Source organism: Athene cunicularia, assembly GCF_003259725.1.
Source record: "Athene cunicularia isolate RWA chromosome 8 unlocalized genomic scaffold, athCun1 chr8_part1, whole genome shotgun sequence".
NCBI classification, from domain to species: Eukaryota; Metazoa; Chordata; class Aves; order Strigiformes; family Strigidae; genus Athene; species Athene cunicularia.
In genome coordinates this window covers 6702008-6771562 of record NW_020799109.1, presented here as the reverse complement: position 1 = coordinate 6771562, position 69555 = coordinate 6702008, and the positions used below count along the sequence as shown (strand labels likewise).

Sequence of the window (69555 nt, the reverse complement as noted above, 5' to 3'; positions counted from 1 at the left end):
GTATAAGAGACAGGTGTACTGCTGCGGCTTCCAGGACGTCAAGTACTGCTGCGATGACCCCCACAGCTTCTTCCCCTATGAGCACAACTACATGTGGTGGCTCAGGTAGGGCAGCGGCGGTGCCGCCCGCGCCCGGCCCCGCATGGCGGGCGGTGGGGAGGCTCCGGGCGGGCGAGGCTCGGCGGCCCCGGGGAGCGGTTTGCGTTTCTGAGGTACTTGTAGCCGGGCACTTTCAGGCTGCCTTTGTCCCGCAGAGTAGCGGTAGAGCTGTAGGTGCTGCCCAGAGAGAGTTTTGCTTGTGCCGGGGTGGTGTCTGAAGGAAATAACTGGTGGGCTTTGTGAGGAAGCGCTGGGAAAGGCTCGGAGCCTGCGTACAGAGCACCCAGAGCCGCCCGCTGCCCTCTGGGGTGAGGGGAACGGCCCTCTCGGGGCCTGAGATGCTGCGGGCACGAAGTTCCCAATTACTTTAGCTACTTTTCTGTGCATAGTAAGGTCAAGCTCTACACAACTTTCCACTTGGAAGGTGGCAGATAGTCCGACTTGTGCTGTCCTGGGTCAGTGCGAGGGTCCGTCTGGCTCCGGGATCTCCAGCAGGGAGAGCTGCACACAGCCAGCCTGGCTGCTTGCTCTGCCTCCTTCCCCTCAGGCTCTTCGGCATCCACGCTGCCTGTGTCAGGGTGTTGGTACACCTCTGCATGGTGCTTTCACTATCTTTTTATGGACTCATTATCCTTGATTTTGTTTAATCTCTTTCTAGACTTGCTTCTACTGTCTGCTTCTGCAGCCCTGGTGGCAGCAGTCACTACCTGCTGTTTGAAGACACATCCCTTTATCTGTTTTATATTGTTTCCTACTAGTTCTCTGAAGTGCCCTCTAGTATTACTATTGTGAGATTTGGTGAACGACAATTGCATGTTCAGTTTATACACAATGTTAAAAATTTTGTAAGTGCTTGGTGCATCAGTTCTGAGCTTTCACCGCTCCAAACTGAACAGTCTTAGATCTTTTGGATTATCATTGAGGCACATGCTATGTCCCACTGATCATTTTAGTTGCCTCTCATCCATACTGTTTTTCACTCCATAGTGCTGCTCTTAGAGGTGCATAATCTGGAGCTGGGTGCTCAAGATGAAGGTGTGACAAGGTTTTACACAATAGCAAAATGCTGCCTTCAGTCTTGCTCTCAAAATCCTTCCTGTTGGTGGCCGTTTTGTTGATGTCTTTGGCTCCTGGTGCTCATTGACTGTGGTTTCAGTACTCAGATGATTCCAAGACTTTTCTTCAGTTCGAACTGCCAGTTCTGGGTTCATTGTCATGTGTAGGCTTGGTTTTGTTTGTTTATACATTAGATACACTGAAGCTGGTCTGCGAGACTTTTGCCTGCTCATTGAGTTTCCTGTGAGTCTTCTAGCATTCCTTGCTCTCATAGCATTTGATTGCTTGTAAGTGCTTAGGATCATGAGAAACTCAGATTTCATTCTTCTCCGGGTGATAGATGAAGACACTGAATAAAATCAGCCTTAGCACTGATCTCTGGTGACATTTCTTTATACTGAAAAGAGACCCTGTGCTTTCCTGCTTATTCTTTTACGCAGCTGTGAATCTGTAACAGAATCTTTTCCCTAATACTGTGTCAGTTCAGTCTTTTTAGCCCCACCTTTAGTGTGGGTCTTTGTCAAAGGCTTTTTGAAAAATCTAACCCTGTCTGCTGGGTTGCTTTATCCATCTGCTTATTGACACTTCACAGACTCCAGATTAACAAGGCAGTATTTTCCCCTCATAGTAATGCTGACTCTTTAATGAAAGATGTTATCTCAGATAGCAGCCAGTGCCAGCAGCTTCCTGAGGGTAGGAGTGTGGTAATGAGGTGAATGGGGATAGTGGCTTCACCATCAAAGGACCTGTCCCTGTATCCAGGTAAGGTGAACGGGACAGGCCTGGGCATCGTGGCTGGGGGATAATAGTCAGGGTCAGATGCAATCCCGTGCAACCCAGACGCACTCAGAACCCTAACACCTCTTGGCTTAGTGATAATATTCATTTTTTTTACAGACCTTTCTGTCTTGCCAGGGATGGAAGTCAGATTTACTACTCTGTAGTTCGTGGGTTCCCCTCTAGAGCCCAGTTTTAGGTTGGAGTAACACTCCCAGGCTGCCAGTCCTCTGGCCTTGTGTAATGACGGGTTGCACACCTTAGCCAGCAGTTTCACATATGAATTCTTTCAGGGCTCTTGGGTGAATGCTATCCAGTACTGTGGGCTTACTCATTTAATTTATCTTGTCTAATATTTAGTGTATAATTATTTATACACTATGGTAATCCACATTCAAACCACTCCCAGCCATCCACAGCTGTGACACAGAATCAGCTTCTCTGATGTGAAAAAACATCCCCAAGTGTCCTTTTTTACATTCTTCTCATCAAATACCCATACTGTTTTAATGTCTTATGATTTTTGCATTGTCTTGGATGGTTTTGGTCACAGGAAGCCTTCTCATGATGGTGGAACTACTGAAAGATTAAGATAAAAAAGTTTTACATCTGGGTGAGGTGATACAGTGAAGACTGTTAAAGCTTGATCTTTTCAGACAGTACCTCAAAGAACTGGATCCCATGAGAGGCTTTAATGTAGCACCTCACTGAAGTATCTTCTCTTACAAAGATAAAAGATTTTCTAAGGTCTTAGAAGTTTGATGGCTTAGCCTCCACCTAGGTCAGAAATTTGGGCCAGAACTTTGAAACTTCAGGATTTGTTTTTTTGTTGGGTTCTGCCCCCCCTGCCCCCCTCTGATGGCCCTAAGCTGCTGAAAGGATCCAAGGAAACTGCAATTGTGGTGAGGTTTTGGTTGTGCTTAACTGCTGCCGTAACTGTCTATGTCTATCATAGAGAAGAGGTGAATAAATAAAATTTACCTCTCTAAGTAAAGTTACTGAGTGGTTAGAATTGAAATTTCTGTTTTCAAAAGTGTTTTCTAGTAATAAATCACAATTTTTAGTTACACACTGGAAACCCTATGGTATTACAGTACTTTGAAAACAGTATACATTTGCACGTGATAGTTCCATTAGGAGTTTAAGGAAAACATAAAAAACATTTTCTGGTCTCTCAGAATGTTTTGATCACTGTCTTGCTTCTCTTTGTCTCAGACTATTACTTTTATCAGTATGTAACAACTATATGTTAAAATAATCCTTCAAATGCTTCTTCAGCTTTTGAGGTCATACTTTTAAGACTTGAAACCCTTAAGATTTAAAACTATTCAAGGGTTGGCTAAATCAGCCAAGATAAGACTGGAGTTTGAAAGTACTGAGGAAAAGGAAAGGAGTTGGAAGCTCTGATGGGGGAATTGTTGAAGGTTTTGCTTTACTCCAGAGCTTTAAGTTTCTCATCCTAAATCTTTGTTTGCTTGACTCCCCCCATTAATTTGTAAGCAGTGACCAAATATACCACCAAGTGGTTGGTGGTATCTCAGGAATTACTTCTGTTTGCTGACACACCAGGTAGAATTTCAGGAAGCTATTGCGTATTTCTCTTGTGTTTTTCCTGCTGTTGGAGATGCATTACCAGATCACTTGGCAGCCAGCTCTGACGGAAGCAGTTCATGGAGAAACCAGCAGCCTAGGCAACCTGAAGCAATAGTCCCTTGTAGGCCTATCATTTTTTGCCAAATCACTACTGCCTGTACTATGTTTAGAGCTGTATACTGCACTATCCCTTAGCAAAATGGAACCATCTTCTCCCTCCCACTCCTGCAAAAACTGCAGTCTTTGACAAGTGCATCCTAACACCTGCTGTGCTAGGAGCTGCAGCACAATCATAAATAATTGACCTCTGAGCAACTCTGACACATCTCATACTTTCCCCTGAATTTATTATCTGTAATTAATATTATTAGTTTCGCACTTATCCTTTCTTTTTTTTTGCTGGTGCTTAAAATCAAATAGTATAGTATCATTTTTTGTTAGAGCAGCCTAGATTACTTTTCCACACTTCTTGAAAAGCTGACCTCAGCAGAGAAGAGTGAAGAATGTGTTTTTTCTATCTCTTATAGCAGTCAGGAGCCCATGGAACAGGGAAGGGAACATTAGTAAAAGGCAGAGATGTACAAAATTCACCAGAAGCCTATGCAGGTTTTGAAAACAAGACATTATAAAACATTAGTGAGCAAAACACTGAACAGCTCGCCCTTCAGAGCCATGTGCTGTGCATGTACGTGCATTCATCATGACATCTTTACCTCCAAAGCTGAGTGGAAGGGGAGAAATACTGAACATGTAGCATTTGTACTGAATTGTGATGCAGCTAGGCTCAGTCAGCACCTTTTTTGTTTCTTATTGTTTTAAAATATTTTAGAATTATTTTTGTCACTGTACAATTAAGTTTTACTTTGCAAATTTAATGGCTTCTTTCATATAAAATAGAATTACAGTATCCATTCCAAATCCCTACCTTTTATAAGCTTACTTATAAGTAAATATACTTATATATATAACTTTATTATCTATTTATATATAATACATAACTATATAATACATATTAAATAATTTTATATATAATATATAAAAGTCTATTTAGATAACTTTATTATATATTTATATAATATATATATTTATATATATATATATATAACCTTTATAAGTAAATATAAGTATATATACTTATAAGTAATACTGTGTATTTGATTAAAATTCTTGGCAGGCCAAGAATGGATTTTATTCAAAGCGCTTTATTAATTAATACCCATTGAATCATGGTGACCTAACACTGTGGCCAAGCTTTGCGTATCTGTACAGATCTCCAGGAGCCTGTTTTGGCTTTCCAAAATAGCAAATCTTTTGCTCCTGTATGCCCATTCTTCCAGTCTCCTGGGATTATTTATCTGTTTGCTTTGCAAATACTACATCACTGCAGCAGTGGCATTAGGAACATTTGATTCACTCAGATCCAGATGACTCATGAGCTTCTTTTTAATCTATCAATGGACATACCGCATCTGCTTAGCTAATATTTAAATTTTTCCTAGATGTTGTTGGTGTGGATGGACTAATTTTATGGACTAAAAATAGCTGTAGGTGTGTGATGCTGAGCATCCACTGACAGCAATGTTGATGACCCTCTAAGCAGCTCTCTGGACAGCAGCTTGGGGAGCTCTGGGGAGTCTCTGCTCAGTAAAGCCTTTGGCTGGGCAGAGATGTGTGCCAGTGCTGCAGGTGTGTATGTGGCACTCAGTGTAATAGCAGTAGGAACATCAGTGAAATGTGTGGTATGGCTGTGTCTTTATTGTATGTAGACCATAACTTGAGAGAGTTCTGTCTGGTCTGTGGATCTTCTACCAACCTTAACATTGCTCATGGACAAAGAATAGTGTAAATGCTGCCAGGATTACCTGTAGGCCTTCGTTGCCATTTTTATGCTAGACCATCGTTTTGGGGATGGGTGGGTGGTTAATGTGTAGGTTTTTGCTTGCTAGTGAGGCCACAGCTGTGGGTGAGTGACTTTTTAATTTACTTGTTTAGTGTCAGTGCTGTCAGAAGACTGATCTTGAACACACCCTGCATGTGGACTGCTGGGTGGACTTTAAACACCTAGTGTTTAAGGTAAAGATGGGAAGATGGCTGTTAGCAAGGGCTTTTCTAGGTGGATACGAAGCACCACAGTAGTTGCTGTAGAATCTAGGAGACATACTGAAGGACTGTCTGTTTTCAGAGGAGGGTGATCATTAAAATGGTCAATGATTATAGCTATTTTAATAGAATCATAGAATGATTTGGATTGGAAGGGACCTTAAAGATCATCTAGTTCCAACCCCTCTGCCACAGACAGGGACACCTTTCACTAGATCAGGTTGCTTTTGGTGTTTTGTTTCTGGTAATAGTTTTAACTATTAAAAAAAAAAAAAAAAGAAAGAAAAGGTTGTGTTCTAGTTAAATTTCAGTGTTCAGAGCTGTGGAAGACATACTAAATTCCTCTGAATTAATTAAATAAGAAACACCCAACCCCCCCTAAGTTTAACCCAAAATTAACCTTAAAAAAATTAATCAGATGTTCTAAGGTTGATGGCTTCATCATGTTGAGAACAATCTGGTATTGAAATGTTATGTTTAAAAAGAGTGAGTACAAACTGAATCCTAATTTCTAGGTGATTTAGGAAGTACAATCCAGGGTGTCTATTTGGTTTTGTGATGCTGATCTCTGTGTTTTGGGTGAGATCTTTTCACATTGTTGCTGGAGCATGACAAACACTTTTACTAGCATATAACCAATGGTAAGTCTTTGACCTGTAGTAGGAAGCACTGGAAAGTTCTGCAGAAATGTTTTTGGGTTTGTTTGTTTTTTTTTTTACCTTTGCCATTTGTAACTCACAAAGCACTTATACAAGTTATGAAATGATACTGATGATCCATTGTGCTGTACAATACACAGATACACAGCTGTATTGTTAATGTCATCTTCTACAGCTGCATGGAGAGCTACAACCAAGAAGTAATAGATTCCCAAATAGAAAAAAACAAAACAAACCCCACGATTAATATGTACTTGATCTATTCAGCTTTAGGAAAGCTGACGCTGCTTAATGTTTGGATAATGGTGAGCAACTTGTTTTGTCCTGCACTGTAGACTATTATTTGAAAGGAATCTTAAAGTAGGTCTAATACTGACATGACAAAAAAAGCACAAATACTTGATTTTGAAGAGCCTTGGGGTTTGCCTTACTTCCTCAAATAGATTCAGCTGTGGAGATCATTCTTGGTTTGATGGCTGCTTACCTCAGCCTCCTGTAGTGTATTTATTCTGTTTTATCCATGTGGATCAAGGTGTTCCAAGTGAAAATGAAAAAATGAGGCCAGCACCCAGGTGAGACCTGTGACTGTATTCAGATTCCATATTAAGCAGAATATTGCTTGCCTGTAAGTTTTGTCTGAGCCAAAAAATGGTGAGGAAAAATTTGCTTAATACATGCATGTACACACGAACACATAAGGACATGTTAGTTCATGAAGATTTTTCATGGTATTTATCACCTGCATGAGGGTAAAGCTGCTCTTTCCAGAACCAATCATTTTGCTGATGAATTATTTTAGTTGTACATGGAGCTAAATATTGCACAAAGCTTCATTAATGGATCTGATCAATAGCTTGTATCTTTAAGTCATACAAATATCTGCTGGTTTTATCCAGGTGATCTTAAGAGATTGTCCTATGGACCTATCTGTCTCTTGGTGTTATGGGATCTTGCAGAGAAACTTTGCAGTAACTTGAATGTCAAATTCATAAAAACATCCCGAGGCACAATTCTTCTCATCTCTCTGCAAGGCCACAGTAGAAGTGACTTCTCACTGATAGCGGGCATTTTTATCACTAGAGGATGGAATTCATAGAATTGAAGACATTCATCTCTCTTCTGTCCTGTTTACATCTGTCAAAACTGTAAATATACCAGAGTAGTAATATGAGGATTCTTAATCCTCAGGCTCTCTTCATCTGTGACCAAAGGCTGCTGTTTAATTTCACCAGAAGTTGGTGTCTTTGGCTTGGACTGTAGAATAGAGGACTGGAACACAGAAGTCACCAAATGGCCCAGGAGAGGATAGTAAATGGCTAGACTGTATTGCTGTCAGTTCTTTATTTCATCATGAGAAATTTATACTAGGAAAAGTCTTGAAGGGTGAAAATAAGGAAACTACTAAAGAGATTTCTGTATATAACACACACTATCTCACTGAATGCCTGTGGAAGAAGTATAAAGTAGCTTCTATCCTACAAAAGTAGTATCTTGATGAAAATCTGCATATACTACTGTATGTTTGGCCTCCTGAATATTCTGTTCCTTTGATGCCTTTGATACTGTGTGTAAATTAATCTTTAGTTTTTGTTTTACCCTGGCAAAGGTCATAGAACTTCTCCAATCTTGATTTGAGATTTATTGCACACCCTGCTCTACAGTGCTCCTAACAGAATTGAATAACATGACTTCCACATTTTTTATCCCATTTTTTTATGGACACGTCATCCATGGTGAGAAGTCTGTGACAAACATGTACTTTGCTTAAAGTGTTCTAACAGGCTCTTCTTGCAATAAAAATGACATTTCAGACTGAAAATGTAGCTTTAATAGTCATGTTGTTTGAGAAAAAGGAGTTTGCATGGACTGCCTGGAGCTCTGGAATCCTTTGTGTGTGCATGTGATATTTATGATATTATCTGGGAATATGCACTGCGTTGGAGAAGTTTTTGATCTTGATGCCAGTTACTGCATGAAGTTACTTTTGCTTTTCATAAATACAGTTTAAATCAGTCAAACTTGGGAGTAGTATGCATAGGTAACATGAAATGTCACTAAAGACCAGATGTTCAACCACTGTGTAATGCCACTGACCCTTCTGAGGGCAGTGAAATAATGCCAGTTTGTGACCTGGGTATTGAGCTCTAAACTTCTGTGTGCAGTAAAAATACACAGTCACTCCCCTGCCTGAGTACAGGTAACCTCCAGACATCATCCTGACCATTGTTTTAATGAGTGTCCCAGGCTGTCTATACACTTAATTTCTTTGTTTTTCTCTCTTCTTAGTGTTGGAGCACTTGTGGGCCTGTCGATAGCAGCAGTAGTCCTCTTTGCTTTTATCATCACTGTGTGTGTTCTCTGTTATTTGTTTATCAGCACGAAGCCACGCAGCAAACTGGATACTGGTTTAAGCTTACAGATGGCAGGTAAGACCAGTTGTTACTGACATGCATTGTCTCCTGCAGAGAAATAGTGTTATTCTGTCTTTAAATGGATGTGGATGAATCCAACAGTGTGTATTTTCTTTCTGATGGGGACCTCAAGATGTAGCCAAGCTATCCAGCTGTTTTACCTTCTGTAGTCATTGAAGCCCAGAGGGCAACTGAGTGTTATGCAGCTGCTCGCATCATGTCTGGGAAGGAGAAAATAAAACAAAGGGCTTGGGGATTGAGACAAGGACAGGGAGGGATGATCCACCAACCATGGTCATGGGCAAAAGACAGATTCGACTGGGGAAGGAAAAAAAGAACATCAATCCAATTTGAACACCACCAACACCAACCCACCAGTCAAACAGAGCAGGACAGCGAGAAACACAGCCACATCCCCAAAACATCTTCCCCCCACCCCTCCCTTCTTTCTGGGCTCGGCTTTGCTCCTGATTTCTCTACCTCCTCCTCCCCAGCAGCATGGTGGTGCAGAGGATTTGGGTTGCAGTCACTTCATCACCTGTTGTCTCTGCTGCTCCTTCTTCCTCGGGGGAGAATTCCTCACACTCCCCCTGCTCCAGCATGGGGTTCCTCTCACGGGAGACAGTCCTATGCAAACATCTCCAACGTGAGTCCTTCTCACATGGCTGCAGCTCTTTATGAACTGCTCCAGCGTGAGTCCCTGCCATGGGCTACAGTCTTCCCAGTGCCAGACTGCTCCAGTGCTGGCTTCCCTCAGAATCCTGGCCTTCTTCAAGTGTAGCCCCCTGCTTCAGTGTGGGGTCCTCCACAGGCTGCAGGTGACATCTGCTCCTCCAGTGACCTCTGTGGGTGCAGGGCACAACCTGTCCTCTCCTCATGGGCTGCAGGGGGATCTCTGCTCTGGTGCACCTCCCCCTCCTCCTCCTTTCTTCAACTGACCTTGCTGTTTGCATCAGTATTTCCCTCACTCCCATTTCTCCTCTCAAGTTCTGCTTCTTAAATATGTTACTGCAGAGGCACAACTACCATCACTAATTGGCTTGGCCTTGGCCAGAGGCAGGTATGACTTGGAGCCAGGGGTGCTTCTAGAAGCTTCTCACAGCCTCTCCCCCAGTATCAAAACCCTGCCACACACAAACCTAACACACCTTCTGAATTAAATATATACCAAACTCAAATGAAGAAATTTAACAGTATATTAGCTCAGTATATTTATTAGTAGGCAGATTGTATTGAGTAAGGATGCAACAAATAAGTCTCTGTCAGGAAGAAGCTTAATGAGTTAGTTGCTCTGGATTTCCTGTCAAAAGTACATAAACATATAGTAGTGATTTCATTCTAGGAGTAAGAATCTCAGAAGATATTTTATGTCTATTTTCTAAAGACAGGAAGAGGTCATCCTTTTTTTCTTTCTTCCTGACATAGGATCCAGTCTTTGAAATCTAAGACTCTTGTGCTTCAGTCCCAGTAGTCCATACCTTTGTGCCCAGACTTTGTCGGCAGATGCATGTAGCTAGTGCAAGCCCACTGGCATGGGAAAACCTGCTGCTGCTGCTGCATTTCACTACATCTGTGAAATCTGACTGCAAGTTTTGATGGTGCAATAAGTTTTGCCCTTTGTCTTGAACTTTGTAAATGTTTAAATGTGGCTTCAGTAATTCAACCAGTAAAGTTGTAGGAAGTAAAGGGAATGCTGTACTTATTTAGGCCTTGGAAGTTGAACAAGTTGAAAAAGGGGAATAATTCTTGGGAATAAGTCCCCTCACCTCTTTTTTTTTTTTTTTTTTTTTTATTTTTTTTATTTACTACTTTTTAAAATGTTTCCATACCTGCATGGCAATAAATGACCAATGAGTTACTGTAATTATGGCCTATTATACAGCAATAATCCCTCTCCTGAGTGTCCAGTTAACACAGCCCACTTCACACCAAACTTCCTATGTCTTGTTTTGTTCTACAGAGAATGTAGGCTTTGGTTTAAAAGTGGTTTATAGGGCCGGAGGGAAATGCAAAGCCTCCCTTTGGAGCTATATAAACTGAGCAAGCTTCCCAAGTGAAAGTCACACATTCAGCAAACTGCTACTAATCTGCAAATTGAAAACTTCACACCTGTCCTGGAGAGAGTGGAAATAAGACCTGCTACCTAGAACAGCCTAAATAAACTCTTGGGTGGGATGAACAAAATGCCTAGTGATCTTTTACAAGATGGTTGTGTTCTAATTATAAACTGGCATTATGCTTTTAAACATGTTGCTGTTTAACTTCTTCCCTCAGGTTTTCCTGCTATGGCATCAGCTCTTAATCCATTGCCAGGACAGCAGTGTTGTTTTTCTCATGCTTTGTGTTTTTGAGCCAGACATGTTTGGCATGTGGGGAGCTGGGAAGGAGGCAGGTGCTATTGCACTGCCACTGCCAAGTGATACAGTCTTTCTCTACAGACTCAAACCCTGCTGCAAAACCACATCCTGCTTTGGCGTTAGAGATCATTCCTCTCTCCCTGTCATGAGGTGGACAGCATCCCAAGCTCCCCCTCTGATGGCCCAGTGTTTACAGAGACATCCTGTCTCACATGATTCCAGGTGTTACCACTCCAGGCAGCAAACAAATCTTTGCTTTTTCCTAACTGTCTCCTGTGGTGTTTTGAGCTTTATTCAAACTACATTGCTTTGTATTTAAACACTGTTTTGACTTTGCTCTCATCATGTGTTTTTCACTTCTATTATTCTGTTGCTTTGGCTGCCCTGAATGACAATTATTTCACATCTAAATTCTGATAACTTTAGCTGTTGATGCCAGAAATTGAAAGCCAGTTGCTTTGCCAAGGTTGAGAGATCTCTGAAAATGTTGAAGGATTTCATTGACAAGCCTGAGTAGTTATCTTCATCATACTTAGGTTTCTTTTGCATGGAAGTCATGCAAGGTCTGAGTATCTTATGACATGACTGGTTAGCTGCTTTCAGGCCTAGGGAACAATAAAAGCAGCCCCTCTCCTCCTCTTTCAGTTCTTCTGAGATTTGAGCATAATCGTATATAGACAATAAAAATGAATTTAAACAATTAAAACAGTTTTTAGAAGCTTCAGAAAATTTTAGGCCTGAGGCCCGTGAGTTTTAACTGTGGACTCAGTTCAGTCCTGCTTTTTTTGAGCTAGCATAATCTTGCTTCATATGAAGGCTGTGTCACACATTAGGTGGTGTGCAAGGTCTGTAGCCCTGGAGCATTCAGAGAGCCCTCATTTATGAAAGCAGTACTTTTTATTATATTCAATTTCACCCATAATATATTTGCTCAGTTGGAGTTTTGTATTTCCTTAAACATACAATTGATTATTGTATGCCTTTCCTCCCTCATGTAATAGTTAAAGTTGGTCACTGTTCTGTGGGCTCACCCAAGATCTCAATATAGTAGTGGACTTGTGGAATTTTTGCTGAAATAATTTCAAGATCAATCATAAATCTAACAACAAACTGGATGTGTGGCCTCTGTTAAAGTTTCTGATTCTGCAAAAGGCAGATCAGCTGGAATTCACCTCTATTTAGTCTTGAACAAATGGTCTTCAATAACATCTACACAGATATTACATATGGGGTTCCTGAATTAGATAAGCATGTTGTTAGCCCTAGCAAAAATTAGCATTTTAAGCTGAGAATGGAATTTCAGGAAAAATGAGCTCAGTCACTGGTGTAGACCAGGAGTAACTACTTAAATGTTAATGGAGTTACACTCATTTCTATTTGTAGTATCATAGTGTAGAGAGCCCTTATATGCAAGACCATGTGTACAGGCAAATGAGAAGATCCCATATCTCAAAGAGTTTACAGTATAGTTTCTTACCACATCTAGTATCTCTCAATAGAAACCAGCAACGTACTTTATTTACCTCTTTCAAGGAAATTCTCTCCTTTTTCAGGCAAAATCTCAGTGTTTTATATATTGCTTTCTTATTGCTTGCACTCTGCCCAAGAATGTGAGGTTCACCTAGGATTTGACTTGTGGGATAATGGTCTGTCTGCCTTACTGAAGTGTCAGTGTTTCACAGTTTTCCCTTTGTTTACCCTCACAGCTACCTTTCTGAAGTACAGAGATGCTATTAGCCCTTCTCACAAGGAGACAGAACTGTAGGGAAGTGTCATATTTTTAATGCTTTGTATGTCAGTTTAGACATTGACATCCAGTGGAATTTTGAAGGACATCACTAACCAGACCTTTGTCCTTTTGCTTATGATGCCTCTAAAAACACAATTCTAAGATTAGCTTGACACAGGAATTCTGTGGTACAGAGAATTGAGCCATGCGTTTTGAGACCAAGGTGAATATTCAAATCATTGGAGCATGCTTTTTCTTAGCATAGTGAACTTGCTTTTTAGCATACAACTTGCTCAGCAAGCTCCTTCTGAGAGAAAGGATTTTTCATTGAACACATTGTAGCTGTTTCTCCCATTTGAAGGCTGGAGAGCTGTAGAAGTGTTTCTTCTTGGTAAACAAAGACCCCAAGTGTTATGGTTTTTCACAAAATGAAAGGGAATTTGGTCATATGTTTTGTTTTCCTTCTAACAAAACCCCCTCCTCTCTGTACAAAAAAGGTTTATCCCATTCAAAATGTAGTGAACTAGGGAGTTGCAAGATTGCAAGTGTTTTGTTAAGGCTGAGTGAGCAATGCTGGAGCATCTGGGGACGATAAAGAGGACTGAGTAAAAATTGTGTGTTTGTCAGGAGAGGAGTGGTAAACAGGCAGAAAAGGAGAAATCTCGAGGCATATCTGTGGCTCAGGTCCAGGAGAAGGTGCCCATATGCTTCCCTTGACCAGGGAGCTGATGGGAGACAACAGTCATCTCTGCCTGCCCCTTAGAATGAGTTTTGTCATCAGAAGTAAAAATGCAGATCGAGACCCTCCACCTTAGTGACCCAAATAGTTTGTAAACACATTTTCTGAGTTGCCCCTGTATTTCTACCATTACTACTTTCCTGCTGCTAAAATCCATTTTCTACTACTACTGTTAGTCTTGGAAGACTTTTGGGGCAAGATGTCTTATACCACTGCAAAGTGAGAATACCAAATTACATTTTGTGATGGTAACTAACATTTTCCTTTAAAACTTAGCACAGGAAGACCTCTGTAAAGCATTCAGAGTCAGACAGCAGGGACCTTTGGGTTGGAGCGTGAAGAGAACTGTGGCATTGGAAATTACTCATAAGAGCTGGGAAGAATGTGCTTTAATAGAAGAAATTCCTTATTCTTACAAAGCAGTGACATCATAGTATGCAAAAGTTCATGGTTTCATTTCATAATAAGGAAAAATTCAGCTCAAAAAGTAGTCAGATGACCTTCCTGTCCCTATTTCTCTCCTTAATTAAAGATTCCTCATGGGCCACTATTCAAATATATGAAACACTGAGATATTTTAACGATAAAGCACCAAACTCGCACACTTTGTCCTCCTTAGCTCAGTAGAATTATCTGACTCTTTTGTTCTGAAGCCAGATAGCCGTTGTCTGAATTCAAACACACTGTGCTTGGTTTTTGGAGTATGCATTGAAAGCTTTCCTTTCTAGATTTATCAGTAATGTCCACTATATGGTATTTCTGCAGCTGGCCTTAACTTTTCCCCTGTTAGGCTACTTTTCATGTTGCCAGCCATCTGCCTCAGATATTTGTATATGGGAAAAATCAGCCAAATGGTCTCAACTGATTTTTTTTTTTCCTTTTAAACCCTGAGTTGTTGTTTTTTTTTCTTTAGGAAATGAAGAAAATTCCTATTTTGGAGCTGAGAATTCAGAGTTAGTGGAAGGGTAGCGTTAGCTCAAAGTTATATCACTAGGAAAGATTAAATTTAGAAATGTTTAAATGGGACTCCTTAGCTTTTAGACTTCCCAAACTTTTTTGTAGCAGAGTTTTTTGCAGCTCATTGAGAGTCTGATTTTTTATAGATGCTGTAAGCTGGCTTAGATATTAAATCTATACATGCTTCAAAACCAGGGTGCCTTCCTCTAAATGATGAGGAGGGAGTTTTTTTAACATTTTGGGTTTGTTTATTGATCACAGCTGAAATAACTCGCTGAAAAGTTTTGCTTTCAACTAAGATCTTGTCTTAAATATTATTGTACAGATTTTTTGAAATGTCAAATTATCAAATCCCATTTTGATATTTTGAAACTAAACTGCAGGGTTTTTCAGTGCGAAACGAAATAAATTTTTTCAATTGAAAGAAAATAAAATGCAACTTTCAAAAAAACTTATAAAACAAAGAATTCCTTTACCCAATTTGCTTTGTTTCAGTTTTTTAAAATGAAAATATTAGCATTCTCAACTTTTCATCACTATTGGATACAGGGAAGCTTTTTTATCCGTTCCTCACACGCTTCCTTGGACAGAAGTACCCTGCCTAGTTATGCTTTTCTTTTCTCTTTGTTCTCTGTGATGGCTCAAGCAGTGGGGAAGTGAAAATTAGGTCAAAGACAGTGTTGGACTGGAGGCTAATGGAAAATACAAGGAAATTCATCCTGGGAGGAAGACTGATGAGCTCCATAAGGAGAGTTAGACAAGAATATGGAGCAGGGAGGTGTTTTGCAGCCAGTAAAGGAGAAACTGCAACTGAACAAGGACCTGGGTGTGCCTAGGAGCATGTGAAAGAGGGATGGGGCTAATGGGTTTGAGAGCAGCAGAGCAGAGAGGCAGTGATGCTGGAGGTGATACAGAAACTCCTGAGAGGGCCAGCCAGTGGAACAATGGGCTGGAGGGCAGAGGTGCGTGCTTGAGGAGATATGAAGAAGGAACCTTGCAGATAGGAAGCATGCACAGGGTTGGAACAACTAGAGATTTAGGGCAGAGAAAGAGATAGGAGGGACTCAAAGTATGAACTGTTGTTCACAGAGACAGGGACTAGCATGGGAAGCACAGTGGCAGAAAATTAGGTCAGGAAACAGGCAAGTGGGAAGAGAATGAAAGAATGAATATAAGGTAAGAAAGAAAAGAAATGAAGTTCAAAGTGTGCTCAGAAAAGTCTTTCCTTCTAGAGCTTTGCTTTCTCTGCTGTCAGCAGGTATCGGTGAAAACCACTGGCACACTATCTCTTCTCCCTTCCTGACAGTGACCCCCTACAGACTACTTTTGCTTTGGTTATTCTGATCAGTTGGGCAAAACTCAAGTTGTCTGCAATGAATGTAAAGATTCCAGCCCTTCTGCTCCAAGCAGGTGTCTGTATCAGTTACCTGGTAGAATTTTAATGAACTATTATTTATTTTCGCCTTTGAGTTGTGCTCTGAAAAATGATGTTCAAATACTACTAAGCTTCAAAACCAAACACTGGAAAGATGGGACATGCCAGAACTTAAGATTTTCTGGGCATCTGGTGAAATGCCTAACTCAAAATTGCTTTATTTGCTCCTGTCATCCTTTTAATCTTTTGGAAAAACAAGGGTCACGCTTCTGTCATGCAAAGTGAATGACAACACCCCTATGCAGTGTTTCGGGATCACTGGATGGAAGGTGCAATGAAGGCAATAGTGACTGATCATGTTTGGAGAGGGGTGAAAGTTTGAGATTTCTGATCTATTTTTCTTGTATATGGGAAATTTTTCTGCCATCTCTTTGAGGAGACTCTGTGATTTCCTGCTATAAATCCCACTTATACCACGGTGCTGCTATCTTAAACTGCTGTTCATCTTGATGTTTATTCCTTTTTAACACAAGTAAGTTAATTGCAGCCTCCCAGAGGCTCAAGAATGGAATGTGGAATGCCTCTGGTCTATCCCATCCTCTAAAAATTGTAGAGGAAAATTTCAGGAACTGTAGTTTTTCTGTTGCAGTGGGCATATCTATGTATTACTACTTGCAACTAAAGGAAGAATAATGCTTTTAGTTTTACTAAAATGCTTTTGTTTTACAGACAGTGAGACCAGAGGGAATTCGATATGTTAAAAACCAGAGGCACTGGATGGATTCTACCAATGCTGAAATGAAAATAGGTACAGTGAGAACATTTATTTTCATATTACTGTGTTGTATTTGTATACCTTCTGCTCTGTTTTATGTGGTGATGCAGATAAAATAAGCATTTTTCAAAATGTGCTGATTCTTTATGTGGGTTTTTAGCTTTCTGAAGAGCACTGGCAAACTGTTTGATTTGCTTATACATCGCCCTGATGCTGTCCTTGCACAGGGAAGTACCTGCAGAGTCTTGAACAGAGTCCTTCCACAGAGAAATATCTTGTTTTATTTGTGCATGAATACTCCATCATGGTTGTGTGCCAAAGATTATGCTCTCCTTACACTGTCTTTGTCCTTTCCCTGATGTTGTCCTGGATGCACCAGAGCTTACTAAGGAAGCAGCCATTGTAACCTATCATTCAAAAGAAATTCTTTAGTGATGAACAGCTAGGAAGGCTCCCGTGTGACAAAGGGTAAGAGCAGTGTTGTATCTGGTGGGCAGTTTAGTCATACTCTGCTTCTTGGGGATGCTACCTACGAGTGCTGAGTCAAATCTTGTAAGGAACTGAAGAGGGTTATCTTGCAAAAAATGAAGCTTGGTATGCTGACTTGATTTTTACACTGAAATCATGTTTAAAGGTCAAACTGCCTATGGCACAGACCATGCAGAATAGTGTACACCAGTAGAGATGAACTGTACTTCAGACTTAAGAGGAATTTATCAGTAATTCAAAAGACTTCAGATGGCATGACACATGCATTTAATTTCTGCAGGGGTGAAAGCTCATGGCTAAACAGCCACTGAACATGGGAATAGCCATAGATCAGCAATGTCTGTTCCAGAAAAAAAAAAAGCAAGCCTGTTTGCTCAGCAGTTGTTCTTAGATGAGCAGGAAAGTAAATGTGTCAGAGTTCCCTGCTTCGTGTATTTTCTCTTGTACCCTTGAAAAAAAAGCCACCCTGTGCATTGTAAGTGCAAATGTATCTTTCTGTGCTCTTTATTATCAGCATAACAGGTTGATTTGGGCTGCTTGTCCTCATGAAAATACTTAAGTGTAACAGAACTCATTTTAAAACTCCTAACCACCTCCACACATTTTTTTTTTTTCTGCCGTTGCAAATGAAATGGCTTGTGGGAGAAAAATGCCATGGGAAGGCTAAAAATGATCCTGCAGTCAGAAAGCCGTCTGTAGTGAGAAAATCCAAAAATATCTGAGGCAGGCGCTAAGTACTGAGATGAGACCTCAGTTCAGGTCTGTGAATGTGGCATTGCTTTCTGAAGGCCACAAGCCTCCCATTTCCTCATGCTTCAGTTTGCCTGCCTTCCATTGTGTTATAGAGACTAATGTTTATGGAGTGTCCTGCAGTGTAGCCTGTAGACCGTTATTGCTTATACAATAGGAAGAGAAAAACAGGGAGAGAATTGAAAGGTCAGCTGCAAAGGACCTTTTTGTAGGGTTTGAATGCATACATTATATAAAGACCAAAAAATTTACAAGCTTTTTTGTTGGGTGAATTATCCAGTTCTTTTTTGCTGACAGAATGAGCCTGGCATTATTATGAAAACTTAAAACACTTGAGACTTCTTTTTGGGCTAAACCCAGGGAAACTGTGCCCTTAGCCTGTGAGACTTCTTGCTTCCAGACCCAGAATGGAGCAGCTGGGAACTTTTTGTGAAAATGAAAAGGGAGACAATGATCTTTTCTGAACTTCAACAAATGATCCAGTTAAGTGTTGGCAGAAATTCCAGGTTTCTAATTGTTTTCTGTCCTCTACTTTTCATGTTGTCTGCTTGTTCCAGATTTCATGCCCTCACCTGTAATGGGGAGCCACTTCACAGTGTAGTGGTAAGCCAGAGAGTCCATCAGTGGCTGCAAACCTTCTACATGTGGCAATTAGATTTGATTTAGCACGCATACTTCCTCTGCCAAATTCACTGGGTTTTCATTAGGAACAGGACCTACACACTTGCAACTGATGTAGTTCAGCATACAATTTGAGCTTGTTTACATGCTCTTTTCCAGGAAAAGAGCAAACACAGCTCTTAGTTTTACAAAAGGAAAGGAGAGGAACTAGACAGCTGGGGGCATTGCTTCTAACTTGGAGTGATAATATATCAAATTATTAAACAATCAAGTTACAAGAAAAGTCTGACACAGATTTCATGAAGACAAATCATGACAAACCAGTCTAATTTCTCTCTTTGTCAAGGTAATTTTGCCTGTCAGATAAGTGGGAAAAAGTGGCTATGGCTACAGGTCTTTATAAAAATGCAGTCAAAGAGAAGTTTTCAGTGGCTTATTCTCAAAAACATTTTTGGAGGGAAGGATGTCTTGGTACTCTATCCCAAGTAAGAGCTTGTCTGAAGGACTAAAGAACATATATATATATATATATATATATATATATATATATAAAAAAGTTATGGACAACACCACCCTGGGAAGGGTTGCAAGACCCTGGGAGTAAAACTACCTTTCAGAATTATTTCAGTGCCCTGGACAAATGGTCTGAAATCAAAAAGGTGAAACACAATAAAGATAAAAGCAAAGTACCATATTTAAAAAGGAGAAATCAAATCCTCAAATGTACCTAAGGGATAATAACTAAATAGCGGGGGGAAAAACATATCTGGGGATTTGGAGAGTGTCATAAGCAGAGTATTGATGTTCTGGGCTCTTCTTTTAGTCTGACGTGCTAAAGAGGGAACTGTATATAGGATGTAAGGTAATAATTTGCTCCAGTTAGTGCCAATAGTGCCTCTGCTACAGTAATGCTCTTAGGTGTTGATGTACTGGAGAAGAGAGAAAACTGAGAAAATGACAAAGATTTTAGAATGGCAGGACAGGTTTAAACTGGCTTAAGTCTAGGAAAGAAGAGTGACAGTGTCCAGTTATGTAAAATAGAGGACAGTGATTATTTTCCATGTCTGTGGTGGGCAGGGTAAGTAATGTGTTGAATTTCATATTGAAGTAGATCCAGATTTAGTAATAAAAACTCTTCCAAACTGTAAGAGTAGAAGTGGTGCTGGACCAGACAATGGGGCAACTTGTGGGACTTTCTTCCAAGGGGCTCTTGAACAGGCTGGACTCACACTTGTCAGAAGTGAGATAGATGAAGGATCTCTACATCCTTAGTGTATGGGGGGCTGTGTCTTAGCCCCAGGCATCCTTTAGGCCACACCAGCAGCCCCTGGCTTTTGCTAGACTCTGTCCAGGTCTGGGAAGGAAATGTCTGTCAAGCTGCTCTATGTATAGGTGGTCTTGGGTGCTGTGTCAGGTTGTGTGTGGGTCTAGAGAAAAAGTGATGGCCATAATAGGAACATCTGAGCTCCCTTCTGATCTGGTACTTAATCAGAAATGCTGTATGTGGAGATAGACTATTTTAGTTGGAAGCAGCCTACAACAATCATCTAGTTCAACTGCCTGACCACTTCAGGGCTGACCAAAAGTTAAAGCAAATTATTAAGGACATTGTTCAAATGCCTCTTAAACAGTGACAGGCCTGGGGCATCAACCACCTCTCTAGGAAGCCCATTCCAGTGTTTGACCACCCTCTTGGTAACAAAATGCTTTCTAACATCCAGTCTAAACCTTCCCTAGCACAGGTTTGAACCATTCCCCTGTGTCCTATCACTGGATACCAGGGAGAAGAGCTCAGCACCTCCCTCTCCGCTTCCCCTCCTCAGGAAGCTGTGGAGAGCAATGAGGTCACCACTCTGCTTCCTTTCTTCCAAACTAGACAAGGCCTAATTCCTTAGTTGCTCCTTGTCAGACATTCCTTCTAGCTCTTTCACCAGCTTTGTTGCCCTCCTCTGGATGCGTTCAAGTACCTTCACATCTTCCTTAAACTGTGGGGCTCAGAACTGCACACAGTACTCAAGGTGAGGCTGCACCAAGGCTAAATACAGCAGGATAATCACGTCTTCTGACTGGCTGGTTATGCTGTGTTTAACGCACCCTGGGATGTCATTTGCCCTCTCGGCTGCCAGGGCACACTGTTGACTCATTGAGCCTGCTGTCAACTAGATGGCTATACTGGGGGAGGGTACAAATCTAAGTTTATATGTGTCTCATATGTTTTAATTTTAGTTGGTCAGGAATGTATAACCGTCCTCAGAGCTTTAAGCAGAAGAAAATCTAGAATCTACAAAAAGGATCACTGATAACTCAAATAAGCGTCGTTCCTCTCAGTGAGCCAGTATTGAAGTGATGTTCTTTGCTGGTTAGGGTGCTCTTTGCTGCTAGTTGCCATCTGCCTTGAAATTCAAGATTTCACACTTCAGAATTTCAGTCAGTAGCTGAATTAGCTGAGATTTTCTGGCCAGGCTTCAGTGCATGTCCATTGCTTTTTGCATATTCACACAAACATCTGCTTCCAAGCCTAGCTGTAGCAATACGTGTTGTGCTTCACCTCATGTGCAATCCTCTTTTAATGAGCAGTAATTTCTTTGTTTAGATATTCTTAAGGTGTAGTTTGGAATATATTTCGGTATCCGTCAAGATTAAAAGCACATATTGTATGTCTATCAAAAAAAAAAAAAAAGGTGGTGGTGCATTTTCCAAGAGGCACTGCACAGAAGTGTTAGGGGAATGTCTCTGTCTTCCTCTGCTAAGCCTTTTCTGTTTTGTTTTAGCACCTTTGTGCCTTGAGCCTTTATCACATGCAAGGTGAAACTCTCACGCAGCAGAGGAGCGACAACAGATCTACCCATCCACATACGTTCTCAGAGGAGACGTTTAGTGTTTCATAGCTGTAGTGCTGCCCTTCAGAGGTGTAATTTTTCACATAATAAAGGATAGGAATATAATGGGTTGCTTGGGAAAAAGTAATGCCAGTGAAATGCATTGGTTTCTTCTGGATTTGTTTGTAGGATCTCCTTATCAACTCTGCTGTGCAGTAGAGGAAGAAAATCTTCCCCCGTTCAATCTAATTCTTAATTGTGATTGGTATTTTGCAGATACAGAGCTGCATCCTTCACAAGGCCTCCACCAAAATAAGCTGTTGACAAAGCTAAATGGCTTCAAGAGATTCCCTGAGCCACAAGGATGGACTGTGACTGTAAGCCACAAGAACCCAGCTCACTCTTCCAGAGGTGTTTCCTGGCTGTTACAATCACTGTCGATAACCAGAGTCCAATCTGAAGCTGTGACAAGATATGTATTTGTGAATGGTTGCTGTACTGAGCTGAGAAGTAGTATATTGTTATTTGCACATACCAACCACTGCTGCTAGTCATTTTAATGCAATTTGTTGTCTTTATCCTGTGCAATTCCAATGATAACACAGTTGTCAAACAGAGCAGAGTTTGGCACACCATGTTGACCAAGCTTTATTTTAATCTTTCCCCATGTGCCATCTTAATGTGGTGTCTTCACATTGTGAATATGATTGTCTTTAGCTAACTGTGATTGTTAGGTGCACAAACGTGTGAATGCAGTAACTCAATAAAATCTGGCATTGCTGTTGTATTTTTCTTAATTTGTAATTTTCCCCCACCTTTATTTCCTCAGATGATTCTCATGGATCTTAAAATTATTTTGATGGGTACATTTTCCAACAAAAACTGAAGTTAGTAAAAAGTGAATTTTCTAAGGGAAGTTTCGATTTCAGTAGCTGTTTTCATAGGAAACAGTAAACACTGAAATTAATTGAAATAAACATCCACAAATGTTTTGCAGATTCTACATCAAAATATGTTGGAATATTTATTTTGAAGCAACCTTTAAAACTTTTCCAGTAGTGTTGCAGTTTGGAGCACTCATTTGTGTGGAAATTCAGCTAATCAAAGAGCTCTAATCACACATTTTATTTCCCCAGAAATTTTAGGAACAATGAATATAGTCTTAACTGTCGTATTTGAGCTTTCAAGTCTTTCAAGCTTTCAGCTTTGAAATCATGAACATTAATGATAATTTCTTTTTATCTTATGAGTGTTCTTTAAGATCAGTGATCAAAATAATTTCTAAAACGTTTAACCATGCTGTTTATGTTAAGGCAGTAGACAGATTTCATCTGCAAAGAGAAGATATAGCCTAAAATATTTACCTGCTATGTCAGTTTTGTCTCTGGTTATACTTAAACTTTTTAAGACCAGATCCTTGTCTGCTGTTTGGGAGTGACATCTTTGTGCATGATAGTGCTTGAAATTTAAACTTCTTTACAACTATCCGGTATTACGCATCAAAAACCCCCAAGCATTTCCGTTAAGCTACTCTTAAGTCACATTACTTGTGTGAAATAATACACCCCTGCCTCCCCAAAGAAATAGAGAATGTGATATATGTTCTCTGTATAACTGCATATACTGTCTCACTAAACTGGCATTTGCTACTGTGGACTTTTAGAAAATTAAAACCACATTGGATGTACAAAGTAAATATTTTTTTAGCAATAGAACATAAACCTGATCTTCCAGCCTCATAACTTTATTGACTGGGACTGTCAAAGAGCAGAAGAGAAAAAGATTTATGATTTTTGCCATCTGGTTTCCTTTGAGGATCTCAGTCCTGAGACGCACATTAAGGAAGTGTACGTTTCATTTTAAACTACTGATAAAAGTCTTGGAGAATGTAGAAAAAAAGAGGATTTAGGTTATTTCAACTTCATACAAACTCGATCCAGCACTTTTATAATTTTAAAATTTTAAATTATTAAAGATATTTTAAGGTAATAAAAGATACTCTATTTTGAGTGTTGCAGATCAAAATTTCATTGATCTTTGTCTCTTGAGTAATTTCTAAATGTTTGATTCCTCAAGTTACAAGGTTATTTTTCCATCAGATATTGGGCTTTTTATTCGAGTATCTTAAGTTACCAAAAATGCTTCCAGTTCTGTGCCTATGTCCAATGCCTGTTTATGGTTTCTGGTACTGTGTTAGGAAAATCTATTTCTTTGCCCTTTTAGCTAGTTATTTTGTAATTGAGGGTTTCTAAATGTCACAAAAAAGTACCTCCCACGCTGGTTTGATTAGGGAATTCAGTATGCTGCCCATAACAGCTTTCAAACATAATGTGCAGTTGCAATAAGGGCGGCCCCTGTGCTTAATAGACATAATAAGGTTTAATGTACTTGTTAGGCGTAGCTCTCATTTTTGCCCTGGGAACATTTTAAGCTTAAGTTGTTTAAATGACCATAGTAAAGCAAAGTCAGAGCTGTTCTGCTACCATCAGCCACAGAGAAGCTAGTAAATTTCACAGGAGTTGGTATGAGCCTTTTTTATTGTTTTTCAAAGTTGAGGAATTTTTCAAATCATAAGGACGAAATAAAAATGGGAGAAGGATTGTGTAATAGGATGCAATAGGCCTCACGGACTGTGGGATATAGAAAGTGTGCTTTGCCTCTGTACATTTATAGATATCAGCAGAGCAGCACAAGCAGCAGCCCCCGATGGGTTTCACTGGGACTGGGCTGGCTGGTTCCCACTGGTAGTTCTGGGATGGGCTGCCTCTTTCTTTGGAGTCACACTGACAGAAGTGGCAGCACACTCCAAAGTGATCGACTTTTCTCATCCTTACCATTCTCTAGATATTTCAATATTAATAACTGGCTGTTTAATTGTAATCTTTAATCTGACTTTGGGTCTAAGTAGAAAATGCCTAATCAGCAGTCTCACAATATCAATCAAGTACTTAATGACTTTCATAATTAATCGCCTTATTTAAATATAATTCCTGAAAGCTTTGGCCTTTGCAATTTCTAAATTATGGAAGAAAGACCAAAGAAAAGTCACAGTTTTACTGAATGAAAACAATGTCTGTTTTAATTGTTTTCCTAACGTGACAAATGCTAGAGAACCTCAAGATTGTTCCATCCTTCAAGCTCTGGAAAACATGAGGCAGGAAGAGCATAAAGATTGAGATATTTCCTATGAATACAAATGGGAAGCTTTTAGGTTTTCATGTGTTAGCCTGAAGCTCACAGAAATCCTGTCTCTTAATTTGAGGTAAGGAATTTAAAATTTTGTCGAATAGATTTAGAAATGATTATAGCTATAAGGTGGTCAATTAGTAGATGTCTGTGGAAGATCTACTTGTTATTTTCTTAGCCATTTGTTTAGAAGTTTTAGAAAGTTAAGAAAAAATATAAATAGACTTAATATTTTAACAGATATTGAATAGTTGGATAAAGATCCATGAATGTATTGCATTAAAAGCAGAGGATGAGAGAATTTTGCAATCCACAAGTTTTTGGAGAGTCAGTTCCTAGCCATATGAGGCTATTTCTGTTCAAAAAAGAGATCTCTGCTACACTGAGAAACTGAAAAACTTGAAAACGTAATCTGAACAACCTCCAGCACCAGTATCTGTCCGAGTTCCCAACAACCATTTATTTCTGGAGTAGATCTTTGGAAGCAGGATGCTGGTTTCTAGTGGTCAACAGGATTATTGCATTTAGCCTCCCTTTCCTGTCATTCTGTTGTTCCTTAGTGACATGTGTGTCTATATAGCACATTTGTGTAACATTCCTTTGTGAAGAATCTATCCAGATGTCTCTGACCAATATACTAAAATTTAGATTTCAGGTATGTTTTTATATGCTACTTAAACCCATCGTTTTAGTCTTCTCCATTATTGCTATGCTTTTTCCAATCCACATCCTTTAGTAAAACTGTTCAACATCCTTGCTTTATATACAGAGGAGTACATTTTGATGGCAACAGCACACAAAGTGTTGAAATTGATTAGTGGAAACAGCATAAGTACAAAGAGCTGCATATAAGCACCTTTTTTTGCAATTGATGTTTCAGGATACTCTAGCTGAAGAGTATCTTAATGAAACCACAGCTTCCCTTTCCCCCTTATTAAAAAGAAGCTGTAGGTAATAGGATGTTAAGGACCATGTTTTTTTTTTCCCTCAGCTGTCAAGCAGCATCACCTAAAAGTTTTGGGAATAAATGGGTTGTTCAGGCTTTTGTTGGCTGTGGATGGACTTTTGCAAAGGGGCATGGGAGTGTTGGTGGGACAGCATCTTGAGCCTCCTGAGCCTTCATTCAGGCAAAATCTGTATCAATTCCAAAAGGGTGTGCAGAAGCAAGGCCCAGGGTTTGCCTCCAGAATTAGAGGGAAGCGGCAGGGGAGAGTGAGCCACTGGCTGATGGACATTACATGCTGCCAGTTCTCATGTGTACTGCGATAATCTGGATTCCACAGATAACACCTTGTAATGACATGCCCCTGTGCCATTATCTCTGCCTCTGTGTTCTTTTTCTTTAACACAGTGTGTAGCAGATGGAAACCCTTCAGATGTTCATGTAGAGTCAAGAGAATACCAGAATGGCTCTGCAGATGGCTTTCAAATAGCCATGGGGCTGGACTGCATCTGGGAAACCAGAAAAACCTGGTGGAAACCAGGCCTCAGGTCAGAACCTGCACAAAGTTGTGACTTACTCCAGGGAGGAGAGCTAAATGTTCCTCTTATTCCTGATGAATGACTACTTGGTTCTGCAAACAAATATAAGGTAAGTATGTTTCCCTTTAATGAATGCACAGTATTTTTTCCTAAATGCACCAACCACAGAAATTTCAGTAAATTGAGTCTGCTCTTTTTACAGTGCTGAATCAAAATGTCAAACCAGCATAACTCAATTATAGGAGAGGAGATAAAGCATCATGCTGAATACCAGCAAGTTATTTGTGAAATACTTCAAATTGCCAATGCCATAACTACCTGTGGGAAATTAGACCAGACAAGAGCTTAGATTCAGCTGTGGGAAAATTGACTCAGAGCAACTTGTTTGCAAAGTTTCAAAATTAGATTTTTCACCCCACCTGAGCTTTATAGACTGGTTGCACCCTTCAGTTTGTTACTGGTTTTGCTAAAAATAATTTTTAGGTGCAAATAAGTGAGGGGAGGGAAAGGAAGAATCAGAATTCACGCATTTGAATTTAAAAAAAAAATGTTAAAGAACTTGTTATTTTTTCAATGCAATTTTGTCATTCTTAAAAAAGATCGGTCACTCCGAAATCCTTTCTATGGAGGAGATGATGTTGCAGCTGAATCATTTTTCTTTGCATTTTTAAGCAGAGATGAGTACCTTATTCCTTATTTTAATGATGCTGAGAGGCAAGTTGTAGTGACTTTAATATTACATGAGGTTGTGTCTGAGTTCTTCATGTTGAATGAAAAGCTGGATATTTCCAGCTTGAAATAAATAGCTTTATTTATGATGAAGGCAACAAATTCTCTCCACAATTAATGGGAGACATTAAGTACCTCCAAGAAATGCATTTGGTATTCATGCGATACATTGTTTTAAAAAAGTAATAGTAACAGTTTGAGCCACAGTTGGGAAATAAATTACTAAAGATATTGACTCTGATGACTACATGTACAGATCACCTCTGCAATATAATTCTTCTAAAGTGCAAATTATTAGATCCTGTAATTTGTGAATATTTCCTACTTTTTATTTTCTCCATCGCCATGGGGAGGCAGGAGCTGAGAAAGCAAAGGTTATGAAGTCTAGTTAAATCTTTTGAAATGCTGATTAAAGTGGTACACGTGTCCTACAGATCCTTACCTCTACACCTGAGGATGAACGTAGCACAAGCTGGTGGTAAAGCTGGTACAACAACACTGTTGTAGGACTGTGATTTTAAAGATACATATACTATCATGACATATCTATATCGTGATACTAACCTCATGCTCTATTTGAGGCTATTGATGTGGTTTGCCTTGATCTTGCTGAGCCCTGGCTTTCATTCTTTCCTTCTCTCTCCAGGGCCACAATGGTGCCCTGAATGGCACCTCCACTCCAGCAGGAGAAGGGCTGGAGGCAAACAGCACTTCCCCATCACATCCCTCTCTCTTCCCAGCAAAGCCACAGAGCAGAATTGGCTGCCTCATCTGCAGCTGTTGGATCCTAGGAGAGAGGTGTGCTTGAAAAGGGTATCCTGTATGCTAAAAAGTAACTGCAAGATGGAGAAGGTCCCAGCAAGTGCATTGTCTCTCTGTAATAGGCTTTGGGGTTTATCATGGATGATCCCAGTCCTCCAGTGGGCTTGGCTAGGAAGAAATAAGTGAAATAAGAAAGAAACCGACAGTCTTCTGTATTTCTACTGACCTCTTCTTCAAAAGCTGTAGTAGCACTGCAGAATGTGGGAGCAGTGTGACACTCGTTTGATATCAGCATCACGAAAAATTCAGCCCAGTCCTCCTTGCAGTCAGCAAGAATTAGCATGCTACCTCCCACACCTGTATCTAAGTTGTGTTCATGTTCAGAAAATGTGGAGGTAAATGCACCTAAGTGATCACGTTAGGGATGTTCATTTTGTGTTAGAGACAAAAATGGTATGCACAAATGGCATTTGTCATCTCATTTCTTTCCAAGTAAGAAAACTGAGAGTTCAGTCTGAGAATGCGAAACCTTCATTCCTAAAAATCCCCACCATATTTAATTGTCTAACTTTAATTTACTTTATCTGATGCAGAGTAATTTCAATAGCAGCAAACCTGGAACAAATCCTCACTGTAAACCCAATCCTCTCTCCAAGCTTAATCTTCCACCTGTGAGGATTTGAACTGCCACTTCAGATACAGAAGCCTTTCCCTCTCAGATGTGAGTATGAATCCCAAACCTGCAGCACAGCCTCACCTCCAATGTTAAGGCAATAAGTAGAAGGGATGAGACTATAAGGAAAATACGTGACAAGGAGTCTGAGTAGCGTGACCTAGTGTTTGGCTAACTCAGACACACATGCTGCCGTGGCAGACCTTGGAGCTTGGAAGAAGGCAGATATTTGGGAATGCATCCAGACAGCAAGGGCCTATAGGGGAAGGACAATGCTGGCACACTCTGTGGCAGATGATCTTGGACTATTTTCAGGTGTATTAACTGCATTTTTTGAAGATGGAGTGATCAGTCATTTTGGGGCGAGGGAGTCTTGGTCACTCATGGGAAAGCAGAGTGAAAGTTTGGGTTAATTATTGACAGAAATTCGGCCTGTGCAGGGAAGAGGGATGTAAACAGGAGGCAGAGGAGTATGGGGCTGACATTCTGAGACTGCAGGTGAAATCATTAATTCTTATACCTGCTTCCCCTCTGACTCCCCTTTTCATTCATGAATGGTCTCATTATTCTTTCTTCTGTGTACGTCAGTATGGAAAATACCTTGCACATAAATGTCATCTTCTTTATGAAGAAAAAACAAAAAGATCATAAAGTTACAGCAAATCTGTGCCAGCCTTACTGGTGTGTAACATGCAAGTGATTTCCTTCAAGTTTTGTTGAGTTTTTGGGTTGTGGTTTCGGCTCTGACTCTTCACTTTGCTGCTAATTAGCACATTAATGGGTGGCAGTTGGAGTAAAGATCCCTCCAATACATCACAACTGGAGAGCTTGTTCCACTTGGGGAAAATACTGTTCCTTGCAGGTTATCAACAGGAGATGTTTCATATTTATCAGTTTGGCAACAGTAGGTGGTATGAGGAGCTGAAGAGTAGTAGCAGTAACATTTCAATAAAGTAATTTTCTAACTTATTCAGAATACCACAATATCTTAAACAATTTTAAAAAAAAGTAGTAGTAAAGTGGTTGCACTGAGCAGTGACTGTAGTGTTAGACAGGGGATGTGGAATAATACTTTAACCCACCAGGTTACAGATAATTATGAGCCATCCAAAAATAAAATCATCACAAAACATGATGCTTTGTGCAGCATGTCTTTTTGGAGTAGCATGAGGAAGCATAAAATATCCCAGGACAAAGAATAATGAAAGTGCAGAACTCTGTTTCAGTGATATAATGGGACTAAATTAAATCTCAAAGTTACACACTTGGGGAATTAAAACTCCCATAGAAGGAATTTACTGGCAGATCATTGGGCCGTATCTGAACAGTGGTCAGCAACCATTGCTAACTCCACACAGTAACAGAGGAAAAGGGAAAAGAGGAGCAACAAGCCTGCACAGCAGTGAAGGATGGAGTTAGAAAGGGCTCTCTCTACAGCATATATCAGATGACAGAAGGCCTGTGGAAGTCATTGATCTGTCTGGTCATTGACACCAGAGATAAAATCTGTAAAATTGTGTTGATATGTCCTGTTAAGGACACTGTGCAATACACAGCCTTGTCTACCTTTATCATAATTTGCAAAAAATTCTTTGATTCAGGCTTGTTTGGGACAAAGTTGTGAGGTGCAATGCCAGGGGTACACCGTCTGTTTTCTTTTGCTATTTGAAAAGTGCTTAAAGAGGAAAAGAAGGGCCAGGTGAGACAAAGGGATTCTTCACCCAGGGCTTATTGATCCAGAGGGGATGCAGATGTGCCGCTGTAGTAAAAGATTTCAGTGCAGTTGCTTTCATGTTATCCCTCTGCAACTGCCAAAGCTCACGCTATCGTACTCAGCAACGCTCGTATTACAGTCACCCTTGTGACTTGTTTTTAATGTCAGATCACACGACAGCATGACACATTGTCAGGTGTTCACATCCAAACATTCACATGCTCTCGTACTTTTTCAAGTGTCTAACGTGGCAACAGAAATGCAAGAGAAGGATTTTCGGGAAAGTTATTTGCAGCCTTACAGATTTAAAAATCTTTCTTGTTTCTGCCTTAGGACGGAACAGTGTTTGTGCATATTCCAAGTCTCACAGCATAAGATGATTCAGGGAAAAGTATGTGGAGTTTTGGCTTCTGGCTCATACCTCCCCTAACATTTACTTTTCCAATTTGTCCTTCTCTTTCAGGAACACTATGTTTAGTTCGGTACCTAAAACTGGAGTTTGACTGGAAAATGTTAGACTAATCTCTGGTAACTTTCAGAATCTAAGCTCTTCTGAGTTTTTTTAAGGTACGTCTTGAAATGGATTTGGAATATGAATATTTTAACAAATGTTTGTGTAACACATAGACTTGCCAGTCTAATGACTAGGAAGAATAGGAGCCCACAGTATCAAAGACACATAACAGCCTTTTGCAGAACAAGTTTTTAGGAGGCAGGAATGCTTCACATGCTTAAGAAAGGAACTGGAAGGAAACACCCAGGAGCCCACATTTCTCTGTCTGTTAAGGAGCAGACTTAACATATTGTTAAGCATAAATTGAGCCTGATAATTAGATCAGTGGTTATCCATTATTTTGTGCAATGAGGAGCATAAATTTAAAAAGAACAGTATCTCTTAATGAAGCAAAAATGTCATCACAATCATTGTTTCTTATTTTAGCATAAGGAAATAGAGTAGTTTTCATGGTGCAATTACATCATTAGAAGCAATTTAAATGTCATCTTATTTCTCTATAGAACATAATTAATATATGTCTAATATACCAAGAATGTTGTTGGATCTTGTGCTAATTTCATCTTCAAAACAGAAGATCTTTAGACATAGAAACCTTAAACCCTAAGTAATCAATAAGCTCTCAGTGTTAGCAGTTTTACAGTGTCTTTCGATTACATTGAAACGATCACCTCTCACCTCACTGCTTCTGCTGTGACTGAGGTTCCCAGGATCTCTGAACATCATATTCTGAAGCCTAAGAGTGCCATCAGACAGGACTGTAAGCATTTCTTAGACTTCTGCTATCTTATGTTGATACTGTGCCCTTTCCGACACTTCAGAATCCTTTGCTCCATTAGAGACACTGAGCTTCATGGCTAATGGAAGTGCACAGGCCTCTCATCATGAAGAGGGATCTCCAGCAGCACAGAGCAGCTTGGTACAATAGCTGTGGATGAGTAGTAAAGAAGAAAAAATACAAGATGCACCTAGCTGGAATGTAACTAGAAACCTAGCTGGACAGAGGGTTAGAGATGGTGCAGTGAGGGATTTGGGTAAATGTAGACTTCTGTGATACTGCTGTCATGATGGAAGGAATCTGGGTTTTCCTGTGGATCACTTCTGCTTACTGTTTTGAGCTGCTGTGAGGGGAGCCAATTGCTCTCCAGCTGCCAAGGCCCCATAGCTGCGGGTTCCACTTTGTATCCGCTGACTCCCTTCTGCTGCGTACCTGTGTCCCTGGCAGATATCTGTAAAGCTGGAGCTGTGGGGGATGGTCAGTAAGCAGGTCGTTAGTGCCAGACATTAGGCAAGGTGGGGTAGCAAGAGGGAACTGCTCTTCCCCAAACAGCAGCCAGTCACAGATTTGCTGCCTTGTGTGACAAGATGAGAATTGAACCCTCACTGAATATATTCAGACATTTTTCTTTTCTGTGTACTGGGGCTGAACAAAATACTTGAGGACTACCAGGCAAGTATCGCATGCCCCAGCCAAATTAATTTCCTCCCTTTTCCATAGTGTTTTTCAGCAGTAAAAAGTAATGAGAAATACTTGGCTACTGGTATTTTTGGCTACGTCTATTCAGTCTTCCAGAACCGAATGGTTTAGCTGGATGCTGTAATATCAGAGCAGAAACCTCCTCATCTGTTAGTGCTCTGAGACCAGCCACACTGGGTTTCTTCTTCCATTGGGAGCTCCTGTAATATCTGTCAAACATTCTTCAAGTCTGCATTTAAACTCCTGGGAAAACACACACTTGACTCTTGGACAGTGCTGCGTGGCCTTGAGCCTCCCACTCTGCATCTGTGATTCAAGAGTGCTTTTGTCAGATCCCAGCTGTAAGCAGAAGAGGCCCGATGCTGCCCTCGTATGCAGAAGTGCAAGTTGATTCTTTCAGAGTCCCCTGGCTCTAAACAGTATCAGAATTAGGCCTTGAGTCTTAATTAAGTGTTGTGTTCCTTCTAAATGAGTCACTTTTCTGTCTTCTATACTTTATTTCCTCAAATAACTTAGCACATACATAGTTATTTTCACTGTGGGTATGCATCAAGGTCTGGGCCAGAGCGTCCGCTCTGTTGTACTTGGTGCTGTGTAGTCCCTCTCCCCACACTCCATTCCCCAGCCATTCCAGCATGTTACAAGAATAGACAGATAAAGACTGGGGGGTGTGTGTGTTATAAATGCGCTGAGTTAGGCTCTTTGGAGAGAGGAAAAAAGGTGTTACTTGAAGTTCTTTTATACAAAGGAATAATATTTTATCACCGATGTTTGATGCGTCTACCAATTTTGAAGTACCAAAGTCCCGTCATTTATAGGAAATGTAGAATTACAGTAATAACCTTTCAATTCAGAACTTCTTATTCATCCAAAAACATGTGAAGTACCTACTTGAAACTCAAAAGCACTTAAGTACTACATATGGACATACAGAGGGAGAGGTCCACTGGGACATCCACAGTATGTAAGTCAACTGCAGTTGACTTTGGTGGCACTTCGATGCCTTGAGACAGCCCTAGGTGTTTGTGTCCTTCCTGTCTCAAACATTTCTTCAAAAACTCATCTGTATTGGTAATGGGATGGTGGGAAGATAAAGCACCTCTGGTAGCTTGAAATCTGGATTGTGAACAGTTTTAAGAGGTACTTTGATTATTCTTCAGTGCCCCAGTCTCCCCAGTTTTAAACAGAAGTGAGTGGTCCTAGGTATGCTGCAGCAGTAATGTTTAGTAGTCAAGTACTGTCTGTTCCAAAGTGTTTTGATCCCAAACCCAGTTACGGTTGCTAAGTGACAACAACCTAATTGTCTGTGATAACTTTGACCAAGCCAAGCATTTAAAAGCAAGAAAATGAAATGCTAAAGACAATGCAGCTCTCCTGCTGTCCATATAACAAACCAAGTTTGGTACTAATCTGTTTCTAGAGCAAAGGTATTTGCTATACTTCTCCAGTAACTTCATTATTCCCAAGAGTATTATAGAGAATGACATTAATTGCTATGGTAATCACAACAAGAAGCAATTACTTTCAGCAAATAACAATTACTTCATTTTCCCAAAGTTTTTTGTGACCGCACCTGGCCTTAATCCCAGATTTATAACAAACATTTTTCTGGAAACTGAAAAAGAACAGATATCACTTGCTCTTTGGTGAGGAGGGCTTGCAAATTTGCATGCTAGAGTCTTATACCCTGCCAAACCCCAAGGACATGAACAGTTACTTAAAAATCTTGTGATTTTTCTATGCATCTCATTGTATTGTCAGGGTGGTTTAGGACTGCTTTTTGTTTGTGATTGGTAGCTTGGTGTAGAAAAAAATGCAAAATACCTGGGAAAAGGCTTAATCTCTGTAAAAACTGGGACCAGCTTGGTTTCACTTGAGATAATTCACTATATTGCTGTTACTTTCCTATCTAAGGACTTTAAAGAAGGTACCTGTGTGAATTTAGATTTAGGAGAAAATCTTAGGAGAAATCATTACAGAGCAAGATGTTTGCTGTGTTAACATATGATTGTTACTATGCAAACTAATCAAATACTGTAGCGTTAACAGTACTAAAATATTATAGAATGCCTTACAAAGACATTAAATGACATCTAAAGTTCAAATTAAGTTAATACTGTGTACAATAGCTTTCCCCTGTGTTCCTTTTGTTTTTAAGCAAGAATTGTATTTTGCCCCATACTGCTTCATAAACTGTTGTTTTTAAACCACTCTGCCTGACCTAGACTGAAAACTTTTGTTGATAAACAGCTACATCAGTGTTTGGCTATTCACAGCAGTATTCCTCAACATCACTAATATTAATTAAACCTAGCAGAATGAGAAATCCCCAACCTACTAATTACCAAGGTGCTGTGCTGTTCACATAAGTAAACTGAAAAACATTTTGTCCTTGTTTTGTACTAGGAAAGATGGATGGCATTTTCTGCCCTGTTTGTGTTCTCCAGGGCAAGAGCAGCACTGGAAAATACCCAGAAGTACTGCTAGCAAGGGATGCTTTCATCTAGCCAGGATGAAGGTGGAGATGGAGGATCGATAAGAATTGATGCCCTGTTTCCCACTGAGCTTCCACGTTCAGAAGTGTTCTTCAGGCACTCCAGAGAAGTACAACCCATAGGTTGGAGGCTGGAGTCAGCACAGCAGGCTAAGAAAATAACAGGGGGCTCCCATTAAGCTGGCTCACTAAAATCTTCCATATATACTTGGTAGCCCAGGTTTAGTTTACCATGACACTAGTACATTCCAAATCCATAAGCTGTGTTTCATCCTTGTAGCAACTGTATTTTCTCTGGAGAAAGAGCTCTACAATGTTAAACAATGTTGATGGTTTTCACTGCTACTTATTTCTAATACAGTGATTTATGTTCCTGGGCCTGATAGCCAGACTAAGTAGATTCCCTGTGGGTTTGCTGGCTGAGAACATTTGCCAAGCACTGAACAGCACAACATATAAAGAGCGTTAAGGCCAGATTTGCTTTTAATCTCTGCTTTGCTCTACATACCACCAATTTGGAGGAATAATTGACGTTACCTTGATATCTGATGGTCTGCCTACACATTTTTGTGAGCAGACATGATCTCACTCTTGCTAGGAAAGTACCATCTCCAAACAATGGGTTAGCAAAGCCCTGGCTGTGTGCTGATATCTGCATTTGCTCAGCTTCAGGACTGTGCTATCATAGCCATATGGCTCATAGCCAGCCTGAAACACAAGCTGGGAGAGCTGAGGAGAGAGCTGGAGAAGAGAAAAGAAAGATAGACCAGTCATAAGGAAGTTGAAGAGAGGTTTATAAAACAGTCTGTAGCCCACTTCTCCGCCAACCCATGTGAATTAAGCACTTTGCTGCATCTCCAGATACCTGGATGTAATTAAAAATCTTATTTAATGTGAATTAATGTGATTGGAGTCAGAATTCATCTTGCTAGGTGCTTTCTTTAAATGAAATATAATCTAGTTATATATACCAGTTATCAGAGAAATTGTATCATAACTCCCTCAGCACAATTCCAGAATATGATCCTAATGGTTTGTTGTTTTGGACAGTACAATGCTGCAAGTTTGGGCACCATGTGATTTTTAAGTGATACAAAAAGTATGAGATCTGCCATTGTACGCACATTGTCTTCCAATACCCATTTTTCAAATAGCAGTTCAGTTTTCCGGTTTCGTTGATGTGGCTCAGAAGGTAAAGGACTGAAATAAAACAGCTTTTCCCACAAAGCCATGTAATTAAAATCTGACTCTCAGCCACTAAAGAATTCCCCAGTGGCCAAATGAAAACTGAAAGTGTTGAGGGATATTAGTGATGTGCTGTGTCATAACTGGCTTCCAAATTAGAAACAGAATTAGTTGAGAAAAAAAATAGCTTCATTCAAGTCAAATTTTAAAAGATACTGAATTATTATTGTAAGGTAAATTTGTGGGAAATGTGAAGAACAACTGGGAATGTGAATTAATTAACAGTACGAATATGCAGATCATGAAAACCAAATTGTTCATCAGAAGTGTAGCAATGTTGGTTTTTTTCCTCTTCCCAGACAATTAGCAAATCAGATCATCTCTCCATTTTACCACTGATGAAAAAGCTGAGAAAGTCTCATTCTGATGTGCCAAAGGATTGCAAGAGAAGGCGTCCAATTGTAACTGGGTACTGCCAATGCTTCATGCACCCTTATCACTGACAGCTATTCTCCAGTTACCTCCCCGAATACCAGGACACTGGCTTTTGGTACCTAAATTCTCTAGGTTTGCTGGAATTTCTGATCACCATCGTGGTCTTCATCACTAGGATTAAATAAAGTACTTGAAGCACAAATGATAGGTAAGATACTTTACCTAGTATTGCAGAGCTAGTCAGAGAGTAGGCTACTTTATTCCTGAATTTATAACATCAAATCAAATTAACAGGATTTGAATGCATCTGCCAGATTATGTGAAGGACCATGTGCAGTCCTCCTGCGGGAGCGTCTAAAAGACTGAGCTGTTGCAAGTTATGATAAAAATGTGACCATCTTTAACGTTGGGCATAAAATTCTTATCCTTGATCTTATCCTTATTACAAGAAACCTTGTAATACTGGATGACTAGTGAGTTACATCCACAGGAACTAACATCTGACTGTGATCCTTTCAGATTACCCAGAATCTTACGGGAAGGAAAAGAAAGCATATAATTTCAGTAGTGAAACAGTATAAGTAATAATGAAGTAGATTATTCTTTGAACAAGCTACTGATCCTTAATGTGTATATACACATTTTGGGAATATGGGAATTTAAAAAAATGCTTGCAAAGTGTATATCAAGACTCCACAAAAGTGATTTCCTCTTTATTTTATGCAATGCAAATGTAATTCACTTCTGTTATTCACATTCCCTGTTCAAGTGAATAAAACCAACAGTTTAGACTTTTAAAAATTAATGGTTTTAGCATGAAGAACAATAGGCATCTTTCTTTTGGCACCATGGGAAAGCTGCAATAACCATTTCTTTAAAGTGAAGACATAAATGCCATTAATCTAAATTACCAGGGAGCTGATGAGGAGGCTAGCTAACAAATCATTTATTGTTTTAAAAGCATCTTTTTATGCATATGCACATCAGTGATACTGGGATAGTTAAGAACACATCAAGAAGCTTAAGAACCAAGTTCACTATTCCAGTTTCTTTAGCATTATGTCAGTGACTTTTAATTATTTCATCATGTCTGTGAGGTAACATCATTATACAATCCTGCTCCCATACTCCATCTTACCACCTTCTTACTTTTGGCTTGCACCAGTCACAGCACTTAAGCAGTGTGTCCTTCCTCCCTTCCACAACAGCCCATTGGTTTCTATCTCCACTTACCTGCAGTGCTCCTCCCTTGTCTTAAAGCACGTTTGATTGTTTTTCACGTTAGTAACAAAGTTGAGTAAGATGATTACTCAATGCTTTGCCATGGTTTGCCTCCCAGGAGCTTGCACAAATCTGGGAGACCTCTCTACAAGAGCTACACCGACAGTCTCCTACTCAACCACATTTGTCCATAGACTTGTTGATTCGGATTTCTGTAATCATTTCCACAAGTTGGCCTGGTGGAGTTGTCAGCCTTGGCGGTCTTAAATCCCTGTAGTTCCTCTTGGAATATTTTTAAAATCACACTGTTCACCAGGGAGCCAGTAAAACACTTGAACAATTTTGATTGTCACTTCTTTCCAGCAGAGAATAGCCCTGGCATGCACAGGTGCTGTCGCCCTCCCTGTGTGCTCCCCAGTGCCATTCACCAGCCTTCCACCAGAAAGAAGTAAATACAAGTGAGAAAATAAGATGGAATCATACAATGTTCTAGGTTTAAAAAAAAAAAAATTAGAATATGAACAAGGTTAATTTTAAGTTTACACTAGCGAAAAACCCCCACCCAAACCCTGCTGTACAAGCAGAATAGTTACAATACAGCAAATATGTGTAAAAGGCAGTGTCTCTCCCAGCATCAGATATGGACTATAACATATGGCTTGCCATTATGGATTCCTCTGAGAGTCCTGCAAATTAATTGCAATTAACAACTACTGCTACAATTAGTCTCTTATTTTTAAAGGGCTAGGGGTTTTCTCATTCACTGCATAATTGGTAGCAATGATGTTAATCTATAGATCCCCTTTCAGTTTACAGTTCTAGTTAAGGATTGTTATGGATTGTCATATAAATAGAGCACTAGATAGCAGTAGGGTTTTGTGTATATTTCTCTGGTTAAATGCAAAAGCTAGTCAAGGGAAAAAACAGCTCAACACTCTCTGCAGTGTAGACTGATGGAACAGAATATGTTATTTCTAACTAGTAACTGAGGAAGGGCAAAGAATAGACAAATGTAAACTTTTCAGCAGTGTGCCTGTTCATGATTCAGTATTCATTTCAAACATCAGAACTGATGAATTCAGAATTCCTGAATTTCTGTCTTGAACCTGTGTGAAGGTTCATTTCAATCCAGAAGTTACCTCAGAGTGCCCAATACCAGGTAGTTTGCCGGAAGGAGGTTAAAGAAAAAGGTAGTAGATGGTTAGGGAAGAATAATAATGTGCCAAAGGGGGAAGAAAGTTTCTTTAATCTTCCTGGCCTTGTCCTGAAAGCAAGAATCTTGCTTATATTTTGTAAGACCAAGCAGATCTTTTGGAAGTAAAGCAAAACTAATACAGCTGCAAAGGTCAGATTTGTCTCACCTTATTTTAACTATCTAAAAATTAGCTGGTTTCAGTTATTTGTCCACAGTCCTCCTGTAACGAATAGAAAAAATAGACAGCAGCCAGAACTTGGCAATTCATCCTGGCCCAGGAGAGATATCTCACCCTGTAGCAACATGTGTTCCTGCCATTTGCTGTTGGAAGGGACCCAGGTGGCTGTCTTGGAGCAGAGGCCTGCCTTTCAGATATTTATAGGCAGGTGAGATGAATCCCAAACAGCAAGAGTGCAATATGCCTACCATAAACCATAGTTATCCCTGAAAAGCAAAGAGATCCATAAAAAATTTGTCCGTCACAGTTCCCTACAGATGTTTATGAAAGATATCAAATGCAGATCAACTCACATTTTGATAAGTATACTGCATAGATCCTACATCACTGAAATCAGCAGAAAAACAAACAAGCAAACATCCATTGGAACTGATACGAGTAAGCAAGGATCTAAAACTGCCAGTTGTGAGAGCTGCAGGTAACTGCCTCATGATGCTCTCCTTGCTCCTACTGTTCTCCAACAAAGCCACCAAACATTTGCACAGTGTCAGGAGGGAGTGGCTCTGGTACATGGATGCATCTCTAACTGAGTGTAGCGGGGTGGGGGAGGCACTTTAAACCAAAAGCAGTGTGTGACATTCTAGCAGAGCTGTGGGATCACTCGCATGTTAGGGTATAAAGAAAATCTGTTGTATAAGGAGTGCCTCAGGGTCAGAAAGGTTGAAGTGTTTGTACAAACTGTAGGTAGCTATTTTAGTGGAATATGATTCAGACATTACATTGACTAAATGGTTTTTTGCCTAGTCTGAATGGAAGAAATGCACTAAACCATTTATTCATTACAGAAACATACTAAAAAAAAAAAAGAAAAAAGGAAGCCAGATAATTTACTAGGAGCAAGAAAAGTCAAGACAAACTTGCCTCTTAAGAATTGCCATTATCCTTTACCTGTGAAGTGTCCCTTTTCTTATCTGGAAATGTTTTGAACACCCCAGAAGTTCAAGCTGCTTTAAGGAGTGGTTCTAAAATGCAAAGAGGATGTAAAGAGCAGGATAATGTTCTGCTCGAAAAAAGAGTACTTTGTCTTCTGACAGTCAGATTCTGACCACGTTGATCAGAGCAAAACTTTTGAGCAAAACTGGCCTGCTTCACTGAGTTGCCTTTACTAGCCCTTGTCCATGGCAAATGGATATTTTATTTTATGGATGACATTACACTTATTCTTACATGCCATCTGCAGTTTTCACTGTTTCTTATCAGTGATTATTCCTCTTGAAAGGAAAAAGATCAGGCAAATTAATGGACAGCATTTGCCACGAATCCTTCCTTTTCCTTTAGGGCATTCCTGAAATGCAAATTATGAGAACAAGAAATGGTTCAATACTTTTTATGACAGCTGTCTGTATCAGGGTTAATTAGACTCCATCAGGCAGCCAGATACTCTTAGAGAGAAAATCTTTGTTATTAATAAACACATCTGGTTTGGATTTTGTAGCACACAGTCTAGTAATATCACAAAATAAAAGATTGATAGCTGATGTGGGCTTTCTTCCCAGACAGATTTAACTCTTACATTTAAAATGCAGTGAGTTTGTCTTTTCTGAAGGCTGAATTCTGACTTGCAGCACAACCTGAGAGCCAGAATCAGAGACTGGACTTGAATGAGACAGGGAGCATCAGCATCCACTGTATAAGTACAGTTTATGGACCCTTACTTGAACTGTCAATTTGTCTGCAATAATTCAAAATATGAAGCATGCAAATTTTTTTCTAAAGCCGCAGAATTAAAATGGGTCATAGGTTTAACACAAAGTGTAATTTAAAACAGGCAGCACTTCATGAACAAGGGTATCATGTTGCAATGAAATCTGAGCTAATGAAACAGGTTATCACTGTAAAACCCTATCGCTCTGAAGGGCATCTCCACTTCTGCTTTGTAGTCCAGCATCTCCTCCTCCCAGATGATGCAATTCCATCATAATCCTAAATCCTGATGTTGTGTAACAGGACAATTGCACGCAGGAGGAAGCAAGCAGGGGTGTCAATTTGAGGCAGAGAGCAGTTAATGCGGCACTGCCCAAGGGACTCAAGAAAAAACAGACCAGGGAAGGCACCTTGGCTGTTCTCAGCCCTTCTCAGTCTTCACTGTGAAAGAAGAGGGTACATTTTCTATGTAGGACAGGAGATAAAACGGAGACATGGAGAAAGGAATCATGTAAGACATCTGTAGCAGAGGTGGGAAATAAAACCAGATTTCCTCTGGTCAGGCTTCTGCAAACATGAAAAGCCCTTGGTACACTGTATAAGTTTATACTCTGAAGGGTGGTTTTCCTCCTCCAGGATTCCAGTGACTCGTACCCTGCCTGTTAGGACTACTTACCCACCAGTGCTGCCTTGGAACAGGCAGGTTTTCAGCAGTTTCACTGCTCACAGCTGCCATCTGGCAGCTCCACGGAGCGTTCTGAGGAGAGACAAAGCCAGACTTCTCCAAACTTAATCTCATTACAGAGATTTTCGTAATTTTTAAAAAGCGCAGAATTACTACACCATGGCACTGTAGCAGAGAGCTTGCCATTACTTCTCAGTAGGGACACAGGAGTTGCTGTGCTTCCTGAGATCAGTACTTCGTGTGCTCCAGAGGTCTGGCTCAGGTGGGATTAGCTCCATCTAACAGGACTTCCACAGAGAAGAGTCCTGGAAGACCCAGAGGAAGTTATTACCTTTTGGGAACTGATTTATGCCAGGAAGCACAGGCTTCTGCATCCTTTTCATGTTTCTCTTACCTAAGATAATGACCATTCTTATTATCTGTGATAATGAACAAAAGGGACTTTTTTTCTGGAGAATGCTGTGCATGAGAAACAGTATTATTTAAAGCCTTCCTGGAGAGCTGATGTATGCATGTACAGGTCCATTGTATTTCAAGCATTCTCTTACTGACACATCCTTCCTTAGCATTGAAATGTCCCATCCTGGCATGCCCAAAGGGCAAATGTTTTATGCAGGACAAGCTCTTCACATAGTCTCTGTGGTACCCAGAGCCATAGGTCCAATGTGAGTGAGAAGGAGTCTTAGGCTTTACTACAGCAATAAGTAAAATACTGTAACTTAGTAAAGCAGTGCCTCACTTTGGCTGGCTGGAAGGACAAATCCCTAAATTCCAGGTGCTGTGAGAAGTCAGTTTTCTTCCATAATCTTTATTCCTTCCCTGGTGGCACACTTTCAATTGGTTTATTTCAGAGATGCTCCTGATTAACAAAACACCTCAGAACTGGTACATCTTAACATCCTTCAGTGACAAGAACTGCCATTTTGCAAGTCACCACCACAGATTCACCCTGGGAGGAAGCAGTTTGAGCTGGAGGTTGGAAGAGCAGGACAGGAGGCTGTTGTGATGTAGAGGAATGCAGGGAATTGCTGCTTGTGCAGAGGGCTCAGCCACTCCAGCCAGCAGTTGTGGGGAGATTAGTTCCTTGAATAAACCCACTCCTAGATGGCTGTGGTGTTTCCATGGAAGGGTGCTTCAACTCCCCATCTGCACAAGCAGGAATAAAACTCACCTCCACTCAACTGAAGGCCATGTCCAGCAGAATGCTACTTTTCTGGAAAAGAAAAGAAAATCGGATTTCAGAGCCTGATTTTAGTCCCATCTGTGCTTTAAATTTCACAAACTAGGGATTTTGATTGCAAGAACCTCTGCACGAAGTTCTCTTTTTCCCCTTGCACCTTTGCCGACATACCCAGCTGGGCACTGATGCACGGTTGAGCAGACAGCAGCTATGATTACAGCCCTGCAACGTTTTGATAAGAGAAGTGAGGCAATTTTCTATGTCAGGCTGTGAGGCAGTATAAAAAGCCTATTTCTGTTAGACTATTTCAACTTAAGTACTTGTGCACGGTTGATGCCAGCAACAGCTAGAAAAAAACACCGTGCCGCATCATGAAAAATTTCAAAATGAAGGCAAGCTGTTCCAAAAGCAAAAGCCAAGGTATTCTGGACAGGTGTAAAAACACAACCATCAGTTCTGCTTTGAGACGGACCGGTTGAAAAGACTTTGAGATGGGCAGATGAGAAGTCCCAGTGATATTGGGACTATCTGAATTCCTGCATCAAAACCTGTGGAAATGAGGATTAGTTACTACAGTAGTTGCAAAGATTAAGCCAGCTGCAAACTGCAGTGCTTTGCAGCACCTGCTGCTGCTGCAACCTGCTCCAGTTTAGCTTGAGCAGGATGCATGGCTCTCCCTCAGCCATTGCAGGGAGCAGGGGCTTCTTCAAATTGGGCTCAGAATTTTGCGGCTCAGGACAAAACTCCTCCAAGACAGAGCATATCTTTAAGCTGAGAGAGATGCTTTGCACTGCATCAGCCTTGTGTAAAACATTGTAAAAAAAACCCCCACCACCTTGTGAAAAACAAGTGTGAAAACACTGCCAGATCAGGATGCTGCATTTTACAGGTCCATGGTGAAGAGGTAAATGATCACACAGTGGGTAGATCTTGGGGCAATGAAGGGTTGTTTTGTTGGTAACTTAAAAAAAAAAAAAAAGAGGGAGTCATCATTTAAAGCAGGATAGAGAGAGCAGAGAGTGGCTTTCCCGGTGTGGGGGGCTGCTAGGTCTCCCCTTTTTGCTGGGAGCCATGGGGCGAGGGGATCCGCGTGCCGTGGATGCTGTGTGCCGTGGGCACTGCACACCTCAGCTCCATGCAGGTATGGGCCTGGTTGGTGGAGGCTCACCCGACCAAAAAGGTGTGCCACTGCTCACCTCTGCTCTTCCATCTGCAGCCATGGTGCAATCCACTGGGCTTCTTTTCTGGAATTTGTCTTTGTTCTGATTTTAGTTTTTCTTTCTGTTTTTTCCTCTTCCAGCACAGGGAGTTTCCCAACGCAAAGCCCTAGAGCAGAGCTGTCCCTCCACTTCTCTATGGCTGTCCCCTCCCACAGCAGCTGCGAAACAGGAATCCAACTGAAGCATCGTGTAGGTTTTGCATTCTAAAATCTGGATTCTTTGCAGATCTCATTTATATCCTGTGTTTATTACTATATGTGTGGTTTCCAAAGCACAACTCATATGGAAACACGTACCGTATTTAATTTGGACATACTCTCAAAGCTTCTTCGTTGCATACAGAACTAGCTCAAACGAGTAAAGAAATATATTTCATTTTTTAAAACTTTAAAAGTGGGTTGTTTTATTAGACACAGACATAATCGGTAGCTCTCTATCAGTCATATTACCTTTCTCACTTGCCTTGCATTGAGGACAGTTAATTTCTGTGTTTATCTGGTCTACTTGGGATGTACATGATGTGCTAATGAAGAGAGAGAGAACAATAATGATGCTTAGCACTTATACAGCACTTATTCCATTTTGCTGCATAAATATTAACTGATGAATCTTCACAAGAGCCCCAAGGAATAGATTAATACTATTATCTTTCTATTTAGGGAGATAGCAGCAGAGAGGTGTAAAACAATACAAAAAGGAAACAGAAGTGCACAGATATACTTTTCAAAGCTTTTTATAGCATATGGAAGAGGCCTGTAAATGTTGTTTATAAATCTGCTTACAGTTTACATTTAGGTGTAACAGGAACATTAAATCTTGCCTTCCTCTGTCTTTACTGGGAACTTGACAAATGAGGAGCAGAAACATCCTCAGAATTTAACCAAACGGTGAGAAAGTTAATCCATCAGGGAGGATTTTTCTTCCAAATGTTTTATTTCAACAGGCATTAAAGATAGTAAAGACTTGGAAACAGAATGAATAAAAATCACTTATCTCAGTTATGCACTGCTTCCTTGCCATTCTGCTTGCTTCAGAAGTAATCATCCTGCTCCTCCATGCACAGCCCTGCTTCGGTACTTTCTGGACTGCTTTTGTGTAAGGTGCAGGTCCCCACACCACAGTCCTTGGACCTGTGTTTTAAACTTAAACTGAGCAAGAAAAAAGGGACCTGGTTTTGGACAGATGATAAGCACTGGCTGATCTATCATCCAAACTTTGAAAAACTGTCCAGTACTTCTTTAGTGACATAGAATATATTTAATTTCAAAGAGCAGAAATTAATCCCTTCAGCAATTATACTTCATTCTCTAACAACATTAGTAACCTTGAAGAAACACGATACATAAATGAATTTTACAGCTTTTATTCTTTGAAAGATTCATTTGTCCTTTCAAAAGAGAGACATTATGTTCTTAAAATCAATTTTTAATTGAAAAGCCTCCCACTGCCTACATACAGGTATGGGTGTTTTCTGATTACTGCTAATCAAACTTAAGGTTTGATGTGTTTCCTGTTCAGGGAGAGCCAGATAAATCTTCTGTTAATGAAAGAGAGGAAGAAACATTAGTCTCAGGGGTTACAACGGATGCGCTTATCTTGACTTCCATTGAGTTTGCAGAGAAGGACTAAAAATTGATTTTAGATAGAGCATGTTGAATTAGATGCAATCTTTTTATATACAGAGTATATAATGAAAAATGTGTTCATGTACTGAGTGATGTCTACTCTGCAAGTTGTGGTATGAGTGTAACCATGTCAGTTTGCTGCCTCTTTCTGTGAAGAGTGGTGCTGCACATCTTGTGGTTTAGCTTGTGAACAGCACAGCTGCACCTGGGGCCAAACAGCCCCAAAGATGTCACCACAGATGATTTGCCAAGACAGCATTTACTAGTGGGTGAAGGGAGAGACCGGGATAAGAGTTTTGAGGCAGTAATGCTCTAACAGAAAGTGCTTCAGCAGGGCAGTGGAGGTAGGTGAGTTCTCAGAAGTACAAGTCCTCCCTCCCGGGCAGGATCTTTACTGTGAGTGTCCCCGTATTGACACCACACATGGTCCTGGCATGCTTTCAGCTGTGCCCTTGCTCTCGGGGACTGCCCAGCGCACCCCACGCAGGAGAAACTTCATGAGTCTTGGCCTTGCACGACCAGCCAGTGCACGCCTCACAATTCTCCTGCTGCTTTGTCAGCACACCAGTGTGAGGGTGAGTCTGGTGTGTCTTGTCAAAGTACAGGGTTAAAAATTTCACTGACATATAGGAACCGAAGCTAAAGACAGCTTAAAAACAACAAAGCAGATCATCCATAGTTAGTTATCCCTGGTTTTAACAAGTTTTTCAGGATTCTCTTCCAAAGCACCTCAAGCTATAACTTGGAGTTGAGGGCAGATTCTAGTAACCATTTCCAAAGCTGAAAGTGGTGCTGAGGACCCTGCCCTCTGCTGTGATCATCAATCCATGTTTGTACTGCAGGTTCATTGGAGTAGCTACCTGAGTACAGAGCATTTTCCTCCCCAGAGTCTTTTCCCTGAGACATTAGCAAATGTACAAGTATTATTTTGACATTGTAGGTAGACCTGCCTTCTTAGTCTTCCCTTAACGTACACCTTGCATTCCTTAGTTAACACATTCCTACTTCTTATCTTTTCAGGGCTGCCATGATACTTTATAGATCACGTACCATGAGAAACATCTTTTGTGCTTATGCCTCTGTCGAATTGTGGCTTCCAGCTCATCGTGAACTTCCAGCTCACTTGTGCCTCTGCTGGGGATTTTGCTGCTTGTATTAGGTAAGTGCTTTTTCTCAGTTCATGTTCCTCTCTCCATCACACTTACTATTAGTCCTGTGGTTCCATCATCACAGCCATTTAAGGTGCAAAATGCAATGTATGACAAGAGCCGCTCTGAGAGTTCCTTGTTTTCAGTAAGAAGATGTACCATTTTCTCATGTAGCTGTTGCAGCAAATTTTGCAGTTCACTTCTTTTAGTGGATTTTGCCATAGGAAAAGGGTCTATAATGAGCAGCAGTTTGGGGGAGACTGCAACCATGCAAATCTGCACTCACTGGCCTCCTAGAGCCAGGGTAGCGTGTGCCACTTGTGAACACCTGTGATGTCTGCTGCCCTCTTTGATGGAGTTTTTGCTCACACCAGTTTAACGCTTGGTATTTTTTTGGTTCCAGAAGGAAAACAGTGAAATTACTTGCAGTGATGTTCCAATAAATTTTCATTTCAGTAAAATAAACCGCGAGTTTAATCACAAGACAAAGAGGCTGTTAATGACTCACGCTGTTTCTCTTGAATTTTTTTTTTTTTTTAACAAGGACACCTGCACAAAGCACTGCATTTAAAATTGTTCATTTGATCTGAACTGGCCCCATTCAATCTCCTGGCAATCAAAGGAATCACAAACCCCATCAATGTAATTTTCTTATTTTCTTAAGTAAGCCAATGCAAGCATGTACTGTGACAGCGTGGTCATATTGAACCTCACCACATCTTCTAATCACTCTGGACCATTCACAGGCAAAAATCTTTCTAAATCTTTCTTTTCCTGGCAGCTCCTCCAGGTACCTTTAGGGAAGATGTCTCCCCAGCAGGGTCTGGTAATTGACTGTGGGTTTCCAGGGGTCAGTAAGGCAGGTGGATGGGGCTGATCTTTTGTATAAGCCCATCAGCTTTTGAGAGAGAGGCTTAAGGCAGAGACTAAAACATGTTAAAAGCCATGGGTTCTTAGCAAGTATAAAGAACATAGTTGTCTCATCCCCTTCCTTTTTAATGGAGTTTGCTCCCTCTAATATATATGAACATATTGATTTCTCTTTTGAGTCAATGACAAAATATGTTTCTGCAGTTTTTCTTTTTGTTAGGCTGCGTTTGTTACTTGCATAAATAAATCATGATGTTGAGCTAAATAGAAACTCTATTCTGTTATCCCTGGCATTCCAACTGGGGCTGTTATTCTGTAACATCCAAGGGGAACAGCCCACAGTCAGAGATGCTCCCCTTGGAGCACTGCTGTATCTGGGAGGCCTAAAGCAAGGGGGTTAGGAGCTACATTGATTCTGGCAATCCTCCCTAGTGTTTGCTGGAGCTATAGCACTTGGGATTTTAAATTGTGAACTCTGAGACATGAGAGATGAAGTGAATATTAATTCAGTTATATATATGATCAAAGCCCTTCTGGGGAGGGTGATAAGGCAGCACTGACCTGACAAGGGCAGCTCCATTTTAATGTCAGGATGTGCAAATGGGATCTGGTGATTTATCCCTTGGAAATCTAAGAGAATTGTGTCAGTGAAAGGCATTTGAGGCCTTCTGCTAAATGAGGTGCTTGAAAGGAAATGGGCTGAGTCGTCAGGTTGCACCAAGAGGCTTTTTACTGAGCTGGGTGGGTGGGTGAGTTCTGTTTTCACATGGTCCTCCCTGGGCTTCTTCTGATCTCCTTTGTCTGAAATGGGAGGTTTGAGCTGAAAAGATGCTATATTAAGCCGTCTTTGCAAAGGACAATGTATTCGTCTCTATTCCACCTCATCAAACAAACCTTTAGAGGCACATTTACCAGATTAGGGCTGGAAAACCATCTCAGGCTGCAGCTTTGGCCTCTCAGCTGTGCTTCCCAGGGATGAGAGAGCAGGACTGTCTGTGCCAGCAATGGACACTGACACAGGCTCTCTTTTCTGAGGAACTAGGCCACAGCCATTGGAGAGCTTTCATTTTCAAATAAAAGTATTTTAAATAAAATCAGGATGTAGTGCACTTTATAGCACCTCTTCTAGGACAGAAACCGGGAGCAGAAGGTATCCACTATTTGCCTTTCCTCTAATTCCAGATATTAGTCAGCTGGCTGGGATTTTTGATGCAATCTTTGTACTGGCATGAAAATAGCAGCATAACACATGCAAGTAAATCTATTTTCTTCCCAATAAATAAATAAAGCAGTTAATTTCTAGCATGTTATTGCAATGACAGCACTAACAATAAAAATGAAAGCAGTTACACTTTGACACAGGCAAAAAATAAATCTGGGCTGATCCTTATCACTAGTATAAGAGGCTACTCATTTATTCTGCCTCTCTTTTTCATTGCGATGAACTGCATTTTTACACTGACCCTTTGCTGGTTATCTTTTCTGATGCTGAGGGACCATATCTTGTCTGCCCTTCCCAGCATGCTGAAAGGAGTGTTGTTCTTCACCTGGTTGTACATAATACCCTATCGTAGTCAACTTGAACTACATAAACACTTGAACCAAGTAGGGCTTCCCTTAGACTGCCAGGACTCCTGCATCTGTTCTGCTGGGTTGTTCTTGCTTGTTTTCATATTGTCCTTTTACTACATTCATTCACTGTATTTGTGGTGGTTGAGAAATCATGAGCTTTCTGCTGGAAAGATCAGTAAACACAGGAAAAAAATGCCTGCAGTGATTGTGAAGCCTCCAGTAGAGGTTAGACAGAGCAGATAGCTGTCAGATATGATAAATACAGATAATTCTGGCTTGGGACAGAGAAATAGACTGCATAACCACAAGGCTCCTTCTAGTTCAATTTGCCCAGGTTTCTATATAGCACATATGTTATTAATATGCATATTAGTGTCCCAGTGTGGTGCGTTTTAGTATCAGTCATACTGCAATAAAATTTGATTTCCCCAGGAGAACACTCATACAAAATTACCTTGTGCCATCTGCAAGAATGAAAAGAGATTACTTTTGCATCTAAATACAATGATGTTTTCATGACAGAAAGCTGGTGAGCAGTGGCTGCTGTGCTGGAGAGCAGTGCCTGGTGTGAGTGTGCATTGCTGTGCCCTGAACAAGGCTGGGATATGTTTGAATGTGGTGCCTCTTGAGCAAACCAGGAAAAGCAGAGCCCCTGGTCACAGCGTGATCACAAAGGATTGGACCACTGGGAAACAGCTACATTTGCAAAACAGAGAGGGGCTTTGTAGAAATAAAATGGAGTTCAATTTGTTTAATAGGAAGATATGAGCTGTCACAGTCTGGGCTGGTTGCCGAACTGATGGATGCACCCACTTGGACCTCCAGCACTTCCATGCTCTTGGATTCAGGGCAGTTCTTTGGTTATGGCTTCTGGATGCCAAAGTGAAGGAGAACTCTTTACACATTTTGTGCAGCAAGATCCTATAGTTTAACCTCTTCGGCCTCTAAAAAGAGAGGTTTCAGCCACCACATCTTCCCAACAAGAAATGCAGAGCAGGTTATGGTAGTGTGCTCCCCCCACCCCCAACCTGACCCATACTTCCTGTAACGCTGTGACCATAATGGATGTGTCTTGTCATGATGGCTGAATCCACCTCAAAGTGGATTCGGTAGAGACAGATAACAACACAACAGCCTAGGGCTAATTTGAACAATGTGCCCGCCTAACCATGGTGTTGGTCAATGTCTGACTCAAGCCAAATTTGGAAGAAACTAACTTTTGTAGTTGGTCTGTAAATATGATTATAAGACAATTATCTCACTCTGTAAATAGGGGACAGCCCCAGGGCCCATTGAGCTCTCCTGCCCAGCAGGGACACCTCTCGAGGTTACTCCTTGAGGTTGAGAGATTCCTTGCCACAACAGATTCTTAGCAAGTGCCTAACAACATGCTAAACTTTGAAGTCTTAGCTAAATGATATAAAGGACTGATTGTGCTTCTGGGACTAGGTCCACTAGGTTCATTAGGAATGGATCCAGCCACACCTAGACTCCTCTCTGAAAAGGAGTTTAGAAAGCAAGGGGGTCCATTTGGAACTTCATGACTCAACGGGAGAGTCCCCCTGACAGTTTTGTCTGGCCCTGTCCTCTATCAGGTGAACCTTGCCATCGACTTGTTAAACTACTTTTGCATTTACTATCAAATTTGGTTAAATCACTGATATATATCAATTAAAATATTGCTACTTCTCTCTTACAAGTGAAATGTGTCACTCCATCCATGACAAATCAGTGTAGTTGGCAGGATGGCAAGTAATATCACTGATGATTTACAGAGTCTTGGAGTCCCAGATTCTCAGAATAATGGGCTCATGACAATTGGCATAATTGGAAAGCCATTGAAGAGCACCTAAAAGTAACTAGGGGCCACACAAAAGATGGACAGAGAAAGGAGTTATCTGCAAGATGCTGGATGATAATGCTCAAAATGCTGGCAAGCAACTCCCTACATGGGCAGAATTAAAGCACAGCGTTGTTAACTACTGCCATGAAATGGGCTGGGATGATGCACCAGCTGAAAAACAAAAGGTGAAGGAAGCTCTGGAGAGGGCATCACTAAGTAAGACCTGTGAAACAAAGAACAGAAACTAGATCAAAGGCAAACAAATTTAAAAACCTGCAAACAGAATCTCAGGAAGGGAGGAGTGGATTATGGAAGGATGCATTAGCCCTGGGCATTACCAGAGCTGTGATTCAAGGTCAGCCTACCGGCATTATCTTAAGTCTGATTGAGGCATTCCAGAAACAAGATAACAGTGAAAGGAAGGAGCATATTTCAACTCCTGTGGTTCCAGTCCCTAGAAAGGGAGACAATCCCTTTCTCTCTAGGGAGGCATTGCAGGACATGAATTCAAAAAAGGAGTAATGCCCCAACGGCAATTGGACCAGCCTGTGCAGAAAGTGGTGGCTTATCAGTGGATAAGCGATGATGGCCCACACATTTTAATTACAGTTGGTCCTCAGAGACAGTTGATGAAGTTTTTAATAGATACGGGAGCACAGATTTCAATATTAACACAACAAGGTGCTGAGAAACTGGGCATGCAATCCAGAAGGAAAAGAATTAAGATTAGTGGTGTGAATGGAGCAAGTGTTGTGTGTCAAACTGCTGAGGTCAATTTATGTTTCCTGGGTGAGAAGCACATGTTGACTACATGCTTCGCAATTAAAGATCATCATGAAAATATTTTAGGTTTTGATGTTTTAAACAGACCAACTTGGTGCCTGCTGAATGGCAGTGTGTGGTCTTTGAGCTCAAACATCAATCCCAAACTCAGTGGAAGCCAGGAGGCCACAGTGTGGGTACTTCATGCAGCTCCTGCACTGCCTGATGCAAAAATTACTAACACCCTGCAATATCCAATCTCTGCTGCAGCATGAAATGGAACTACTTTAAAAATGGGAAAAGAAGAAGACCCAGGGAACTACAGCCCAGTCAGTCTCATCTCTGTGCCCCGCAAGATCATAGAGTGGATCCTCCAGGAAACTATGCTGGGGCACGTGGAAAATAAGGAGGTGATTGATGACAGCCAACATGGCTTCACCAAGGGCAAATTATGCCTGACAAATTTACTGGCCTTCTACAACAGGGTTACAGCACTGGTGGATGATGAAGGAGCAGCTGATGTCATCTACTTGAACTTCTGCAAAGCATTTGACACTGTCCCACACAACATCCTTGTCTCTAAACTGAAGAGATATGGGTTTGATGGATGGAACAGTCAGTGGAGAAGGAATTGGCTGAATGGTCACACTCAAAGAGTTGTGGTCAATGGCTCCATGTCCAAGTGGAGAGCAGTGACGAGTGGTGTTCCTTGGGGGTTGGGGCCAGCGCTGTTTAACATCTCTGCTGGTGACATGGACAGTGGGATGGAGGCACCCTCAGCAAGTTCACCGACCACACCGAGCTGTGTGGTGCGGTCGACAGGCTGGAGGGAAGGGATGGCATCCAGGGGGACCTGGACGGGCTGGAGAGGTGGGCCCGGGCAAACCTCATGGAGTTCAACAAGGCCAAGGGCAAGGTCCTGCCCATGGGTCGGGGCAATCCCAAGCACAAATACAGGCTGGGCGAGGAGTGGGTTGAGAGAAGGACTAGGAGGTGTTAGTTGATGAGAAGCAACCCAGCTTGTGTGCTCGCAGCCCAGAAAGCCAACGGTGTGCTGGGCTGCACCCAGAGCAGTGTGGGCAGCAGGGCGAGGGAGGGGATTCTCCCCCTCTGCTCTGCTCTCATGAGCCCCCCCTGCAGTGCTGGGTCCAGCTCTGGGGGCACCAACAGCAGAAGGACACGGACCTGCTCGAGTGGGTCCAGAGGAGGCCACGGAGATGCTCAGGGGGCTGGAGCACCCCCTTGTGAGGACAGGCTGAGAGAGATGGGGGGGTTCAGCTGGAGAAGAGAAGGCTCCGGGGAGACCTTAGAGTGACCTTCCAGTACTTAAAGGGGCTACAGGAAAGGAGGGAGGGACTCTTGATCAGGAGGTGTAGGGATGGGATGAGGGGTAACAGTTTTAAACTGAAATAGGGCAGGTTTAGATTAGGTATAAGGAAGAAATTCTTCCCTGTGAGGGTGATGAGTCACTGGCACAGGTTGCCCAGAGAAGCTGTGGCTGCCCCCTCCCTGGAAGGGTTCAAGGCCAGGTTGGACAGGGCTTTGGGCAACCTGGGCTAGTGGAAGGTGTCCCTGCCCATGGCAGGGGGTTGGAACTAGACGATCTTTAAGGTCCCTTCCAACCCAAACCATTCTATGAATCTATCATTCTGTGAATACAATATACCTTTAACAGACTCCCACGGGGCTATAAACATTCACCCACAATTGCTCATGCTGTGCTTGCTGAACTTTTACAGATAGTCTCACTCCCCCAAGATGTGAAACTGTACCAATATATAGATGATATTCTGATTGGAGGAACTTCCATGAGAAGGTGGGGGAAGTGGCAGCAGCAGTATGGCAAACGCTAAATAAAGCAGAAATTGAGATTCCACCCATGAAATGTCAGGGACCAAGTAAAGAAGTACAATTTTTAAGTACTTGGTGGATAGCAGGCAGTGCAGTGATTCCTCCAGATACCTTTAAGAAAATTCGAAGAGCTGAAAACGCCCCAATCAAGGAAGAAGTTACAATTAACAGGAACTTTAGGATACTGGAGGAAGCATGTACCTGGATTTTCTGTCTTTTCCCATCCATTATCCCCACTCTTATGGAAAGACAAATGGTGGGAATGGTAATTAGAACATAAAGAGGTGGTCAAAACTCTAACTGAAGAATTAAAAACATATCAGTCACTGGGACCAGCACACCCCCATGACCCTATTATAGCCAAATAAGGTTTCACTGAACATGCTACTTACTGTAACCTGTTCCAAACTGGCCCCAATGGGCCAAAAAGATCTTTATTGTTTAGCTCAACCGCATGTAAAGAAACAATACAGTTTCATCCAATACAGAAACAATACAAAAATCAGAACAATGATACTCTGAATGGGAAAAGGGACTTTTATCTTTAGTCTGAGCAGTTAAGTAAGTTGAGAAATTATATGGGGTACAACTGTGTAAAGTAGAGCACCATTTAATCTATTAGAAGCAGTCCTAAAGGGGACTGCTCCCCAAGAAGGATTTGCACAAACCCCCACTATCAGAAAATGGTATGCCTACCTATCAGGAAGATACCTGGCAGAAAATACGCAGTTAACTGAAGGACACTAAAGCTTCCGAATTACAGATGCCCATAAACACAGACCCTTTAGCATTACAACAGCCTTTTAAACCTTCACCCATTCTGGATGCATTGGCCCTCACTGAGGGTATACCAACAAAACCATTTGGTTTATGGATGCCTCAGCAGAAAGGGAAAATGGTAAACGACTATGAGGCTATTGCATTGGATATTATCACCAACAAACAAATAATAGAAGGTGATGAAGGCAATGCACAAGTAGGAGAAATAAGAGCAGTTGTTTTGGCAGCATAGAATGGAGCAAAAATCAGATGTGTAGATTTTCATGCTGTGTGGGCTGGTGCCACACAGTGGCTCTGTCACTAGGAAACCTTGAATTAGGAAGTAAATAGATTGCCAGGTTGGAGAAGCAAAGGTTAACAATTATTACTAGATATAGCCAGGAAAATGCATCTCAAGATGGGATGGGTAAACGCTTATGCTAAGGATAATCATCCAGCCACAAAGTGGAAGCAAAAGGTAGATGAACTAACTAAAATTAGGAAGATCGCCTTAAATCCTGAGTAGTATTGATTGGGAGAATGGTTACCTCAAAACCTAGGCCACACAGGTAAAGAAGCACTCTGCTGCACAAAGTAAAGGCTGGCCTATAAACAGAGAAACTTGTGAAACTGTTCTTACAGAATGTCCTCAGCTTAGCCTGAAATTACAAGCAGATCATTTTGGTAAAGCAACACCTTTACATATCATTGAAGGGAAAACTTTATGGTCTACATGGCAAATTGATTATTTGAGACCATTCAGATCCTCTGTGGATATTGATGCGTCCTCACAGGGGCAGGGGCAGTCTCTGGTTTGCTTATGGCAACGAAGTGTCAGAAAGCTGATGGGTGTAATTACAGTGCAAGAGCTATCGTTTTGGTTCTCAAATCTACCTACTCCTGATGTTACTCAAAGTGATACTGGCTTACATTTCTTGTGTAAAGAAGTGCAAGACTGGGCAGAACAAGAGGGAGTGAAATGGGTATTTCACACCCCATACTACCCTCAATCAAACGGGATGGGATGGTAGAAATGGGTTATTGAAAAGGTATCTCAAACTGCATGAGACACAGTGGATACAAGACTTCCCAAAGTACTCCATCGATTAAATAATCAATACAGGCTCACTGGAAGCCCTGTAAGCTGCTGAGCATTCTTTGCTAAAACTGAGCTTAGTGCTCCACTTACTGGGAAAAGAAAATAACCGACAACATTACAGCCAGGACAGCCTGTGATGGTCAGTCTGCCATCCACCAGGACTGTGCCTATGGTTTTAACTAAACTTTGTGTCCCACTTGCCTGGGAAGCTATGGATAGCAGTGGTACAAAACACGGAATTAATGCACGATAGATTTTTCCTTCTCTTTAATGGGGTAACCTGTTCAGACTCTCCCCATGGAAAACGATTTTCTATTTTCCCTTACAGCACCCCACAGGATGACAAACAGAAATGCTGTGTTCATGGTACTATAAACTGAGCATAACAGCAAGCGATTTAAACAAATTAGAACACCCATTGCGGGTCTTCTTGATTAGCATGGGAAACTGAACAATGGCTCTTATCTGATATATTGCCCCAGTAGGAAAACAGTAATGAAAGGGACCACCAATTGTTTGTCGATGCACTTGGTGCAGCCCAAAATAGTGTTTCTCTAGCTCTTAGTTGTATCCCAGCTCAACTTTGGATGTAATCTATGGTAGCAGGAATTATAAGAGAAGGGGAAAATGGCACCCACTGAAATTCAGAAGGCATTCTGGGATAAGGCAACTAAATTTGAAAAGGAATTCCAATCCTGGTGGTATTTAGCCAATTATACTTATGACCTCATCAACAATAAGGCCACAGCTTTTATCTTGACAATATGCAATGCTTTGGTATACACCACATACCCAACCATTGCAGCAGGATTAAATCACAACAAGAGCTATCCATTAGAATACAGAGTATAAACCCAACAAAATGGAAAAAAAATGACAAACTATTGATGTATGCGTTGTACAGGAACACAGATTTATTTGTGAGAGTAACACCATGAAAGCCCAAGACATTTGTCTTGACACTGAACAAAATGTTTGTCGTTTTGAAGTACATCCCAGTGAATCCCCTGAAACAGTACTGGTGTATCTTGGAAAAAGATCTTTGTATGAGGATCTGTTGTGATTTTATATTCATAGATACCATTACTGTAGATAAAAGTAATCACTCAAATACTTACTAAAATTATGGGGTATGACATTAATTATTCAGCCCCTGTTACATCTTATCAATTGTTACAGTCTAATTATACGTTGAGTCAAGATTTATTGCCTACACCAATCGGAATGAATCTTACATTGGTGAAGAAACTACTATAACGTGACGACCTCTGTCAACTGCCAGAACGTGTCTGAAACAATGGACACAAAACTCTAATCACTGTTTATCATGATAGGGAAGAGATACACCATGTTTTGGAAAGACTGAAGGATGGAGAACACCATTGGTGGGAAATTCTTCTTGGATGGTCACCGACAGCAACAGGAGTTTTTAACTTCATGCTTCACCCAGTTGTGATTTTACTAACTCTAAATATGTCTATTGTTTGTAATTATATTGTAGATAAAGGTTTGGTACATGATAAAACAACCCAATTCCAGCTGCCAAAAACATACAAGCTAATACATTACAAACAGCAGAGCTTCAATATCTACTACACTAGTCACTATACAGATTTGTGATGTTAGTCTTTGCTTTTGCTGTGCCACAGGATTTGGTGATTACAGATCACCACAGGTCCTTACCAGGTTCCCAGCTACCTAGCGTACAACTCTTCAGCCACTCACATTTATTGTCTTGTTTTCTCAAGTTTTATCTGAAATCCAGTGGTTTCTGTTCAGCTGATGGACCTGCTTTCTTGCTTCCTCTTCTGCCCTGTTATTAGACTGATCTCCAGTTTCCATAGAGATTGCAAGCCTCACCTTGCCCTCTGAATCACGGTCGTTTCATGACTGCAGAGGGACATTAGTTTGCTCCAGGCACTTAAGTAGAGAAAAAGATGTATTTGATTCCCTCAGCATAACAGTAATTTGAGTGAGAGCAGCTTCAGATTATGGAGGGACTACAGAGAACAGGTTATTGTGCAAAGGTCACTGTGTGGAGGCTTTAATGAAATGGAGTTTCATGGAGCACTTGATGGCAAATGAAGGCAGGAGCCTGAGGTCCCGAGGGGCGATAAGACTACTCTCATTCCTCTAATGCAACAGAAACAATGTCCTTAATACAGAAAGCCAGAAAGATTAAAAGACACTGATTATAGCTCCCAGGCATTAGCTGTGCCTGCTGTGACCTGCCCCTCCTGTTAGCATGAGGCTGGTTGTGCATGTTATGCCTCATGATATATCGCTGGTGCTGATGCACGTGGTGAAAAAAGAAATACATCTGGCTGGAGCAGCTGAAGGTGGCGTGTGCTATCATCTCCTGTGCAAGAGGGCAGAGAAACAAGCCCCAAACCTCACCTCCCGTTAGTACTTCTCTGACAAGGCAGTGGCTGACAGAAATACAGAGATCTACTGGAGCAGCACCTGGAAGAGAAGGATGCAGCCAGGCAAAGTCATGTAACTCAATGCCGTGGTATCACCTGGAGCTCTTGCCTACCAGAAACCTGTCCAGTTGTGTTCCCCGTGCTCCTGCAGCAATGAAAGAAAAACAGAGCAATATTTTCATCCTGTTAGCTCTGAGTACCCAAATGCCAACTATTAGAGGGCAGCACTGGTAGCCAAGGGAACAGTCCTTCCACAGGAAAATAAGAAAAACACAGCGGAACAGCATGTTAGAGAGGACAGCACACAAAAGGCTCACCAGATCATGAGAACATTCAGGTTTTGTTGAGGGGTTAGGGCTGGGGTTTTTTTAATATATAGATGGCTAGCTCTAATCTTTTATCCATTCTGAGTGCTTTGACTGCAGTATAAAGTGCTGGAGCCTCTTCAGCCTTTAATTGGTTCTGGGAATGCTTCAAACGGCTATTGCAATCCCAACAACTAAGTGCACAGCTGCGTCTGAACTAAAAAACTTGCTCAGTTTCCAAAAGTCAGACCTGTGTGTATGTGTGCACCTACCCACTGGTTCAGCCCTGGCTACAGATAGAAAGTGAAGAAGCCCATGATAAAAGACTATATGTTTCTGTCCCAGCTCTCACCCCCTCTGCCCCACAGGGGTTTAAACCCTTCTTTAATAAATGCATATTAACAGCCACGTGTTGGTGCCATAGGGGCATATTCCTGCTGGGAGTTTCAGCCCATATGGACTGTAGAGGAATTAACAGAGGAAATCATGAACTTGTAAATGATTTCTGTTTCAGGTTGTCCAGACACTTTGCAGGTATCTGAGAGCTAATTTGATCTAATTTGGGATTGTATTCCAGGAAAGACCTGATCTGAATATGCCATGATCTGGTTCTGGTTCCTTTGTTAAATTAGCAAAATAGGCTTTGGGTTGTGATGATTTCCTTTAGGAACAACACACATACCTGGGACCAGGCTCTGGAAATGGTCATCTGTTTAACTCCAGAGCTAAATAAGGTCTATAGCATCTATAAGGAGTCCTAGCAGGCTTTGTGTGGCACACAGCGTTACTGTAGCTCTTGCTGCACTCCAGAGACATCGGGGAAGAAAGCAGTTTGATGTGATGCTTTCCTGGGATCAGGAGATGCTTCAAGGGCCAGTTTGAATTACTTGTCCTTTTCTTTTACTGATTGAGCAATGAGAAAAAACAGAATTCGCTTTGAATAATTAATCAGTTGATCTCATTTTATATAAAGACAGGTAAGTTCTAGCTAAAAATAATTTCTCTGCTATGCAGTTTATTCTGGCTCATTTTTGTTGTAAACCCACCCCTCTTTTCAGACTCTCTAGTGTTTTGATCCTGTTTTTCTTCAACAGCTCTGCTATGAACTATCTTCTTGGAGTGTTTGGGTCAATCTATATTACACTCCAGCAAGTCCTTTAAAACAATCACATAGGTCCCAGCTGAGGGAAGCTGGTGCTTGACATGCTGCAGAAAGTGTGCAGAGTCCCTTTGGTTTTAACTATATTCATAGGCTGAGCAGTATTGCACACAGCAATTTCTACCAAGAAACAGCATTTATGTTTGTTACTTATTAGTTCAAACCTCCAAGCATAGAGAGTACTCCATCAATTCCTCTCCACACATTCATCGGATCAATTTGAAGTGTCATGACAAAAGCAGAGAAATATCCCATATCACAAATTGCACAAGGACCTTTCTGAAATAAAATTTTCCAGTATTAAGGTTCAATGCAATTAGTTTTCAAGGCTATATCTGTTTCACAGTCTCACAATATCTCTGGTTCAGCCTAGTGAACAGGAACTGAATCAAAAAGCTTTGTCTTTCATACTTAAACATCAAAAGATGTTACTAACTTTCTTGCTGTCACTATGTATGTCCCCAGGCATGTTAATGCCTTTCAAGAGCACTAAGCGTAAGCAGCCTGAAGCTTGCAGCTCTTCAGCAGTGTTAGCAGTAGGCTCCTGAGCACTCGGTGTCTTTGCCTGCCTCTATATGCCATTTTCCCAGGCTGTGTGTGCAGTGCTGGCATTGCACTCTGGCAAAGGCCCTTGCCTTTGGCTCTCCAGAGGGCAACATTTCGACTGGTGCTTCTAGGATATAAAACTTTGCCACAATTTGGCTCGAAGTTCTCATCTATTGTTGCAATATATCCGCTTGTGGGATGACAGCAAGTGTTCTGGCTCAGTACTGCAAAATGCTGAGGGAAAATATTCGTTGAAATTAAGTGGAGGTTGTTTATTTATTCAACTCATAGACCAAAACCTTTTCTTGAAATTATTTCCCAAAGATTATAATGGGGAAAATAGTATATATAAAATGTTTCCAGGGTTCTGCTATGGTATAAATATAGCTTAGGTTGCAACTTGTAGCTGCACAATGTCTAAGGCAAAATCATCCTGCATTTGAAAGGACTGAATGCTTTACATTCTTGCCTAAAGATCACTAGGGACACATACAGGTACTGCATAAGAAAATACATTCTGATCATAGGCTTTATTTTAACACACATATTATGACGGCATTAGATTAGGAAAGAAAGCTCATAGAGAATTAGAACTGATGATTAGGGATCTCCTATCATTTTTAGAGCTATATTAACTAGGTTTTAATTTGTATTGCAGTTGCTGAACCATCAGTGGATCAGCACTGTCACCACGGTATGATAGTGTGATCTGGAAATGTCCATAGTCTGTTGTGGGAGCAATGAACAGAACAGTCAGCAAACATCACACTTAGGCATTTCATGCTGTAATACACAGAAAATAAACATTACAAAGCCAAGTACACTGCAGAGACATTTTGGTTAACTGTTAAATGGTGTGGGAAGTTTTCACTGTTTGCTGTAACAAAACCTTTGTGCTACTCCTATAGAAACCATTGCATACATTGAATTTGTTCACACATGCTGTGGCTTTTGTAACTATGTCAGTCGCTGGCACCCTCTGGTACCGGCCCCTGAGTTCTGAGGAACATTTAAAACTCACAAAACCCAGCAGAAAAAAAACTTAGAACAAGCTCAGTGTTTCAAAAAGATCTAAAGCTTGTTATTAAATTATACATGACCTCTCTGAGAGCCAGTGTCTGTTCATCATAAATACCATGGTCTGAGGCAGGCTTGGGTCCCTGTGACAGCTAACGTCACTCTGTCTCAGCCTACCCGGCAAGTAAGAGAGATACTATATATTTCCTTTGTACCAACTGCAGAACAAATAAGCAAGACAATGCTGTACAGAAAATGTTTCACTTCAGAAAGCACACAAAATAACTTCCCTGAAGGTAACACAGCAGGACTGCTTGCAGTGTTGACAGTGTCACAGATTCTGATTTTCTCTTCAGCATTTATTAGTAACACTTGTGCTGAGGTGGCTATTGCATCTTTCCAGAATAATACTCCACAAATATTATTAGAATAACATTCCAAGGCTAGTTTTCCATCTTAGTGTTTCTTTCTTGTAAAGAATTGACAGGTCCTTGACATGTAATTATTGTTTGGAGAAATCAGTTTGGGCCACTACCGACATCGTGTGACCTGAATTAAGTCAACAGCTGTTCAGTGCCTTGTCCTCCTCTCCTGTACTGTAGAGATAATACAGTTTTCCTTCTCAGAAGTTTGCAGAAAAGGTTGTTGCAGAGCAATGAGAGTTTCCTGAGCAGGAAGCTCTATAGGAACACGGCGTGCTTTGAGTCGGAGGGGAGCTGAAAGGAAAACAGCTTACTTCTTTCCAGTGTTTTTTGTGAGAATGAAATGCTCAGACTGGGCTATTAAGTGTCAAAGAAGGACTGTCAGAATAGGGAACTTCAAACATAAATTCAGGTCAGCCTCACCTTCAAGTTATGAAATTACATCACATTTTTCTTCGACAGCTTTCTTACCCCAACTCCATATGTAATGGCTCTCTGTGAGCTGAAAAGCGACTCTAGTGCACTTGACCCAGCGAATCACAAGAAATACAAGAGTGCTGTGGGTGACAACTGCTATGTAAACATACGGGGGTTTCATACTTTCTTTCTTCTGTTTTACCAGAAGCTTCTCAGTTGCTAAGAAAAACTCTCCAGGGTATGCTTAAAGCACCGTATTTCAGTTTTGCATAGACAGAATGAGATCTTACAGAGAACTCCCACCACACTCATGCGTATGTCTGCATTACAATTCTGCTGTTCGCAGCTCCCCATCTGAAACCGCCACTCCAAAGTGGCCTTAATTTTACAATTCAGTATCACACAGATTTCTTAGTAGTTGATCTAGGGAAAAAATGATTACAAAAAAGGCTACATTACAAAACCCTATTACTATATTATAAACAAGACTGTAATACAAGGTGTGTATGTAAGTATAAAACGTAATATTTGGGAAGAATATACCACTGGTAGTTGTAACTAGAGTTAGAGTAGAAGGCAATAAAAACAAATCATAAATATGTGATATAGTCTGCAATTAGTAATTAGTGGTTATTGCGTTTGCTTCAAGTGTGGATGCTGAAAAATGGAAGCACTGGGAGGCTACAAATATGGCATACAATATCAGACGTCAAAAATTTGGCACAGAATTGATCATTAAAATCGTAAGAGTCTTGGAGAAATCTGTTTTGTGTGGATTCTGGGCCATATTGTTGATACAGTGTCTGGAAAATCAGAGCAGGATACTAGTGTTTGATACTGAAATAGGTACTGTGGGCTTCATACAATCCTGAATCTGAAACTGTGAGTCTCTGGATTGGGGGTGTCATGGGTGCACACAAATGGCCTAATATCAGCACCTGAACTGAACCCCTGGGTGTCACCCCACCCCAAATTATTATCATAATAATACAACTGGATATACTGAATATTTTCTAATCTGTTTCTTGCTGTGCCATAACTCCTCTTCCTCCCTCTGCCTTCTTACTTCACCCCTGAATAAACCCATCCCTGGGCAGAACCGTATCATTCTGAGGTCTAGTGGAGGACATGCTGGGAAGCGCAAGGGAAGGAGGAATCCTTCCTTTTCCATCTGCCAAAGAAGGAGAAGAGCTGCCTGGGAGAGTTCTTTGCTCTCACGTGAAAAATTGCCAACAGAGTGAATTTCTTTCTGCACTGACCAAAAAGTTTGTACTGTAACAAGGTGTCCCCATCCAATGTTGGGGGAGGTTTTGATACGATCCCAAGAGCAAGATTAAGACACAAACGAGGTCAAATGCCATATACCCAAAATAGGTTCTTATTATTAAAAAAGTGAAGAGGGGTAGCGATGGGATAGAATAGAAAGAAAAAGCCAGAAATAAAGCAAGGATGTGGGATAGGGCTGCAAGAATAGTCACCACCATGGATCCGGCGACGTCCCGTTGGTCCTCAGTCTTCAGTTCTTTGGTGGTGGGTGCACACGGATCTGGCTTCGATGGTGGATGCACACAGATCAGGCCTCAATGGTAGATGCACCAAGGGCAAGATTTTCTGCTGCCTTTTTAAGTTCATCGTACCAGCTGATCAGCATATCTACTCACCTTTAGTTTTTTTTTCTCTGGTCCAACAGGTTTTGTTGCATCCTGTCCAGGGCAGGAACGTTTGCCTCTTATTTCATTATCAGTGCATGCATGGGATCTGGCCTACACAATGGAGCCACAAAGGGCTCCAGGATGGGGCCAGCTCAGTCCATGTCTGCCCCTTTGAGGCTTATGTAAAGAGTCCAGACAATGCAACCACCAAGAAGCGGAGAGTGCATCCTTCAGTACACTCCTGGTTCTCTGGGCGGCACTCCCCAGACCAGTTCACAGGCCACAGCAGCTTCTCTTGGAGGTTTGCACAGACACAAACAAGCTTTGAGACAGCCATAGGACATTTCAGTCTCTCATACAAGAAACACTATCGTTTTGCTTTCCTGGTGTGGCAGTTACACATACAAAGACTCCCAGACCATCCATCTTGTAGCGCAGCTACAAGAACTACCTTCTCACATACGCTGCAGAGAGGAGCTGTTACCAAGAGTTGAACAAAAGGTAAGCAAGCTGCAAACCTGCTTTTATTACAACACAGAAACAGACCCGCAAGTCTGGTTTTCTTTCTACAACATCATGTGGCTGCTTTACCCGACAGCATCTTTTGTTCAGAATTAATCCAAGTGACACTTAACGACACAACGTGATGTGGTGCCAGTGTTTTTTAGATCTCGGTACGAAACCAGAACTTCATTGGTGATCTTTTCACAGCTGCAAGAGGTATCCTGCAGTAAATGCTTTCATCATTTAAAGACATGTATTTATACATCTGTTTAATTAATTAAGAGTGGTCACCATTCCTTCTGAAGTATAGTCTGCTTTATTCTAAATGCTTAGATCAATACAAACAAATGAAAGACAGTGGTTTAGGAGCTGTGAAGCTCAGATAAACTCCTTTATTTCTTAGACAGTCCACTGATCCTGAAGAGACCAAGAGGTCTTCCATATTTCCAAGTATGTTATTATGATCACGTATCGATCACTTTCTTTACGACCTCAGAGGCTTTGGAGAAACAGTTTTCTTCCTAAGAGGACATAAAATTTAGCCTTTGTAGCATCAGATAAAAAGAAAGAGCATGAAGTTATTGGCCTTTTGGTAATCCTCTTGTAATATCAGAGCAAGATGGTTATAAACCAAGATTTGCAGTATAATTTTCACCTCTTAACACATTTTGATTAAATCTACTGAACATAACCTCTAAACTGAGAATAGACTACTATTAATAGAGTCTATAGTCTCTGCTGTAGGCTGCATTAACCACATATAATTTACAAGATGCTGAAATGAGACTGGCTGGTCTTTTTTTGATGCTTTGTTACTTTGGAGGGAAAACAGTCAAATAGGAGAAGGCCTTACCCATCTGATGCATCTGTTACAACATCATCAACATCTGTGTAAAAAAGATATAGATGCGTCCGGAACAGGCAGCAAACTATTCACGGTCAGCCTGAAAACATTTTAAACTGGTTTTGATGGGTTTTTAGAGTAAAAAAAGAGCCTTCTTAATTTGGGTTTGCCTTTTCAACCAGTAGTACAAAATTGGATGATACCTCATAAACTTATCTGTATTAACACACTTGACAGCTTTTATGACAACAGTTCATTTTATATTTAAACTCTGCAGGTCTCTTGAGTTCTCAAGTGCTACAAAAAAACCTCCCCGCAACATGCACTTTATATGTGGCTTTAATTATCTGCAATGTGTGTCACTTCTATTGAGGATGTTCCCAGGGGCTGTGCTGAGTGGCAGTTCCAGGGAGGGATCCCTGACAGCCCTGGTCCTGGTGGGAGAAAGCCTGCTCTAGTGCGGCAGGCTCCTTTGGGCTGAGGAGCTGAACAAGCCACTCAGAGGCAACGAGCATTACAAGCTCAAGAAAAAAGATCAGGGCTTAAAATGTCACCCAATTCTCCAACGCGTTGAGCTACTGTAATTGCTTACTTCTGACCACAAGGCTTCCAGTGTTTTATAACTAGACTGTTAGCACTGCACAGAGCTATGCAGCAGTTACTTACCTTTCCCCAAGTGAAACAAATGCCCAGAACAGTAGCTAGCAAAGAATCAGGCAAAGTGTGTTCCTCTAAAAGAGCTTCACTTTCTTGAACTGCCTTAAAACATTAACTGTGTTAACAGAAAAATTAATCTCACTTTTGTCACCACTATGTGTTTTTCAGGCTGCTGAAAACAAGAGCCATAGCCCTTACACCCACGCTGTACGCAAGAATGTTTTTCATATACTGCCATCTCTCGTTACAGCGTACCCATGTCAGCACCACACTGTGCCACTGGGGTTTTTATTCCAGCAGTAAGCACATCCTTTCCAAGAAGTCTGTCAAAAGTGCTTTAATCCATACATGCTCTGCTTGAGACAGCATGCAATGAGATGCTAAAAACTGTGCTTTCAATTGTGGCAATAGCCAAATTAGTGTTGTTTTGTTCTCCCACTTCATTTACTTCAATAGGAAGTTTGTATCTTTATTCTGACCATAGCCAGAGCATTCATGTTCTAAATCAGCAGTAAATTTACAGCAAAACATACACAGACGTATCACAACTCTGCATATATTTATACACATCAGAATTATAAAGGATCATGTCAGTGCATGAATACATTTACATATACTGCCCTACTTATTTGGACAGCTGTTTCAGAAGATGTATGTTTAGTTACGGTTTGCATATATATAAGCTATGGATTTGAGTCCAAAATCCGATCAGTTAGCACCTTGTTCCATAAATCTGTATTATAAAAAATAGAATGTTTCAGAAGCTGTCAGGAAAGTAAAACAATTTGTGTGTAATTCAACAAGGGGTGATCACCGTGTGTTAGAGAGCAGGGGCACACAGGGCAGTCATGTGACACAGTGACAAACCACTTGGCAAGATGCTAAAACCAACATTCAGGCTAAAGGTATTTAAAACCTGTACACATGCCTTGTCTGAAAGCGTACCTCCAGCCTTAGATACTCACCTGTAATTAAGTAGATCTAGGCCAATTCCTAACACTCTTACTTATTTTCTCCACAATCTGGGGCAGCTCTCTTAAAACTCTACCCCTGTAGCTCATCTGCCCAGCAGAGCTAATTAAGTTTTTTTCTCTCCTGCCCCTGTCCTTCCTGCCTATTTCATCTGCAAGATCTATAGGCAGAGATGTTTCTATGTACATCCTGCCATACAGGCTCATCACTGTTTTGGGCTTGGTATCATATGAACATGACCTAAATGTTTCTATGTCTAAGCTAACCAGGGAAAGGTTCATACTTATAGGGCCTAAAGCAGCATGTCCCCCCTGGATGTGGAATCATTGCAGCCAGCAAGAACCACTGTCCGGGACAACATGCTGCCAGGATGAAAACTTCTCAGAGTTAAAAAAGCCAACAGTGCAAGCAAAGGATGGTATTTCTGTGTCCAGAGAGAGCAAAATAAGCATGGTTTTAAAGCGGAAGTGGTGAGTCTTGTTTACATCATGTGAAAGCAGCTCAGAATCTGTGCTTGTTCTAGCAGGAGGTTAGCTCAGAAAATCTGTGGGCTTCACATTAGTCTCTGAAGAGCGGAAACTTTTACATGGCAGCAAGCTATGCAGCCGGAGCCCAGTACAGAATTACAGTTCCTGGTTATAAATAGCTGCATTGGAGAAAAAAAAAAAAAAGAAGTTAATTTTCAGAACTCTCTGTGTATGATTGCTCTTCAGGTAGTTTGATGCTGTAATGCTTACTTCCACTGATCATGGATTTCTATATTCAAAATACAGGCTATATTCCTATATTCAATAGACTATTCCTATATTCTTATTTCACGTACTATGGAAATCTAGGGGCAATATAACTCCAAAGAAAAACTATGTACAGCCATCTTGAAACTGGCTGTTGACACTGTTCAATACATTTGAAGTAGAATATAAACAAGAACCTTCTTTCACTTGTGTCTCTCAAGATTGTCACATGCAAACCAAAAAAAAGTGACCATACAGTATCAGGGTTTATTTGTCCACTTGACTAATCCTCTTGTTTTCCTCCCAGTTTGCATCTTCTGGTGATTCATTACCCTTACTTATCCAAAATCCACTTTAAATGTAAAATTTAAATTTTAGATCTAGAAATATTAAAATCTCTCAGTTTAAAAAAAGAAAAAAAATTTCTTCCAAGACACTCGTGGTGAGCTTTCTTGATGCTGCCTTTAAGAGTAACAGTAGTTGCATAAATCAATTAACACACTGAAGCTTTCTCAGTGTAGTGAAACTTCAGCAACAGTGATGTTCAAGAAGAGCTTTGAAAGAACTGAGAGGACTTAAACAATCGTTTGGCTCAGATACTTCAACAGAACTTATCTACAGCATTTAGAAGTTAAATGATGACATTAAACTTATAATTTAAACATCAGCAAGATACCAGATTATTAATTCTCCTTGTAACAAGTAATCTCTTCTTTTTTTCCTCCTAGTTACAGGTGCCATTTTGATGAAATGATGACAAAGTAACTGAATCGCCAAATCTAAATACAACCTCATGACAACAATTGTTGATTTCAGCAAATAAACCTACTCAAGCTTCACAAGCCATCCTGGCACAAAGCTGCCTTGCAGCACATCAGCACAGATCTGAATGTCCAAGCTGGGATTACCTTGCAACTGTGAGTGAGTGAGTGAGTGAGTGAGTGAGTGTGTGTGTGTGTGTGTGTGAGAGAATTGGTCTGAGCACAAGCCCTGATACTGAAGTGCTACATGACAAAGTGCCTTTCATACTTGAAACCATGGGCACAATCTTTGAAAAGGCCAGAAGTTTTTCCTTTCCTTAAAGAGGAGGGATCTATGCAATACACTTAAAAACTTCTCTTATTTTAAAATGTAGAAAGGCACAGCAGAGTTGGTCATGTTTGTTACATCCGCAAAAACAGAAGTTTATTTGCATATGCAAGTACAGGATACTTATGAATGAAAACTGTATGCTTACAATTTAAATAACAAGTTCACTTGTCATTTAAAACTGCAGTCTTAGTGACAGTAACCGAGTTTTATTCTCCAAATGTTAAGGAACTTGAGGCTTCTTTCTGTTCTTTATGCAACTGTTTTGCCCTGTTTTTCAAATCCTCTGCCTTAGCATCATTCTTCTCAGTGCCATCTCCCAGTTTGTACATTCGGCTGGCATTGGCACAAGCCCATATGTGACCCAGCTCACACCCTTTCAACGAGTACTTCAAAGCGTGGTTCATGTCCTTAGGGACCCCAGGTGCTCCTTGGAGGTATATTACACTGAGGTTGAAGCAGCTAGGAGCAAAATTGCCATCACAGGCTTTTGTGTAATAGTCTCTAGCGACAACAGGGTCAGGTTTATCATCGTTTACTCTCCCATCTTGGGCCAACAGCCCAACATTATGACATGCATTTACTGACTTCTTCCCACCTTTCTCACATGACTTCATAAAAGAGTTGTAGGCAGCTTTCAAATCTGGGCCAAGTCCACCTGTTGACGAAGAAACCAAAATATTATTGTAAGGACATTCTAAAATACATGGGGGGTCTCTGCTCTGCAGCATGCTTCCCAGTGCTCTTTGAGAAATACAGCATCCCTCACTTTAAATGCTATAGTAAAAATTTAGGACTTCAGACACACTATCATTGTCTCAGTTACAAAGGTTTTCCTAATTTCTTCAAGTCAGGAAACCCTCCTCCACTCCCCAGTAATGACAAGGCTTTATACAGACAGAAAAAAACCCCAAAACAAAACCAACACACAAAACACTCTTTCCACTACTACACCTATCGATTTCTTAAGAGTTTATACTAGGCAAAGTATTCTTTTGACAGTATACCTACATGTACACTGAGATTGCTACTAGTTTTGAACTATAGTAAAAATACAATGTTCCTTATAAATATTGTCATTTGGAAGAAGGCTCACTGGTGTAACTGCTTCCCATTACTCAATTACCCATTAGCCATTAACCGTATCAGCAGATACATTTTGGGCAGAGTTGAGGCCTACTGATATAAGCAGTGTTACCAGTTTGTAAGTTTATTTTTTCCTTACTTTCTCTAAAGAACAGTGAGATGAGAAACAATCCAAATTTTCAGAACAGAACACACAGCAACATTCAGCACTGGATATACTTACGACTTACACACACATAATTATTAAAACTCCAAACACACAGTTAACCTAGAGTTGATTCCTCTGACAGAAGGAAGCGATTTAAGGTTTTCCACCCTTCCCCGGCTTTTATGATGTGACCGTAGAAGGGGCAGGAATGTAGTTCCTCCTTTCAAGGTCAGGAGGAAATGCAGGTGCTCGGCACCTCTGCAAAAGTGAGAGTTGTGTTTCTGCTCAGGCATCAGCCGCCCTTCCCGCCCTGGTGCCCGTACACCGAACAACTCAAGCTGCTGACAGGACCACCGCGTCCTCTGTGTTGCGGGCGAAGAGCCCGCGCCCCCCGCTCCGCCGTGCCAACCACCAGCGGCTCGGGCACGGGCAGCGGCCAGGAGGGGCCTAGGGGCAGCCGAAGCCATGGGAGCAGGAAAGGGAAGCCCGGCGGGGTACCGGGACGGGGGGGACGCAGAGGCAGCCACAGGACTGCCCGGCCCACCTTTGCCGATGGCCTGGTAGGCCCCCAGCTTGTAGCAGCTCTCGCTGTGCCCGTGCGCCTCGCAGTTGTCGCGCAGCACCCGCGCCACCGCCACGAAGTCCTTCCTCACGGCGTCCAGGTAGTCGGCGAGGCGCTGGCAGCCTGCAAGGCACCGGTGAGGGGGGGGG

General features: G+C 41.1%; 1 protein-coding gene and 1 long non-coding RNA gene across 2 annotated transcripts in view; one reads left to right on the top strand and one right to left on the bottom strand.

Moving 5' to 3' along the window:
* Window positions 1-24461: 24461 nt before the first annotated feature.
* Window positions 24462-27443, top strand: LOC113483191. Its single transcript, XR_003398976.1, has 3 exons — window positions 24462-24568; window positions 25844-26083; window positions 27350-27443. It is a non-coding gene; the product is annotated as an uncharacterized LOC113483191 (long non-coding RNA).
* A 40245-nt stretch (window positions 27444-67688) lies between these two features.
* The window catches only part of LOC113482812 (cytochrome c oxidase assembly factor 7), a 3097-nt gene continuing 1230 nt past the window's right edge, over window positions 67689-69555 (bottom strand). The window contains exons 2-3 of the mRNA XM_026853879.1: window positions 69389-69545; window positions 67689-68268 (exon numbers count right to left, since the gene is read on the bottom strand). Coding sequence (XP_026709680.1) covers window positions 67820-68268; window positions 69389-69545 — 606 coding nt within the window. The 3' untranslated portion in view covers window positions 67689-67819. The remainder of the gene's footprint in view (window positions 68269-69388; window positions 69546-69555) is intronic.